Genomic DNA, 72,089 nt, shown 5'->3' on the forward strand with positions numbered 1-72,089 from the left:
ACATTTTCTCAGTGCTGATTCTCACTACTGTAAAAACTTAATGGTTCTTACTTTGTTACAGTAAAATAATCATAAGGGCCATTCAATTTGTAAAAGAAAACAGCATAAATTTAAGACTAAAAGATTATACCAAAATAAAGATTTTCACATAAAATTACATTAATGAGAATTTGGGGAAGAGTTAAATGTGTTTAAATGAGAGGAAAACTGAAAAAAAAAGGTTTATTTTTTCTTATTAGACTTTGAGGTTATTGTTAAATTTAGTTTATCATATTTTGTCTGTGAGTTGTTGGCCCATGAGAATCATGTAACTGATGCCCTCATTCTAGTGTTGTGATCTTAAATTTGTCATCTTTTGTCTTTTTATATCCAGGAACTACTGAAATATTTATAGAAAGTAGCTGTTTGCAGGTTAGATTTCATTTCAAAGCAGGAATATACTGTATCACAGCATTAAAACTGAATCCAACTGAACAAGGGACCAAAGCAAAAGCGCTTGTTTTCAGCTGTTTGTCTTGTGGCATTAGTTTCTGCAAAATGCAGATCCAGGCTGCTAGATTGCTTGTGTCTCCGTTTCGCAGCTGCTGTTTCTGACAAGATGCTTTTGTTATGCTTGAGAAAACCGTCTCTGCTTAGCCGTGCAGTTCTCGTCTGCTATCAGACAGAAAAAAACACATTGTAGGCATCCAGTCTGCCGGATTGTCCAGTGCTGAAACATCAATTTACACTTGTGATACTTTGATCTGCATTTTTTTTTTTTAAGATTTGTATTTCCTTGCCTCTCAGACACCAGATTTCTTTGAAATCACGATCAAAGAAACAGTGAAGCCAAAAATGAAAAATTCATTCATTTACTTACCCTCATGTTGCTCCAAACCTGGATTTTCTTGCTTCTGTGGAACATGAAAGATTAATTTTTGAAGAATGTTCACACTGTTCATAAAAAAGAAATAATAAATCCAAAGTGGACTGGCTCTGTCAAGCAAAACCAACATAAAAGCAACAGTAACAGAAACTTAAGTGTTCTGAATTATAAGCTTCCTGTGAGGAAGAGACCGAAACTTAATGTGTTATTTCATGAAACTGCATCTCTGCTGTAACTCTCAGATCAAAGATATATTAGACACATCAAACCTGATGTGATGCACTTAATGACACATTAATGGTTTTCTGGGGAAGTCGTGGCCTAATGGTTAGAGAGTTAAAACTCCTAACCCTAAAGTTGTGGGTTCGAGTCTCGGGCCAGCAATACCACGACTGAGGTGCTCTTGAGCAAGACACCGAACCCCCAACTGCTCCCTGGGCGCCGCAGCATAAATGGCTGTTCAAGGTGTGTGTATGTATGTTCACTGCTGTGTGTGTGCACTTTGGATGGGTTAAATGCAGAGCACAAATTCTGAGTATGGGTACTATATAAAATTGCAGCTTAGGTAGCCAGAATCTTATAGTATAAAATATGGTAGCAAATTTACAGTAAAAATGTATATCTCATTAGCTGTGATAATGTTAATATACCCAATTACCAATATCTGCTTTTACCTTTACAATAGACTGAAAACTACCTTAAAAACATAAAAAAACAAACAAACAACAACAACAACAAAAACATGTGGATATTGAGAAAACTGAGGTCAACATGTTACTAATACATTTAAGGTACAGACATTTCATACACACAAATACATATGCCAATATGGTAACACAGGACACTAGAATAATGCAATAAATATTATATTAATAGCAAGAGATGTAACTTAAAACGGTAAGGTGCATAAGTGATATGAAAAAACTCAGAAACAGTTATTTTGTAATATTGTAATGTTTTCAAATGCGAAATGTCACACAGGGAATTCTAGGAAAGCAAATTTACACTTTATTTCCCCCACTGTAAATTATAAGATGACGCGATAATTTTACTTCCAAAAACATTACAATTACATAAAATGTCCCATACAGTTTTCATATATAACGAAATGTACTGTTGACTAATTAAGACATTTTTACAGTCTTTTACCTTTAAAATTATGATCACTTTTTTTACAGTAGTTTTTAAAAACCTAAAGGGTTTCTAATCTCAAGTCAGAACCAATCTTACAGGATCCTAATGGAAATGTTCCTGTAATAATCAAGCATTTCACAGAGCAAAAACGGGATCTTACAACACATAGTTCCCAATTGGACTATAATGAATATCATCTGATAAAATACATCTGTATGTGCACCAATCCATTATTTCAGTACAGTAGGATTACAATCTCCAATACCATTCTTCAGACTCAAATAAGAATAAAACGGTAAGGTCTTATTTTATTCTTATAAGGTTTTTTACAATTCACATTAGGAGTGGTTCCATGAATGAAATAAATGATATTATAATATATGTTATAGCCTAAATGTCCTATAAAAGAAAAAAAGGTACAAAGCTGTCACTTGAGCAGTAATGTATAAGAGCCAAAAGACATCTTTGTACCATATTTACCTCTTTGTTTGTTTTGTTTTGCCATTCATTGTGTGCTTTTTTGTATCAAAGCCCTGTGCCCTGTTTTTTATTAATCCCACTTCAGCTGAATATCTGAGCATTACTACCTGCTCCTGTAAACATTCTAATATTGAAAATAATTTTCTCGCATCAGGGAACTGCTATCAATACACGGAGTGTTTAAATCACTTTGGATGCAGGCAGCTAGTCTATAGTGTCGGATGCATGGTTGCCAAATCCACATTTTTTGCACGGAATTGAGTTGCTTTTCTCCCATGATGGGTTAAAGGTTTGGAATATTGTATAAATTACATTTGACTGAAATGCTTGAAACATTTTGCATTCTATGATAAAACGGTGGTACTAGATGTTAAGTTTTTGAAGGACGACCACTGATAGGAAGCCATAACTGTGTTTATGATCAGTCTGCATAGCGGTGAATGCAAATGTATTTTAGGTATGGAAATTACATGTTTTGATATTTGGGTCATTGCGCTGCTTTGGTGGCTACTTTAACCCCCCTCAAATAAAATAAATAAATAAATAAAAAATACACAAAACTACATACAGTAGCTTTAATAGCCTACAAGTATTACATTGGTCTCGGTTATACTGACCTTAAAATTGAAGTTGAAATCACAGAGTAAATAAATATTGTTATCACCCATCACTAATAAACAGAACTCACAGAACTTGCTGTACTTTGTGGCAATGAATGTCTTTAAAATTCACTCTAAAATATCTTCTCATAGGCGTCCCTCATTACAGAGTCCCTCTGAAAAGTGTTTTCTGGTCTCAGTGGGTTCTGGCAGTCCTGTTTAGATAAGCTCTTGATAATGTCCCCAGTGCCAGGCCAGTGCCAGCTCTATACACCAACCTGTGCCAGATTTCATATAAGCTCCACTCAGCAGGCCAGAATCCAGCATGAGGTACATCTCACACCAACAGAAACGGAGAGCAGCTGCACGGTCATATCATACTGTACATAAAGTCAACGTGACATCAAAAATGTTCCAATTTACTTTCCTATTACATGTCCCCCATCTTATTTTAGATGATTCATCAGTGCACACACTGAAAAAAAAATCTAATAAAAATGGTTAATTGAATTTAATACATTTTTTAAGGTAAGTGGTTGCAAATAATTTATTTTAGCATTTTTTTTTTAATGTTGAAAGCTATTCACCTAAATGTATTTAAATGTAGCTAAAATAAATTGATTGCAACCACTTTTGATTGCAAAAAAAATTTAGTAAATTCAATGAATCATTGTTTTTTTTCAGTGCATTTTATAAACTAAAATGTGTGATGTTCATTAAATGTATTAACTTACATGGCTTCTGAAATAACCTTGTTTTTTATTATTGTAGTTAATGCTGTCGATAATAAAGCTTTTCTAAAATCGTACTAGTATTTAAAAAGTAATTTAATGCAAGTCAATCAGTAATTTCTGGCTTTGGAATGAATCTGGGACTGTTTTCTTTTTTTATCCCATGATTTTGAAAAAATAAATAAATAAATAAAAAACTGCTGACGAAGACTGCTTTTGTTTGCTAAAAATACAGTAAAAGCAGTGATATTGTGAAAAATCATTACAGTTTCAAATGACCATTTTCTATGTGAATATATTGTAAAATGTAATTTATTACTATGATCAAAGCTGAATTTTCAGCATCATTATTCCAGTCTTCTGTGTCACATGATCCTTCAGAAATCATTCTGATATGCTGGTTTGCTGCACAAGAAACATTTCTTATTATTATCAATGTTGAAAACAGTTGTGCTAATATTTTTGTTTCAGGGTTCATTTGATATGAAAAGTAGAAAAGAAAAAAAAAAAAAAAAAAACATTTATTTGAAATATAATCTTTTCTAACAATGTAAAAGTGTTTACTGTTACTTTTCTTTCTGAATAAAAGGATGAATTTCTTTCAAGAGAAAAAAAATCAAATTATAGTATATTTAAAAATGACCATTTTTTTCAGCAGCTTTTATGAAACAATGCATTATGGTATTACCTTCTCCACAACAGATGCCTCCAGTGAACAGTCTTCATGTCAGAAACACATTTATGATGCCTTGAAATGCTACAGCTCACCAGATTTCAGAACAGAGCCTACAAATGTAAGTTTAATCACAATAATAGTAATATGATGAGTGTTTGATGGAACACCTGGAATATTTCAAGATATTTATAGATATCACTGTCGCCTCAACATTCCCCGGAAAACACCATCATTAGACTTTCCATATTTAGACACCTGTCATAGTCTGAGAAACACATCCAGGGGAATAGGATAGAAGAATATGAAAATCGAATCATGATACTGAGAAACACATGCAAAGAAATAGGCCATTGCACATTTAACATTCTGAACAGTAAGAGATTTATTAGAATATGACTCCAGCTACACTTGATTCACACAATGTGCTTTGAACCTTAAGTTATTTACAGGGTTCTACAGCGTGCTACTACACACAGTTCCTGTGTCGAAGGCGGGGTCACCAGATAATCGGCCAATCAAAGAAAAGGTCACATTCAAATGCTGTAATTAATTAATGATCAGGTCAATTAACGGAATAGTTCACCAAAAAGCATAAGTTCAAGTCATTATTCACGCAAACCTCATGCCATTACCAACCCATATGCTGTTATTCTCACAATAATATCACATCATTTCATAATTTTCCTGCTGTATTGAGAAAATATCAGCATATGTTTTGGATTGACATAAGGTGAGCAAATAAATACCAGAAGCTTTATTATTTGGTGAATTACTCCTGTAAGTTTCTGAATATAACATTGTAAAACTACAGCGGTAATAGGGATATAAAAATGTATATTCTTCAAAATCTATTCATTGTCGGAAAATAATGGTGTTGCAGATCTCTCAGGAACAAATGTAAGATCAAAAGTAGTAGCTGTGAACGTCACATGTGGAAAGGATTAATTCTATTAATGTCATTATTGTGTGCAAATTAAATTTCTCTTAAAGGTGGTACCAAACAGGTTTCCTAAACACTCCTACTGCCCCTTGTGTGCTTTTAGGGGCAATCAATTTTCAAATTGTTTACTTCTAGTTCTAGTTCAAGGAAAAGTTTATATAAAAAAGAAAATTTCCTAAAAATGCATTCATCCTCAGGCCAAAAACACAGCTGGACTGGAGTGGTGTGGATTATTGTGATGTTTTTTTGGACTTTCATATTGACGGCACCTATTCACTGCAGAGGATTCATTGCTGAGCAAATATGCTCTGATGAAGAAATAAACTCATCTACATCTTTGATGGCCTGAGAGTGAGTAAATGTTCAGCAAATTTTCATTTTTGGGTGAACTTTGTCATTAATGTAAGATAAAGTATACTAACATAAAAAATTACTCACTTTACCTTTAAGTTTCATGGAACCAGACTAGCCAGCCCGTTGGTTTTGGTTAGGGGAAAAGAAATGCACTGTTATGTTATAAGCTGTGGTCATTAAGTGCTGCAGGGATGATTTTTGTAGGCCAGCAGAAGTTTGCATCACCCTGGTTCCCTCAACAAAAACCCACTGGGATTTTTCCACTTGCTTTTGGTTTATTGCACAAAACAAGCTCTGTGACCAACAAAAGTTCATTTTGTGAACAAAGCTTTTATTCATTTTAAAGTCTAAATACAATCACCAAAAGTAAAAAGCTAATTGTAAGCTATAAGCAAACAACATGTTTGTATGAAGTCATCATCCCCGCCACTTAGCTTCTGACTACTCTTTCAATCTTAAATATGTAAGTGTTGGAAAATTCGAGTGAATAGTTTGCAAGAAGATGATTATAAATGCAAAGAGGCTATGAAGCAGGCTAGCGAGTGTATCAGTTTACCTGTTTGCAGTGATGACGTTCAAATCCCATTTAGACACTTGTTAGCAATCGCCTTTTACTAAGACAAGTAAAAGCTTGTCAATAGAAAGTTTCACTGATGCATTTTAAATCATAGAATAAAATACGTAAATATTTTGAGCTCATATTCATCACAGACCTTATTTCAGGTATTTAACCAAAAATCCATTAATAAATAAATAAATAAATAATAATAATAATAAAAAACTTCAGGATCCTGAAATGCTAAAATGCTCTTGCTTGAAATCATTCCTGCAGCACTCATTCACAGATTGATGATAAAAGAAAAACCTGCAAATATCAGTTTTTTAGCACAATGTTTTTTTGTTTTGTTTTTTCTGTTTTTGCTCAGGCATTGCTCCAAAACCTTGTGAGCTGATTACATAGACAGGATTTAAGGCATCACAGGCTGTTCCAAAGAGCAATGTGCTTGTGTCAAACTCTGAAATCAATTGTGTTAATCGAGTTTCCTATGTGCTTCACATTAGGAATGCTATGATACACACAGTTGCTGATTGTGTTAATCGAGTTTCCTATGTGCTTCACATTAGGAATGCTATGAAACACACAGTTGCCGATTGTGTTAATTGAGTTTCCTATGTGCTTCACATTAGGAATGCTATGATACACACAGTTGCTGTCAATTTAGAGCACACCAAATCAGTCACTAAGAGCTTAGGATGCTGCCTTAGAAGATAGCTGACTATGTAGGCCTTAGACAAGCAGTGCAGCTCATTAGTTTTAGAACAGCGTCTGAGTGCAATATTGTTTCTGACTAACAGGCGATTTTCACTCAACAGCTTGACTTCTCAGAAGAATCATTCCTACAATGGGTGTAAAGAGCGTCAAAAGTGAACATCATTAAGGTAAGTTCACAGTTTTCGTTGTCACGTCCAATTTTTTAGATCGGTCTGGTGAATAACTGCAAGAAAAACATTGGACTTTCAGAGAAAAACTGAGCTAGTTGAAAGTGATTTGGCAATTCAAGTATACAATATTATGATTAGTTATGATATAACAAGGCAAAATATATATAATCACAATCAAAGAGAAAGCAGCTATGTACTATGATATAATTGTTTTGTTTTTTTAAGTGTTGTATTGGCATTAATACAGAACCAATCAGAAGGAAATAAAGTCACATGTCTCAAAATCAGTAAACATCATTAACAGAGTCACTTTACTGTCTTCACATTGTACAATCAAAACCCCTCAACATTAAGGAATAATTTGCCTACAAATGAAAATTCTGTCAAACCATTATGGTTATTTTTTTCTGTGGAACACAAAAGGACCATTTTTGAAGAATTCTAAATGACTTCAAAATTTTTCCCCCACTAAATTGCATAAAAATGTGGGCAGTTCCAGGTTTTTTGTTACCAGTTGCGCATTTGAGCTACTTAGTGTTTATTCACTGAAAATGTTTCACTTAGAGTATTACGCGAAAATCATACCGACTACTTATGTGTTTGTTTGTTTTGTTTTTTTTAAGAAAATGGTCATTAAAACCACAAAAAAATCCATGGAAAAGCACACAAGTAACGATACAGCATGATGGTGAATAATCAATGACAGACTTTCATTTTTGGCTGAACTATTCCTTTAAGTTCTTATCGAATGCACACATGAAATATATTTTGCGCTATCTGAATATATATTCCTTATAAAAAGGCATTGCACAAGCCCAAACATTCCAGTGATTTCCAAAGATAAATCCAACTCGTCTTTAAAACATTCTGTCGGCGTATTCATCGAAAAATAACTCTCGTTAAAATTATCATACTCATAGTAAAGTAAAAAATATAACGCGCTTAAACATAAAGCTTTCCCTTTAGTTTCTATTGCAATATCAGAAAAAGAAACAGACATAAAACATATCGGTACATTATATTCTGGACTATAAAACAAGGGTGCATCTCCATGCCTTTAAGTAAGGCCATCTACTACATAACAAATCATTTAGTCAAGTTTTAAATATTGACTAGGGTAAATAAAAAAAGACACGTCAAATTGCAATCCTTAACTCTTTGTTGTGATATATTTTCGATTGACATTCCAGGAAAGTCTAAGGCCGGTGACTGAAATCTAATTACAATCACTGCAAATGAAGTCCCATGTTTGTCCAAGTGAAACGAACACCATGCATCCGACAGAAAAAAAAGAGAAACCTCAAGACTTCATGGTGCAGATGGGCACTACGATGACCAGTATCACAGTGCAGGCGGCCGCAGCAATCAACGCGCCAATTTTACACGCCTTGGCTCTGCGAAACTCCGCCTCCTTGCGCTTGAGCAGCGAATCATAGCCTGGCGTGTAGATGTCCTCCATCCAGTACTCCAGATTGTTGGGGTTGAGCGACTCCTGGACCTGCAAGGGAACAGAAAAAAGTGAGAGGTCCTGCGAAGAAAGGCGTCTGTGCGGAGCGGACCAGGATTGTGCTGTGAAATGAAGGCCGTGGAAGATGAATGGACCCCTCGTCCAGTCGCCTTGCTAACTGCAGACAGATTACTGAAGCAACACATTCCGTCGAGATGGAATTTTTCATCAAATTGCCATTTTAATTGAATACATGGTGAGCCAGTGAGGGGGAAATGAGAAAGAGGAAAGCGTGATACGGCAATCGGTTCAGGATGAGAGAGAGAGATGTTCAGGTATGACAGTAGGGAAGATGGAAACAGTCAGGCAAAAATAGCCAGAGCAGCTGAAGGGGACAAAAAAACATTTTCTGAAGAAAACACGGATGGGGATTGTCTGTGCAGAAGTCACCATCAGGATGCTTGGGTGTTTTGGGCGGCTCCCAGCATGTTGCTATACGGTTGCTTAGTGGTTCTGATTAGTTTTTGCTGTGTTATGTAGTTGCTCTTGTAAGTTGCTATCACCAAAGAACAACAGACCATTACATAGAACGAATGTCAGAACAGATGACAGACAGAACGAATGATAGAACGGACAAATAAATGATAGAAAGAGTATTGCTCTTTAGATTGACAGAATGATGGAACCAATGACTGATAAAATAAACAGATGATAGATCAGAAGAAACAATAGATAGTACGAATGATCAACTGATAGATAGAATGAATGATGAATGGATAGAATGACAGAATCATAGAAAGAACTACAGAACGAGAGACAGAATGTTTAAATGATAGATAGAATGGCATAATCATAAACAGAACAACAGAACAAGAGGAATGACAGAATCATAAATAGAATGACTGAAGGAACACTCTAAAAAATAAAGGTTCCAAAAGGGTGTTTTTTGCAGTGATGCTGTCATGATTCTGCCCTCTTGTCCTTGATTTTTCTCTAGTCTTGAGGCAGGATCATGACAGACACGTGTTTTGTGTGCAAGCACATGGCCTTGTCTTTGGGTCATGTGCTTGTGTTGTCTCGTTCCCTTGCCCCGCCCCCTTGTTATCCTCGTTTTGTCATTATTGCTTTACCTGTGTCACCTGTTATGTTATCATTAGTCTCCCTATTTCAATCCCCTTGTGTTCGCTGTCTGGTGTGGTTCATTGTTGCACATTGTCTAACCTGTGGATTGTATTGCTGTTGTGTGATAACCAGAGTGAAGAGTCTTTTTGCTTTACTGTGTGTTTTCAGTCTAGTCAGAGTCTTGTTAAGTGTTCGTCTTTTCCCTAGTCGCTGTTTTCCCCCGTGTGGGTTTTGTTTTCCCTTTTTGTCAGTAATAAACCTTGTGTGTAGTGCATCCTGTCTGCGCTTGAGTTCATCCCCGCATCCTCTTTTTTTAATTAATAGACATTGTGTGTAGTGAGCAGACAGGATGTCCTCCCAACTCCAGAGACAATCAGAGTTCCGGGAACAATGCTGGTTGTCGTCCCCCACCGACAAGAGGGTCGACCTTCCATTCTCGTCCCAGAGTGAGTGGATCCTGAGGGAGTATGCCCGACTCTGGGAGAGTTTCTCCCAGGAGGAGCCGCAGGTTTCCTCCTCGAGGTCCCCACCTTCTGCGAAGCTGCCTGTGATCGCAGAGGGTCGTGTCTTAGCTGTGGCAACACTGGGTGATCAGGCTCATCCCTCTTCGAATCCCGAGGCATCTTCCTCACCTATCAGTCTCTGCAGGAAACGTGGGAGACGGATCTCGTGGGAGTCTGCCTCGGAGTCCTCAGCAACGGAGTCAACCCTGCCTGAGACTGTCCTTCCACTACCAGTCACGGCTCCTGCTGAACCTCCCCAACCAATCACAGATCCGGCTATTGCCTCTGCTCCGCGGCCGAGGAGGAAGAGGGGTGCTCTCTGTCCTCCGTCCCCATCTCCCCCTGAGTCCGCGATGGCTCCCCAACCCGCCACTGTAACCGAGAGCGTTGTTCCTGAGCCTGCCGCTGTAAGCACGGTTCCAGAGGTTGCTGAAGGGAAGGCTGTTCCGAAGACTACAGGAGAGACTGTTGTTCCTGAAACTACTGCAGTGAGGGAGGTTTCCGAACCAGTAAAACCGAGAGAGCAGTATCTGAGTCTGCAGTTGTGAGAGCTGAGGAGAGAGCCGCGGCCGATTCTGCTGCTAAAGCAGTCTTACAGTCTGTTTCAGCTCGTCAGGAGATGCCTGTCGTCATTGCTGCCAAGACCCTGTCGGAATATTTGTCACGCCTTGTCAAAATCCTTGAGGTTCCTGTCAGACCTGTCTTGTCCCCAGACCCTGTCCCTAAAGCCGCAGAGAGCGCTGACCCCAAGCCGGCCGCCGAGAGTGCTGCAGAGAGCGCTGACCCCAAGCCGGCCGCAGAGAGTGCTGCAGAGAGCGTTGACCCCAAGCCGGTTGCAGAGAGCGCTGACCCAGAGTCAGCTTCTATCGACGCCGCTACAGAGGCAGAGATGCCGAGTGTCGATTCGGTGTGGGGAAGCATCGACTCTGGGTCTGCTTCTGTGAGCCCAGCACCTTTTTCCGCTCCACAGTTGCCTGCTGTACCCCGTCACAGTACAACCCCGGACTGTTTCTCCCAAGCTCCCTTCCCACTCTACGCCATCCAGACCTGCCCGGACCCCTCGTCATCAGCCATCATCCCGTCAACCTAAGACCTCCGCTCCACCCATCCACCATGGACTTCTCCCCACGAACTTTGTTATCCCGCCTCCTCCCCTTCCTTGTTTGTTATTTCTGATATGTCACCCGAACCCTGTCGTTGTGTATTCTTGTTTACCTTTATTGTTATTTGTCATGTTTTGTTGGTTTGTGTCTGTGTCACAGTCAGTCATGTCCCGCATTTGATGTCCCCTTGAGGAGCGTCTGGAAGCCGCTCCTTAAGGGAGGGGTTCTGTCATGATTCTGCCCTCTTGTCCTTGATTTTTCTCTAGTCTTGAGGCAGGATCATGACAGACACGTGTTTTGTGTTCAAGCAGATGGCCTTGTCTTTGGGTCATGTGCTTGTGTTGTCTCGTTCCCTTGCCCCGCCCCCTTGTTATCCTCGTTTTGTCATTATTGCTTTACCTGTGTCACCTGTTATGTTTTCATTAGTCTCCCTATTTCAATCCCCTTGTGTTCGCTGTCTGGTGTGGTTCATTGTTGCACATTGTCTAACCTGTGGATTGTATTGCTGTCGTGTGATAACCAGAGTGAAGAGTCTTTTTGCTTTACTGTGTGTTTTCAGTCTAGTCAGAGTCTTGTTAAGTGTTCGTCTTTTCCCTAGTCGCTGTTTTCCCCCGTGTGGATTGTTTTACCTTTTTGTCAGTAATAAACCTTGTGTGTAGTGCATCCTGTCTGCGGTTGAGTTCATCCCCGCATCCTCGTGACAGATGCTGTAAAAGAACCATTTTTGGTTCCCCACACCTTCCTTCATAAAATAACTATTTTGAAGAACATTTAAAAATCTAAAGAACCTTTTTCGACTATAAAGAACCTTTTCTTCACTTGAAAGGTTCCATGGATGCTCAAGGTTCTTCATAGAACCACTGATGGCAATAAAGAACCTTTATTTTTAAGAGAGAATGAACAAACTAACAATGAAACAACAGAGAGAACAAATGGATGATAAATAGAACAAACAATAGATAGCTAGATAGATAGATAGATAGATGATAGATTTCAGTACAACAGATATCAGCAACACTTTCAAGTGAACAGCTTGCTTTATCAGGAACTTCAGGAGAAATCTATGTGCTCCACAGGAGAGGGTCAGCTCACTGATTCACAGAAATGTTTACGCTTTGTGTCCCTACACAGAGGCTATGGGACTCTAGCTTATAATTAGAACAATTTTAATGTCAATCTAGCAGAGTCAAAGCTAACGAGCCAGAAGTCACTCAAAATATCCAATGTAAATGACAGAGTACTCTGAAAGATTACTGCAGGCCTACGATTAAAGTACAGGTAAATATACATTCATTTTAGCGATCAACAGACACATTACCAGTGATGTTTTCGTTTTGTTTTTCAGCAACAGCATGTTTTCAGCAGTAGCACTACCTCACCTCTGACTCAAATAATAATTTAGCTGTCCAAAATTGCCCATCCAAAATGTTAAAAATAAACAAATAAATAAATACCTGTAATATTAATGTTGTTTAATGATTTGTTTAATAAACAAACAAACAAATAAATAAATGAAAGACAAATTTAAACTGGGACTAAATGATTTGTCTAAGCATTATGTCATTATAAGATGTCCACCTAATGGTCCATTTATTGTCAAGAGCACATTCTGCCTCTGTGCTATCTGCCATTCAGCCATCTAAACAGATTTGGAGAAATTTGTTTTGAAGTGAAAAGCTGCTTGTTTGTAAGAGACAAATCCATCACAAAGACCACTGCTTCCAGCTAAAATTTGATTCGTCTATCCATAATGCTGCTTTCTCCAGTAAAAAAAAAAAATAACCAAGCAAAACAGTCCAAAACAGTTCATAAATAAATATGAAGGAAGCATTATTATGGATTTTGGACTCATATTTTGGCCAAAAGCAACAGATTGATGTTAAAAACATCTTGATGGATTTGTTTGTTATAAACATGCTGCTTATTGTTCAAAAGACATTAATTAACTGATGGTCTGGAGTGGTGTGGATTACTTGTGGATTATTGGTTTGGATTATATGTGGAATACTTGTGTTTTTATCAGATGTTTGGAGTCTTATTCTGATGGCACCCATTCACTGCAGAGCATCCATTGCTGAGCAAGTGATGTATTGTTACATTTCTCCAAATCTTTTTTGATGAAGAAACCAACTCATCTACATCTTGGATGGCCATCTTAATAAAATTTTCATTTTGGGTGTACTGGTCCTTTAATTTACCACAGCTAGAAAAAAAATTAGCAAGACTTATTCAAACAAAATTACGTTATAAAGATCACCATTAAAGCTTTAATTTAATATTAATCATTTATTACACTATCATTGCCTACTTTCTTACAATACGATCAGTTATATAGACTAATTAAACCATAACAGAGCTGGCTTGTAAAGTTCCAGGGAATATTATTTTGCAAATAATACATATTTAGAGATTAATCTTCAACAGCACCACACTCTCCTGTAAGAAACCTGAGATTAATTATAAATCTCCCGCTCTGTAATTGCTATGGCAACAGAACTTTTACTAAGTCATCTAATGGGCCGTTCACACAGGACGTTTTCTTGTGTTCAGTCTGCACTGTTTTTTAATTGACTTGTACTTGTGAACACACACTTTTACACTTTTTTTCATACTGTGTCAGTCTTTTTTGTAGTGTCAGGCTTCCCACACAGCTCAGAAGTCAATCAAACAGAACACAAAAAAGAGCTATGGGATTGAGTACTTAAAAATAAATAAATAAAGACTTGTAATATTACTTTTTTTTAATTGTATTTTTTTATTTTAATATTGATATTATTAAATAAACAAATAAACAAATAAATACATAAATAATATTAGTATTAAATGCATTAATTAATTTGTTCATTTACATTTGCATATACAATAAATAATAAATAATTAAATAAATAACTAATATTAATGTAATTTATTATTTTACATTTTATTTTAACAGTATTAAATATATTAATCACACAAATAAATAATGTTAATATTAAAGGTATTTAATTATTTAAGCCTTTCCCATTTGCATGTGCAAAAAAAAAAAAAAAAAAAAAATAGTAAAAATAATTAAAGTAATGTTATTTATTAATTTACATTTTATTTTAATACTAATATTAATACATTTATTAAATACCTAAATAAATTATAGTAATACTATATATATTGATTTAATTAAGATATCGATTTATTAAAAATTTTAATGCTAGTGTTTTTAATGCTTGCAACAATATCCAATATGTGGCAGGCATCTGCAAAATAAATAAATAAATAATTATTAATAGAATTTTATGCAAATACAAATATTGTACAATTGCATCCTTGCTGCACAAATCTAAAAAAAACTCTTTGCTTTGTCAGCCTCATCTTGTTGTTCAAGTTTTGGAAGCGCTGTGCTGGGTCACTAAGAATCACTGGTACGCGGCATTGCTCAAGCTGCGTTCTGTCTTTTTGACATTTTCTGTCTTTTTTCTGCTCCTCTCATGCTATGGTTGGGTAAGCAGGCCTTCAGAAAACCTACAGCCCTTGCAAATGGGCAAAATGAAAGATGCTCCCCTGCTTCGAGCCACATTTCCACGCAGTGGGGTGAACATGTAACAGATTTGATGCAAAGATGTAGGGCACATTTTAAAGTTGCACCAGCCACCGAAGAGGTCAGCGATTTCTTTTTCTGTTCCATCTTTTTTACTTTGTTCAGTACAACAACAGCTAGTTTTTTAAAAACCATCACTTGCTTTTGTCAATTCAAAACCATAGGGAGGGAGTCAATAAAATACGGCAGAGATTATGCTACTGAATGAAAGAAGCTTGCTGAGTGCTGTCTCCTACACTAAAGCCTTTTTATTGTGAGCCGTCCTCTATCAATAGCACGCGATTATGTCTGGAGATAGCGAAGACAGATAAACATTGTCTGATAAAGAAAACTGTAAGCCTTCATCTAAAACAAGCGCGCAACAGATGGTTTTATAGCCAGCGTGAATACAAAAAGACCCTTTTTATACATGCTCCCGGTCTTTGTAATCTTTTATCAAAACATAAAGTATCAAATTCTCTCATGCATTTTCAATTTTCAACAACTTGTTCTTGATACCAAGTAAAACACCAACTTTTCATCTTTATATTCATCATATATAACATCATTTCTGTGAATCCTTTGTTCATGTCAACAGATTGGTTCAGAAAACAATTTGATTCTTTTACATTTCATCACGGTGTACATGCCTCTCTCATGCTCACTAAAACACTCCTATAATGTTATATTGTTTGTTTTATTAATGAGAATGCTTATTGTAACTGCTTATGCCACAGTTCATTTTGTTGCAGCAGTAGGCTACTAATGAATCATAACTTATTTGCATTTACATTAAACAATACTAAAATCATATGCCTAAAAAGGTTAATAAAATAAAATAAATTTGTAAAAAGCTGTAAATGATACTCAGTTAAATGAGTCAGTGAGTTGACTATAAACAAATTGATCAGTCTTGTGTCTGAATGAATCTTTCAGAAAACAATTATTTTTTTTTTTTTTTTTTTTGTGATTCATATTACAAAAACCCACAAAAATTTTCCAGTAAAGCCATATGTACACTGAAATTGAAAACATGACTCAAGGTGCAGAAAGGATGGGTCTTTTTAATAATAAAATAAAACAAAATGAACAAAAACTGCCCCAAGGGGGAAAAACAGGCAGGCAGGCCAGGAACAAGGGAGAGCAGCAGGTACATACCAAACATACAAGTACTTCTTACATATAACAACAGATCAGCACAGGACTGCAGGCACAAGGAGAATAAATAGGGAGACAAACGAGGAGGGTAATGAGGGAGACACAGGTGGAGCAACTGAAACAATGATGAAATAACAAGAAGGGTGGGGTCAGACAATGAGACAGGAGAGCACATGGCACCAAAAAACACACAACTAGCCATGTACTCACACAAAACATAGTGTCCTCTGGTAGTCAACTAGGGCACACCATCAGAATACTGTGACACATTCTTAATTAAATTAACTTTCCGACTGATTAAACCCAATTTTGAACAAATTATTTAATCTTAGGGTTAATGCATAAATCTGTCAGTAAAAAATTCATTGATTCTTTTCAATCTGATCTCACGGCAATTTGTATGTAATTTATGAGGTTGCTAATTTGTACGAATTCATACGATCTCACTTGTATCTTCGTACAAATTCATTAGATTTTTGCTAAATCGTATGTATTTTACGAGTTGTACAGTTTTTTTGGATTTGTACGATTGGTATGAATTTGTACGAATAACTAAACCTACCCGTCACTGGGGTCTAGGCAAATCTTACAAAATCGTGTAAGGATGTGTAAAGTGAGGTCTTAAGAACTTAAGAACACATTTAGGTTTTACTCACACTAGGCGTTTTGAACCGCACCCAAGTGCGTTTGACCCCCAAAGCCCGGTTCATTTGACTAGTGTGAGCACTAGAGCGCAGAACAGATACTATTTTGTAGGCTCAACTGTCATCATTACGACCGCAAACATATTCTATTATTTCTACTACACTACACTTTTCAATAAATTTAATTCAATCAAGTATATCTAGGTTTATAATGGCTCTGGTTCTTACCTATTTACCTTAGCTGTCTCCGTAATAATTTTCTGATACATACAAGTGAAACTCAATGCACGGCATAAATTATAAATGAATTATTATTAATTATTCGGCAGAATATTAGCGAAAGTGGTTTTCTCCATTATCTCATTCATAAGGTAAGCGTGCTCTGGCCTGGATAGTTTAGTGCAAGTGTGAGTGCAGGCTTAATTTGATTTATATGTTATAAATAATTTAATCTCTATTATTCACTTATATGATAAATATAATAAAAACATTTTTGTCACAAACAAATTTCCATATTAAACGAGTTAATGACTCAAGAACCTCTGACTAATTAAATCCAATTAATGAACAACTGAATCATTCTATCGATTAAATGAAATACTTAGTTCAGTTTAGTTTTTTTTTTTTATTTTTTTTTGGAAAATGCAATCAAATCCTGGTCTGAATTTTTTCATTTTTTCCCCCTTGAACATCCAGTTTCACTCAGAAATTTGTCAGATTTCAGAAACAAATTTGGTTGCAAACCCTATTTTATAATGTTTTAAGACTGAACACAATAGATAAAAAGAAGGAGTGTTTTAACCTTCTCTTGCTCCTCATGAGAAATCAAGGTCAGTGAAACATTTTCCTTTCCATGCAACAAAATGGCAAAACTGTACTAATTAAAACTTAAAAATTACATGCTTTTCAAAATATCTCAAAATCATCCACATAAGCAAATGAACTAATTTCCATATTAAATGTTTCTCAGTTAAATGAGTCACTGAGTCATTGACTCAAGAACCTCTTAGATTGATTCAATCCAAAACTATAAACAAATCATTCAAACTGGATCAACTGACACACTGAAATAATTAATTAAAATCAAAACGCAATCATATTGCATACTACATTTATTCTCATCAAACATGCAGTTTCACTCAGAAATACTTCCGATTCCAGAGGCAAATTGGGTGGCGAACAGCATTTCATGTTGGCATTGAAACGAAGCCAAGGACCCGAAGTAATTGCACTGAGTCAATGACTGTCAACAATGAGGGATTTTAATAAGGATCATTAATATTTCACAGCACACAAGGTCACCTACTGCACTGACGACCTTCAGCCACACTGCCGGCATGTTGCAGAGAAGCACTGATTGAAAGAAAATCGAAGCCGTCATTCCCATGAGCCTCAGCTTTTGAAGCTAATCCCACACACAGCAAAGCCTCAAAGAACAGAGAAAATCGACAAGATTGGCAAGGTTGCAATCACAGCCAGGTGAGCTCTCACCTGCAGGTCCAGAGCGCTGAGCTTGTTCTTGTCTCCTGAGTTGCGTTTGTACTCTTCGATGGTCCAGGAGGGCTGGGAGCGCTTGCCGTCGGCGAGGCCGGTCAGCCGCAGGTCTGTGTAGAGAGGGCTGCCCTTCACATGAGACTTGACGGCGGGAGGGAAGTGGTGTGGGCTGAACACCTGTTCCACCAGGTAGGAGTCCTTGGGCGGCTTTGAGGAGCGGTGGGCCTGGTGGGCGTCATACTGACGATCTGTCTGTAGGGGAGAAACGGGAGGAAAGGTTACCGAGGAGGAAGCTTCGTATCTCTTCTGCTGATCTGAGGAGAACTTTAGATGCATTTAAAGACTGATGATACTGAAGACAAAACAAAAAGGAGGGTTTTAACTCTTTGTCACACCACGTGACCAAATTAAGCATTTCCAAACAATCCTCCGTAATGCAAACGTAGCAAAAAAGCAGGAGAATCTACACTAATCAAAACTACTTTTATCCACATTTATGTCCAGCAACACTATTAATTTTTAACAAACCCCAAACCTTAAAGGGATACTTCACCCAAAAATGAAAATTCTGTCATTAATTACTCATCCTCATGTTCCGTAAGACCTCCGTTCATCTTTGGAACACAAATAAAGATAGTTTTTATGCATTCTGAGAGTTCTCTGACCCTCTGAAAGACAGCAATGTAAATAACACGATCAACATGATCAAGCTTCGTAAAATTACGGTTGAACCACTGGTATCACATGGATTATTTTACTAATCTCCTTGCTACGTTTCTGGACCTTTATCGTGGTAATTACATTGCTGTCTATGGGAGGGTCAGAGAGCTTGCAGAAAGCATCAAAAATATCTTAATTTTTGTTCTGATAATGAACAGAGATCTTACGGGTTTAGAATGACATGAGGGTGAGTAATTAATGACAGAATTTTCCTTTAAAGGGATAGTTCACCCCTTAAAGGGATAGTTAAAAGAAGAATTTGTTGTTGTTGTTGTTTGTCAATTTGTTCTAAACCTGTATGAATGTTTTTCTTCTTCTAAGCATAAATAAGTTGATGGTTCCCATTGATTTCCATAGTATTTTTTTCTTCATACTATGGAAGTCAATAGGGACCATCAACTGTTTGGTTAACCATATTTTTTAAAATATCTTTTTTTTTTTCAGCAGGAGAAAGAAACTCATACAGGTTTGGAAAAACTTGTGGCTGAGTAAATGATGACAGAATTTTCATTTTTGGTAAACTATATCTTTAAGTATTAAACTCGGATACAGTGGGTACGGAAAGTATTCAGACCCCCTTAAATTTTTCACTTATTTTAGCCATTTGCTAAAATCATTTAAGTTCTTTTTTTTCTCATTAATGTACACACAGTACCCCATATTGACAGAAAAACACAGAATTGTTGACATTTTTGCACATTAAGTATTCAGACCCTTTGCTCAGTATTTAGTAGAAGCACCCTTTTGATCTAATACAGCCATGAGTCTTTTTGGGAAAGATGCAACAAGTTTTTCACACCTGGATTTGGGGATCCTCTGCCATTCCTCCTTGCAGATCCTTTCCACTTCTGTCAGGTTGGATGGTAAACGTTGGTGGACAGCCATTTTCAGGTCTCTCTTCAGAGACGCTCAATTGGGTTTAAGTCAGGGCTCTGGCTGGGCCAGTCAAGAACAGTCACGCAGTTGTTGTGAAGCCACTCCTTCGTTATTTTAGCTGTGTGCTTAGGGTCATTGTCTTGTTGGAAGGTGAACCTTCGGCCCAGTCTGAGGTCCTGAGCACTCCGACTGCATCTCTGGAGCTCAGCCACAGTGATCTTTGGGTTCTTCTTTACCTCTCTCACCAAGGCTCTTCTCCCCCGATAGCTCAGTTTGGCCAGACGGCCAGCTCTAGGAAGGGTTCTGGTCGTCCCAAACGTTTTCCATTTAAGGATTATGGAGGCCACTGTGCTCTTAGGAACCTTAAGTGCAGCAGAATTTTTTTTGTAACCATGGCCAGATCTGTACCTTGCCACAATTCTGTCTCTGAGCTCTTCAGGCAGTTCCTTTGACCTCATGATTCTCATTTGCTCTGACATGCACTGTGAGCTGTAAGGTCTTATATAGACAGGTGTGTGGCTTTCCTTATCAAGTCCAATCAGTATAATCAAACACAGCTGGACTCAAATGAAGGTGTAGAACCATCTCAAGGATGATCAGAAGAAATGGACAGCACCTGAGTTAAATATATGAGTGTCACAGCAAAGGGTCTGAATACTTAGGACCATGTGATATTTCAGTTTTTCTTTTTAAATAAATCTGCAAAAATGTCAACAATTCTGTGTTTTTCTGTCAATATGGGGTGCTGTGTGTACATTAATGAGGGGAAAAAATGAACTTAAATGATTTTAGCAAATGGCTGCAATATAACAAAGAGTGAAAAATTTTAGGGGGTCTGAATACTTTCCGTAGCCACTGTACATACGATATTGGTTAGGTTATTTTTTTATTTTTTTTATTTTTTTTTAAATACTGTACAATTGTGAAATATTATCACTTAAATTAAAATTTTCTATCTGAATACATTTTAAAATGTAATTTATTTCTGTAAAGCAATGATTTTTTTTGAGAATAATTGTTATTTTTTTCTTTGTTGGTTTGTTTTTTTTAGAATCATTCTAATATGCTGATTTGCTGCTCAAGAAACATTTATTATCAATGTTGAAACCAGTTGTGATACTTCATATTTTTGTGGAAACCCCTTTAATCAGGATACTTTGATGAACAGAAAGTTTAAAAGAACAGCATTTATTTGTAACATGAGGAACCTTTTGTTTAAAGTCTTTACTGTCACATTTGATCAATTCAGTGCATCCTTACTGAATAAAAGTAATCATCTCTTTTTCAAAAAAAAAAAAAAAAAAAAAAAAAATACCCTTACTGGCCCCAAACTTTACAAAAGTAGTTTAATTGCAAAAGTTTGTGTTACCAACATGAATTAAACCTTGAGTCATAAACAATTCCACAACCATAAACCATAAAATAGCATATAGCACTTCTCAACTGGATACTTTTCACCAGAGTTAAAAAAAAAAACACTTCGAAGAAGACTAAAATCATAGAGACTTATGAGTGGCACCGAAAGCAGTGCAACATGTTAACAACTTATTTGAACTCCTGTAGCAACCGCTTATCAGTGCCCTCCCAGCTAACAGGGAACATCTGACAAGGTTACAAATTAATGTTCACAGAATGTTAGTTAAAAATTTTCTGGTCTTTAATGCTCTCAAGACATTGGCACAAAAACAAAGGAACGAAAAGGAGAAAGGAGAACACCTCCTTTCCTTCAGCAATGCAGAGTTATTTGACTCTTAGGACAAAAACGAGCAGCTGAACACCAGGGGAACACCAGGGGCCGATACAAACACACCGCATCAGCTATAAGTCTCAGCAAAAAGCATGCTGGCGCTGCATTAGTCTAACTAGTAACAATATATAGATATACAGCGCAAGCAGAAATGTGTGTTTGTCTTAGTCCTTAGACTATTATAAAGAATAATATCTGAGTCAGGAGCTTATTTCTGTCCGGAGGGACACCGGAGTGCTGCAGCTTATACAACCTGAAAGATTTGATTATCATGAACTGGGTCATTCTACAAAACAAGCGCCGTTAGTGTGTAAAAAATAACTTTAATAATGAGCAGCAGCTTGTACTATGTTTATATATTTTTCTAAACAAAATATAGCAACTTTGTGTTTTTTTTATATTTTAGATTTTTCATAAGGATATTATTATTAGCTTGTTTCCATTTGTCATATTAGAAATAAGCCCAGTATAAAACAGAAATGCCGTTATGATCAGATTTCCCTTTCTAAAATAACTAATTATCCCATAAATTGGTCAGAAAACACTATAATGACACCGCCATCCTTTCAAGAAGTCATTGTCAACCTGCACCATGATCTTATAATTAAAAAGTGAATATTTGTTGAACTATCAGCATTACATTAAGGAGCTAAAATGAATATATTTACAAAATATGTTTTACAAATGCAATGCTAATTTGCATTCATAAAGTTTATATTATTGCAAACACAGATCTTATTCACCAAATTTAGCAATTCACAAACTCCCAATATGCTGTACAATTTGAAAATGCAAATTGTAAAATTTGCTTTTACAAAATAGGACTCAAAATAAGACAAATGCAAAGTACCATTCATAAATACAAAAGTATGGTTGCACATTTCTGAACGTTTCATGTCTAAAAGTTTTTTGAATCTACAGTGGCATTTGTCATGTGGATTTGTGACTATTTTGAGACTCTCTTTTCAAAAACCAGTTTACACTTTTCTTTAACTTTTGTTCTCTTCAATCAAGGTGTAAGTTTAAAGTCTAGCCAGTCAGGACATTTTGTGTTCACCATACTGCATATGCATCAATATAATTTACATCAGGTCCCAGACTCCACAATGGACATGCCCAAAAATGCCCTTAGAACAAGCACTGAAATATACAATTACCTGCAGGTGATTTTGTGCCAAAATCCCACAGGTTTTGCATGGAAAAGATAAGGGAAATGTTTTCTCTTCCATCAGGACAGACTGTGGCCTATTTTCTGGCTGCTACCCACCAGTTATTAACTATATTATCTAAATCATTTCAGTATAATTGCAGTATTCGTGTTCTGCAATGTCATTTTTGTCTCTCTGTCTCCGTACAGTTTGTATCTCTTGTACAAAAACCCACCCACGTTTTTCTTGTTCTCTCTCTCTCTCGGCTAAAATTTAAGGTAAGGTGTTGTTCTGTCTGGCCTGAGCTAAGGTGAAAATTAAAAAAAGCCACAGGAGTGATAGCCGAAGAGTGTAATGTTGATTCACCTCCTGTTTTCCAGCAGGGAAAAACTAATCAAACAGCCACAGATGCAAATGAGGGAAGGCCAACTGAGAGAAGGAAAAATATTGTCTATCTGATATTTATATGTGGTATAGGTTATTCCTCACCAGAAAGCAGCAGTAGTGATATAATATGTGCTGCAGGTCAGACTCAATGTCAAACAGACGACTGTGACTCACTCAAGACTCAAATTTCATCATCTAACCACAAGCATTCTGTATTTATTTCTTCATACTGTAAAATAACCAACACATTACAAGTTATACATCCATGTATTGTGTCATTGCAGTAAATTAACACTCTTTATTGCTTTTCTAAATTCATTAAGTGTAATCTCACTGAGCCACAATATCATTAATGTTGTTGCTAAGCAAAAATCATTATTACAAGTGCTTATAATTAGTAGTGGTTCGAAACAACGTGAACTTTGAAGCACTGGCACATAGCTGTTTATGCAAAGGCAATATGTGCTGCTGATTTTAATTCAAGATGAATCTGAAGTACTACAATTACTAAAACTGATGAAAAAAAAATATAGGTAGTTTATATAAAAATATAAAGATGTGGGGAAAAAGAGCATATAATTTTTATATTATATATTATATTGTTATATATGTGTTACTAAAATTAATTACATTAAAAGTACTATATTTAAAATAAATATAAAGCTAAAATAAATAAATAAATAAATCACCAAAAAGCCATAAACATAAATGTGCATAAAATTACTAAAACTAAAATTAAAATGAAAACTAAAACTATAAAATCAAAAGATAATTCAATTTAATATTAATAAATAAAAAATAAGTTGATGTAAAAGTACTAAAACTGGAAAAAATTAATTAAAACTAAGTTTTTAAAAACAAAGTACTAAACATAAGCTTACAAACATTTTATACAAAATTACTAAAACTAAACTAAGCTAAAAAAAAAAAAAACAATTAAGCAAAAAAATAAAAAACAAAATCTAATTAAAAAAATACTATTAGTATAAAACTAATTTTAAAATATACTGAAAAATTAAAGTTAAATAGAAATTTTAAAAAATTAAATACTAAACATGACAAAATCACATAAAGCTACTAAATGTAAACTATATAATACTACAATAGTATATATACTATTATAATACTATAATAGTATACAGATAATACCAAAATACACTATGCTTAACCAATCAGAACACCTTATCAAAACCAACCAATTATCAAAATATTGGCAATCAACCACAACAACCTGTTGTGCCTGTGAGATTAGCACAGGAAACACCTTCACATTTGCAAATATTTAGTCCTTAATTTTGTCATCTAAATCCATCAGCCTATTCAGGGCACCTCTCTTCAGTAAAGTGAAAAGTGAAAGTCGTGACATTTGTCAAGTATGGTGACCCATACTCGAAATTGGTGCTCTGCATTTAACCCATCCAAGTGCACACACACAGCGGTGAGAAGTGAACACACACCAGGAGCAGTGGGCAGCTATATATCCAGCGCCCGGGGAGCAACTGGGGGTTCAGTGCCTTGCTCAAGGGCACTTCAGCCATGGGTATTGAGGGTAGAAGAGAGCGCTGTTCATTCACTCCCTCCCATCTACAACTCCTGCCAGCTCCGAGACTCGAACCTGCGACCTTCTGGTTACAAGTCCAAATCTCTAACCATTAGGCCACAGCTGCCCCACAGTACATACTTTGTCCAACAGTTTGAAGTTGAATGGGCACACAGTCTTAATTAAAACCTCATTGAAGATAGCCTTCAAATGAAGCGACTAAAAGCACTGCTTGTTTATACTCCGCCAGCCAAATATTTAAAATGTGCTTTTAGCTTGACCATACTGACATGAGCTTATTGCTTGGCTATCTGGCACTTTTGTTTGGGCTTAAAAAAAAAAAAAAAAAGGTTTGCATTGCCCTTTGTCAAGGGCACTTTGTGAGAAGGAACGGATGTCGTGCTAAGTGCCTGTCTGGAAATGACAGTTCTCTCGTATCTTCTGGCTTCACTGGCTGCGCTTTTGCATAAAGAAGTTGTGCTAAAAGGCTCGAGTACTTCAACTTCGTGTGAATTAGAGGCATAATGAAACAAACAGAAAGAAAATCAAAGAGAGGGAAAGAATGCATACAGTAAGACTCACATTAACCCAGAAAAACATTCAGAATCAGAAGAGCTTTATTACCAAGTATGTTTACACACACAAGGAATTTGACTTGACGACAGGAGCTTCCAGTGCAGCAGAAAGTACAGACATAGTGCAGGCATACATAGGAATAACAAAGCAGGGATGGAATATAACATTAATATAAGAAAAAACAGAATCAAATAATGTACTATATACAGAATAGAAGTATAGGAAAAAAAATAGTTGTAAGTGTGCAGATATGTTATTACAAAGTGTACAAATTTTGGATTCTGTGTATAAATATGTCAGTTGTGATGGATGATGTATAATTATGAAAGTTAAATATAGAATTTAGCCTGCGTGAAAAAAAACAACAACAAAAAAAAAAAAAACTGTTCTTGTGTTTTGCTTGTTTTTTTTGTTGGTGATTTGTATGTAGGGCCAGGGGGAGAAGGAGTTAGTTGGGAGAGTGGGTTGGGTGTGTGTGGTGGGTGGTGATTTTCTTAGCCCTTTTCCTCACTCTGGAGATGTGAAGATCTTGGAGGCTGGGCAGAGGGGCACTGATAATCCTCTCAGCAGTCCTGGCTGTCAATTGTAGTCTCTTGATGTCTGATTTTGTAGCTGAACCAAACAGAGAGTTATGGATGAACACCTGAAAGACTTGATGGACGAGTAGAACTGTTTCAGCAGCTCCTGTGGCAGAGCCCACAAAACACAACTGCTTCCAGTTTTCAGGAAAATAAACATAAAAATGGCTTCTTTATGGTCAACTAAACTCAAACTACACACCTCACCTTTAAATTAGGGTGAACTCAAAAGGTACAGATTGGTGAAAAGCACAAGGCTGTTGTGTGCTCTCATTAATGTGAATGAGGTTTGATTAGCCACCAGTTCCCTGTGCGACCATTCACTAAAATTAACTACAGCTTGGATCGTCCCAGAGCGCAGAAACTTTTGGCACTCGCAACTACCCCAAAAAAGATCAGAAGGGACGATACAGGAACTGGCAGGCGTCTAACCAGGGCAATCAGCCAAGAAGACGAGAGCGAGAGGCAGAGGAGGAAAACTGAGAAAACATGAAAATATTCCTAAAGACTAGAGGAGGGGAAACAGGCATCGCACAGTCTGAAGAGAAGAGAAGAGAAGAGAAGAGAAGAGAAGAGAAGAGAAGAGAAGAGAAGAGAAGAGAAGAGAAGAGAAGAGAAGAGAAGAGAAGAGAAGAGAAGAGAATGATGAAAATGAGAAGAATAGAATAGAATAGAATAGAATAGAATAGAATAGAATAGAATAGAATAGAATAGAATAGAAAAGAAAAGAATAGAATACAATGAAAAGAAGAAACAGAAAGGAATGGAACAGAATACATTCCAAAAGGAATAAAAAAGAACATAGCGCAAAATTATATAGTAGAATTTAATAGATCAAAATAGAACATATCAGAAAATAATTTGAAGACTATAAATAAGAAATAAAAAACAACAGAAAACATCAGAAGAGAATAATGAAAATGAGAATAGAATAGAATAGAATAGAATAGAATAGAATAGAATAGAATAGAATTGAATAGAATAGAAACCAAAAGAAGAAACAGAATGGAACAGAACAGAATAAATTCCAAAATGGAATAAATAAAATAACAGAAAAATTACACTGTAGAATAGAAGAGAATAGAATAGATCAAAATAGAAAAAATCAGACAAGAATATAAAGGCATTATAAATAAGAATAAGAAAACACATAATATAACAAGAGAATAAGGAGAATAAATGAGAATAGAACAGAACAGAACAGAACAGAACAGAACAGAACAGAAAAGAACAGAACAGAATAGAATAGAATAGAATAGAATAGAATAGAAGTATAGGAGAGGAGAATGTCATAGAACAGAGCAAAATAGACTTTACAAAATGGAACAAATAAACAACAAACCATAACATAAAATAATAACACGGAACAAACAAATAAAAAAGAACAAAATAGAACCATATTAGAACAGAATAAAAAGCACAAATCAGAACAGGATAGAACCTTACCATGACATAACATAACATTAAATATCAGAGGAAATAAATAAAACAGAACAAAATAGAACCATAATATAACATCACTGATCACTCATCGCTGATAACCCTGTAAAAGCATGGTCTTGTTCCTGTTTTCCTCCTGCATGTAATCAGGAATGGGAACCCAAACTCCATTACCCACAGAGAGTCAACTGTATCCAGCTTTCCTACTAAAGACTTAGGTCATGATCTTCTTTCACTTTACTTTTTGTGGCATCCTATGCAAATGTCATCAGAAATAAATCACCAGAAACTGATTTCCTGCTTTTCTGACACCATGAGTCCTTCTATTTTCTTAAAGCAGTGTACAAAGAAACACATTCATCTGCCTTGCAGTATTCATGGAATCCTTGAGCTTGTTTACATAGCCTTTTCAATGCTGCAGAGCACTGAAGCTTCAGCTCATAGATGTGTCAACATATTAACTCGAGCTCTGGTAAATACTTTACAGGACCAATTTGCCATGAAATCCCTGTTCCTCTGGGGGGATTGAATTTTAAATTATTTGTCTGATTCTCTGTTATGCCCTGCACTCAGTCTGTGCCCCTGTCTGGGCTAAAGTACAGCTAGATATAGGGTAGAATAGAATAATTGTGTGATAATTGCACCAAAAAAAGACCATGGCTCTATTATTGGAGATATGATATTAAAGCTAGATTGCTTCCAAAACAACATGCCTGCTTGTATTTTGGGAAGTGATGGAGGGTAATTGTGCATAACCACCTAGGGGTGTCAACCATTGCAAAACCACGCAAGGGTGTAGGAGAAATCTGACAACCTTCTCAGCCTTGCACATGAACTTCAAGCAGGTGACGTAACATTCTCCTAGTAGTTGCAACTGGTTTGCTTAAAACCAGGTAAGTGGGCACTAGCATAAATATGTTTAACCCTTACCGATAGTGTGTTTGTTTATTCCATTGATTCTCAGTGCTGGATTTTTGTCTTTGCACAGCAACCAAGCTCTTGAAACATAATGACTATTGCCTAAAAATGTTATGCCCCAGTATTCAATGAATGGAACATAATGGTAGATTTGCTAAAATGTGTCCCACAGCAGTTTATATGACAGACTAAATCCAAAAGGATGCAATGTTGGGGACCAAATCTTGATTTTACCATTATAAACTGATCTACATCTCACTAACAAGTTCATTTTAAGGCACTGTACACTATCAATGCTTTTTCAAAGCACCTTCTTCAGAATATCAATTTGCTTTCAAAAGGTACATGTAATGTAGTATCAGTTCTGAGCTCAACACGGCATACGTCATTACAATCAATTCATTGACAAAGTAAGATTACTGTCAAGTTTTGATTTATACCGATGACTCTTGTGATCTTAATTGTCAGTTTTGCCAAACGGTCGTTAATAAGAGATGCACCACTCTAGTGATTCAGTCAGTGTGATAGCAATGCAATGCAGAACCTGGGGTACAACTCTCATAAAAATAAATTCAACATGCAGTAAGGGAAAAAAAAGTGCAGTATACAGGTTTGTTACCTCTCTGGGTTTCCTATGTCGGTCCTTGCCTTCATTATGCCGGTCTCTTTCTTTCCCTTCTTCCCCTGTGTGCCCGGAGTAAGAAACAGTCCTCCAGTCTCGAGGTGAGTTGGTGATGCTGGCCACTTTGGATTCAGTGGCGCTGTTCTCCTCATTTAGCGACCTGGATGACCTGCGTGTAAACATGCTCTTCTTAAACGCTTTCACCCTCAGGCTTTCACTTCCATCAGCCTCCGAGCAGCACCATTCTGGACTTTTTTCCACCTTCATGTTGTGTCCAGTGGTGTGACACTGGAAAACGTGAGGTGAGAGGTTCGCGTCGGTCTTAATCTGTTCCACTTGGCCATTATCACTTGATTTCCCATTAGCATCTGGTTCTTGAATCTTCTCATCCAGTCTAGTAAGCTTTGAGAGGACCTGAGAGATCTCCCCTCGTACCCCTGAAAGAGACTCAAGCTTCTTCTCAATCTCGCCAATCCTGAGTACCAGTTTGCAGACGTTCTCTTTGAGCTCATCATCCGAGTTCTCCAGTGACTGGAAGAGGCGGTCGAGCTTGATCCCGGTTTTACCCAGCTTGACAGTGTTGCGATCAGGTGAGCTGTCCCCATCTGATTTCGTCACCTGAGACAGTGAGCCGTTGCTGTTGTAGCACGATGACTGCACAACTCCAAGAGAGCCGCAAACGCTCATGTCATCCAGAAAGCGAAAGATGTCACTGATATCATCGCTGACAATCTCAGAGTCTTCATCTGAGTGTTTGAAGGGGGGCCTCTCTCCATATTTGTTGGGACCGGAGTAATCTTTCGCTTTCCTACTTTCAGGTTGTTCCGTCTGGGTCCCAACACTCATGCCATTGTCCACGTTGCTCGACTGAAATGATGGACAGTTGACACTCTTTTCCTTGTACCTTTTCCCAACCTCTCTTTTCTCAACACTGGGTCCGCAAGCCACAGAAGACATCTCTTTTGTCTTGGTTCCATTGGACTTCTTGGGGAATCCTGAGGGAGAGCCAGTGGGCTTGTCCTTTGCACACTGAAAGTGCTGATCGTTTTCCATGGTGCTGATATTATGACGGTGATTGTCCTTTACCACTTTGCCATTTAAAAAGGACCTCTCTAAGTCAGGACCTTCTTCGGTATTGAGACTCAAGCTCTTGACAGGCCAGGCTGGCTGTTTTCTATGCTTGCTCGAAGTCCTCCTGTTGCTCACGCACTCAGAGACCGTTGTAGGTCCAAAGTAAGTGGACGCTTGCAAGTCATCCAGGCTCTCATGCTTCACCCGTGATTTGTTTTGAATGGGTGAGCTGACAGGTTCAAAGTAAGGGTTGCTGTATGGCAGCTCGAAACTGTGATTGAAGAAAGTGGGAGGCTTGCTCAGCTCCCTCCTGTGGTGGTACTCGCCACGAGCTTTGGGATTCGCTTTGCACTCCGTAGTGATCACGTGGGGTGAAAAGGCAACAAGGTTGTGGAAATCCTCTTTGAAGATATTCCGCTTTTGCACGCACGAGTGCACGGTGAAAGGCTCTTCGCTGGACACAAAAACATCCTTGATCCCTGGGTTGGCGTGCAGAGATTCCTGGTCCGTTGTTGACTCGCTGTCGATGTCCATGGGGAAGTAAGTGCTCTGCATCTCGCATGGAGGAGGACTAATGCTGGGGTACTGTGGCAGATGCTGTAGTTTATCCAGCGATGCTGCCCTACATTTCAGATCCTTGGTGACTCCCAAGAGGAAGTTGGGTTCTGAGGTTGGTATAAACTGCTGGCAGTTATTGCAGTCAGATTTTGGGCAGGGTGATTTCCGAGTGATGTGATGACCCCTGGTGTCCATGAGGTTGTACCCCCTGTCGTTATTGTTGAATTTATACACATCTGTGTCAGATCGACAGGACTCAAAGGATTGATTCTTGTGAAACTTGGGTCTCCGACCCATTGGCAGCTTGTCTTTGGCCATACCTCCATTCATCTGGATGAGATTAAACATAGTGACAATGTCCGCCGCCACCATGAGCTTCTTGGACTGTTGGTCCTCCACCGAGCACCTCATCTTGTCTTTGAATAAGGTTGCGGGGAAAGCTGGATCCAAGCATGCTGTGTAGAACAGCAGACTCCTCAGCTTAGCCAAATGGACCAAGTCAAACCTGGCACACAGGGACTTGCAAAGGTCTTGGTATGAAACGGTACTATACTTAGTATCCAATTCCTCCAAAATCCTCACAAGAAAGAGGGAATACTCTGGCATGGCATCCATTGCTGTTATGATTCTTGATTTTGTGAGGAAAAGACAGCCTGCAGGGGACAGATGAATGATTAGTGACTGAATAAATGTGAGCCATCTGCCAAACTACCATAAAAATCATATCAAGATGCAGGACCATAACCATCATAGACATACTCAGAATATTGATTGAGCAGTATTGGGGTTTCAATGACTTTTACAATGGTCTCCAAAGTCTGAGACTATAGAATTCAAAACTTTTAGGATTTTTTCTCTTTGCTGCTCAAATCATGCTGGATAACATACAGTAGATCTTGTACAGTCTATGCCAGCTCAAGTTCATAATGTCATTAAAACAATTCTGAGAAATTCTAAAATTATGCACATTTACTTACTGAAATAATACTAATTATAGTGCTTGTGATTAAAAAGCATTATAATTTGGGAGAATTTGATGAGAAATATTTGAGTTCATATTCAGATCTACAGACTTTGGTACCATTAACAAATATGAGCACAGTTTCAGATATTGTAGATCTCTTCTGAGATCTAAACAAGATGACTAAAAAAATATGTCAAGAGAACATTTTCAAATGTTAAAGCAAAAGTCTCCATTGACCTCATTGCTGTCGAGGAGAAACAATATGAAATAAATCACATTTGAAATTTTTCTTACCTATTGATTTGTACCCCACTGTGCATTTAGTCCCTCCGATCTTGAATATAAAAGAAAGGACAGATTATTATTTGCAATGAAAATCGTATATAAAAATGCTATAACTACTGAATTAAAATGCACTGATGCATGTAAAGAAAAAAATGTTTTGCAACCGCGGTTCAGTTGCATAATATGACTGTAAATCAAGTTGAACCGCAAGTATGCATGTATTAAAATCCTGTCTCCAAGCCTCAGAGAAAGAAGAAAAAAAAAACCGTTGGGGAAAAACGGCAGTATAAATGAGCACATTCACAATCACGAGAAAAGGGGATTTATCATCCCATAACAATGTGAAAATACAAAATTTAAGATCCGTACTAAAGAACAGAAAAAGAACCCACACCTATTCAGCGGTCCCATCTGCTGTCCTCTGGATCGACAGAGGGAAAGAAAAAAAACTGGACAGCGATGTTTTAACTCAGAAGTGCATTATAAATCCACAGACATTTTTTTGCAGTTGCACGGCACAGCATCAGCATCAAAAATCCCCGCGTCCACCTGACCACTGGGAATGCTATGGAATGGCATCTCTTCATCTGTATCCCATCCGGATCGCAGGGGGAGCTTGGTGAGGGAGCTGCTCTCTCTCCATCTGATGGAGCTCGGAGAGCTCAACTCGTCTTTGTTTCCACCTAGAATGACGTAATTTCACTTTAAGATCATCGCGAGCGTGTGGAGACAGGTTGAGGAATGGACAAACGGGAATTAAAACGCATTATGCATTTAATACAAACGCGCTGTGTGACGCATGCGGGATACTCAACCATGCGGGAATCGCAGATCGCAAACACTGCATTAGTAGGCTATATCGCTACTCCTCTGGCTCTGACCTCTTCATGTTTAGTTGAAAACACGTTTAAATAGAAAAGAAGACCAATGCAAAATGATGAGGTTGATAACGAATCCCCGGAGCCTCTTGTTGCCAGATAAAATCAGGGAGAACGGAGGAGCGGGCAAGTTGTCAGTTCATTTAAACACACTATGTGGGGTAGGTTGTCACAATGGAAATTTGCCATTGAATAGCTTTTAAAAAATTATATTAAATAATTAATAAATAAATGTGAGAACAGAGATACACTGGCTATTAAACGTCGTTAAAAATATATAAAACAGTAACAAATAGGTCAAGAATAAATTATTGTAGGCACATATCAACATTTAGATTAACCTTTAAACATTAAACATCTATTTAACATTGTTAAAAATGTATAAAATAGGTGAAGAATAAATTATTGTGTGTGTGTGTGTGTGTGTGTGTGTGTGTGTGTGTGTGTGTGTGTGTGTGTGTGTGTGTGTATATATATATATATATATATATATATATATATATATATATATATATATATATATCAACATTTAGTTTAACCTTTAAACATTAAACATCTATTAAACATTGTTAAAAATGTATAAAACAGTAACAAATAGGTCAAGAATAAATTATAGTACACAATAATTACAGTAGCTTTATTTAATTCAACTTAATTAGCTATTACTATTTTGGTTGCTGTTCTTTAGACACTCAATAAATAGAAATTATTGGTAGATACAATATTAAAACCGATATATAATTAAAGAAGAGAATTAAAAATGCATTTACTTCCTCGATTTGCATAACATAGGCCTACAGCATAAATGACAATGCATCATATATCCATATTCTAAATTATGTATATAACCAGAGTGGCCTTGTTTATGGCTTTGCTGTGTTATTTGATTAACTGTTCTTACATAACACATAACACAGTTTGATTCATAGTAACCATTGACACAAGGTCATAAAACAGACAATGTAGCTGCTAAATTATTGTAAGGATAGTGTCTCTAAGACAACATAAATTCATAAACATCAGATGCCATGCATATCATGCATAACAATTTTCTAATAATAGCATTGATATGGTAATCTGGCGCCCTGGGTTGAAATGTTTTCATGAGATTGTTGGTTGACACTTGCATGAACCTTGAGGGAACTCTGGCCATTCGTTTATGTTTGCACTGCTAACATCAGTGTCAGATGCAATTCTTGCTACCTAGTCAAGTCAATATCATTGTTCCTGACAAATCAATATTGTATTACTGTTCACTCAGCATTGCTCTAGACTCCTATTAGCATTCAGCTGGTGCATTTTGCCGACTGTCACAAACATGGGAGACTCCAGAGAGCATTCACACAAAAGCATGCAGGGAAATGACCTCAAACTGCAGTGCCCAGGTTGCGCTATGACATCACTCCAGTGTGTAATGTGATTGTTAATATGAATTACGTGTTTTAGACCTTCACTGCAGTCTGCAGATGAGAGGAAAGAGACTGGGGTCCTTTAAAAAATTAATAATTCAAGAAATGCTATAAGAGCCTGTGACAGTGGTTTTATTTCAGGACACAAATTAGCCATTAAATGCAAACAGACACAATAGAAATCCTTGTTGTCACATAAAATTAAATAATAATAATATATTTTATATAAAAATGAAATTAAAATCAAACATTGAAGTTCAAAGATATGGGGGAGCATTCCTCCCCCTCTTAAAAGTCAATTTATTTTGCTGTCATAACTATGGTGTGCTGCTTTTTATTAATTGCCTTCAATATTTTTTAATACTTTATTCATTGTACCTATCAGAAAATATGGCTTGCTTGTTTGTTTTAATTTTTATGTATTTGTTTATTTATTGAATTTCTACTTATTTTTTTATTTTATGATATTTTATTATTAGTTATTCTATTTAGTTTTTTATTTTATTTCATTTTGAACCTCTGGCTAAAGTTGAAGTGTGTTACTTCACTAGCATCACTAGTTTCAGAAATGCAAATATCACATTTCAAACTGATTTTTTGAGACACTCCCCCTGTCTCCCATTGGTCAGACAGTAGTCCGGCTCTAAACTCACGCCATTGGTTGAATCATTATTGCTGTGTTGTGCTGGTCGCAGTGTTATATTTTGCAGGGTTAAATAATAAAACTGCATACTCCAGCTTGAAATATTACATGACATTAATGAAATCACAGAGATTTAACATGATTTTGAGGACACACAGAAATGGTGCTTTCATGTGGACTGAATGTATGAAAGTTTAAACTGGCCTTCAGAAGCTCAACTCCAACAACCCTCTGGTCTCTGACCGATATTCTTAATTTTCCAGCCGACTAAACAGTGTTAACAGAGGCCAGACTCAATGGATGTTACCTCAGTCCAAGGGGAAGCCTATCAAAGAGCCAGAAGATCCACGCATGAAGCATTGGGCTTTTGAAACTTTGAACCAGTTTAATTGGATCTGCTGAATCTCAGGGACAGTAAGGGGCTGTCTCCTCCTTATCCGACTGGAATCAGCACTGCATAATCAAACTTACACATTTACAGATGAAAGAAACATATTCTGAGAATGTTCTTTCTCTTTTTATGCTATTCAGACATCTCCACTATCTGGACTGGGTTCATTCCTATGCACATGTTCAATCCATCGAATGCATCAAAGTATTGGATAAAATATTAAACAAACCATTTTTAATGATGCAAATCATTCTAATTTTCAAATGTGACAATTTATTACGGGTGTTTCTTTCTAACCAAAATATTTCAAACAAGACAATTTCTTGGGAATATTTTTTTAATGAGAAGCAGTGAATAGGTTTTTCCTGTGTCCTAAATATAACTTTTCAAACTAGTTTAATGAAAAATCCCTTGAACCAGGGTTATTACAGTTAACTAAAACATTAAAAAATGCAATTTTGAAGTGCTAAAATAAACAATATAAAATAAACTAAAAGTAATTTAAAAAATTGAAAATACAAAAACACAACAAAATTACTAAAACTTAACTTTAGCTATGAAAACTACAATTTAACTTAAAATAAAGGGAAAATTAAAAATAGAAAAATAAAATAAAATGTAACATATTTACAAAAAAAAAAAAAAAAAAAAAAAAAACATTGGCAGTACATCAATAATTCTAAAATAACCCTGCCTAGAACAAACAAAAGCCAATAATTCATCATCATCCTCCAGGAAGTGACATCATTTGTGCAAAAACAACAGAAGAAGCATATGCATCAGCACTTTGATAAAACGACAGAAACCAGTTTGATAAATTTAAATGTTTAAAAAAAAGGTTAAAACATTTCACGATTCATAACACCCTCTGAGCATAATTAATACATTAGTGTCTCTGTGGGGGAAGGACAGAAGCTCCTTCAAAATTGTGTTACGTATATATATCTCTACAGTGAGATTATACGCCACAGGCTGAGGAATGTATGCACACGCACACACATACACACACACACACACACACACACACACACACACACACACACACACACACACACACACACACACACACACACACACACACACATACACACGCACACACTAATTAGCCACAACCTTGAATTTCCTTAAATCTTTTTATCCTGCCTCCTGCATGCTGCAACGTCTGTCACAAACTAGTATATACTTACTTTAGTGTTCCTATTTAGTGGCCCATATTAGCTCTTCCAAATCACCGTCTTCTTAGGGTGCATCCAAGCTGAAATTATAAATGACTGATCTGAAGCAACAAACATCCCTTCCAACTCTCACTGATTAAGAATGTTGAAGCATCCATATTCTGTATATGAAACATATTAAATAGAGTATAGCCATTTTGTTTTTCTAGACAGAATAAAAAAAATAAAGAAATAAAATAAAATAAAATATTTATTTATTTATTTATTCATTAATAAAGTAGTATTATGTTTTCAGCTTTCTGTATAAGTGTATTTGGACATAAACTGCAATGTTTGATGCAAAAATGGTGAAAAACAAATGTCAAAAGATGAGATCTCAACATCACCACACAACAAATAGCTAACAATAATGTTAAAAATTAACAGCAATAGCATTAACAAATAGCCAAAAAATAATTCACACTGTAAAAAGTATGATCAATAAGATGTGTCAAAAAATAAAAAGTTTTTTTCCAAATAACTTAATCAATTTTTGAATTGTCTATATATATATATATATATAATATTATATATATAATATATATATACACACACAAAATACACACACACACACACACACACACACATATATATATATATATATATATATATATATATATATATATATATATATATATATGAGATTCAACTACACAAGATTTATTTTGTGTAAAAAAAATCAGTGTATAACAGCCACTGTATTATTTATGTATGCTGCAATATATGCAAACTGCCAAAACTCCTCAATAAATCACAGTAACAAATCCTAAACATAGATCAATATACAGTATAATTGTTCAAACTGCTTTTGGCTTGCTGGAATAACATTAGTGGAAATATTGTTGCTCTAATGTGTGTTTATATGTAGTTTACAATTTTAACATTCAAAGTCAGGTAAAAATGGGATAAAAAGCGATTGCTTTTGTACATTATGGTGAACTAATATGACCTACTAAATATGATAGAAGTAACTTTAAAATTCCAAGATTATATGACCGTTTTGACTCAGAAAAAAAAGAAAAAGAAAAAAAGATTTAAAATAATAACTATAATATTCAACAAATGGTCCAAATGGTACTCACAAGATGAAACTTCAGGATGAAGACTGACTCTGATTTTTGTGTTTTCTCTGATTCATTTCAAAGCAGAAATGTTTGACATTTTTCAAATCTGAATGGCAGGTGAAACCACAGGACTTGTTTTCTCTCATATCTCAAGAATCAGCAGAAGGAAATGGGATTGCCAAATTGTGATCAAATCTGACACTAAACCAATTGCTGTGCTCTGAGTCAATGCTGGAGGACTAATCTTTGGAAAATCTTGTGTTTTGTTTTGCATTAGAGCTCAGGTGCTTCGGTGGCTCATTGAAATGCACCTTTAATTGATTATGATTTGACACTAGTGCAGTAATTGAAATGCCAAGCGCTGATGGCATCAGCATACGGGAACACTCAGGTAATCAGGTGAATTTAGAAGTTTTTTTTTAATTTGAAATGCACGAAGGCTGTATGAATGAGCCACACTCTGTCTGTTAGAAAAAGCTGTGTAGCTTTCAGTTAGAAGAGAAGATGTTTTCTTCAACCTTCTGCTCTCACACCTGAGCTGCCATTGTTTCCTTTAGGAGTCATTTCAATGTCACCGTTACTACAGGCCTGTAATTCAGCAAAGACTTGAATAGCTCATTGAGTCTTCAGCTTTTACAATCAATAGCGCAGGCCTCGATGTGCTGCTTTTTAATGAATTAAACAAAGGATTTACTTTTGATTAAAATTTTATAAATGCAGGTTGAAACTTTTTGCTGTGCAATTACTTTTCAAAGCATTTCAACTTTTCACTTGCATGGCAGGTGATAAAACACTGAAAGAGAGACTCATGACTAATTACTGATGAGATCATTAGTTTAGATATTTGTACATATTTCATAAAAATGCATATGTAGGATTTTGTAACAACAATTATCAATGTTATTTTTGAGTCACTGATACACTATTATAGTTTGAATACAGTTGATGTTTTTTCCATTTTCATTTTAGTTAAGGTTTTAGTCATTTTGTTTTGTGTTTTTATCATTTGATTCATTTTTTAACGTATATATATTTAGTCTTGGTTATTTTAGGCAAACTAAAGGACAATGAGAAATGTTGCTTTTTTAATTAATCAGTTAATTTATTTATTAATTTAATTTCAGATAACTTTTTTTCAAGTAACAATTTTTTATGGTTTAAGTTTTAGTATTAGTTTGGTTAACTATAATAACCTTGGAAATTATTGGCACTATAAAATGTAAATATAGCTATACAAGTTAATTTTTAATACATTTTTAAATTTAATAGATTTTTAAATTCAGCTTTGCATATGTTAATAGATGTTTAGTTGCTGTCCATATTGTATACAGCAAAAATGTATATTTAAACATTACTGTACACACTTATGAATACTAATAAGCTTAGAGCAGATTCTTTTTCTTCATAGCGATTTCAGAAGAACCTTCAAAGAGTTTAAATCCATAAAGCAACCAAGTCTGAAATTTTATTTGAATTTTTATTTGATTTTATTTGAACCAAAAAGGGATAAGACAAAAGAGACAAAAATCTCTTTCTCAATGAAGAAAACAAAAACAAAAACAGTTTTAAATCTTATTCTCTATGGAGAAAATTAAAGGGATTTACCTCCAGAATCTTACTGTACAGCATTTTATTAAACACTTGTCAAATTTAGCGAATTGGAAAACTTTAAGGTCACATATAATCTCACTGTTTTATTCTTAGTGGGAAAGGAAAATGGAGGTGGGATATGAAATAAGTTTTTATTTGTGATATGTATTTATTTATGGTGTTCATGTGGTTTATTAGGTGATGCAACAAAACACACACACACACACACACCACTTCAAAAAGATCCTTGTGTTAAAGTCAACATGAAATTTTTTACAAGTAATCGTATGTATTTTTAAACTAATTCAATGAAATAAAGGATATTTAACCAGACTTGATTTTATCCATCTGGAATTACTGTGTAATATGTTTCATGTTTCCGTCATACCAAAAAATTTGATCTCATGTTGATTTGACCTTTTAATAAGCATTATCATTGTATACTGGTGTTTAAATATCAAAAGAAGATGTGACGACCTTGGCTGTTTTCATAAGTTAAAATACTATTTATAGATAAAAACTCTGCAATAGATTCAGAATTGACTGTTAAAAATTTAATCGGAAATGTTTGCTTAGCAATATTATTTCCATAGAGAACTTACACCAGCACAAGAGACTTGATTGGATATTAATAACTTGTGTGTCCTTGTGTTTTGGATACATTGTACTCTTCAGAAACAAAGCACATATGGAATCACAATTTTCAATTAAAATTAAGGCTTTACTGAAGGAAAAACCAATAAAAGCACATTTCTGATCTGGAATGGGAACTACTGTTAGCCCCGGGGGCAAGAATATCATATCCAAACCACGAGATCATCCAGGAAAAGCAGAGTAAATAAGCATCAGAAAGGAGCTTTACAACATGTTTACTTTCTAGGCCTGTAGTCAATCTGATACTTCTGATTAAAGCAGAACAGTGAAGCGCAGAGAAAAGCCTTGCAGTCAACACCTCTGAGTTTAGCACACTTATCTTCTCATTAGCCCTGATGAGGAATTTCAGAACTTATATGGGATGAATCAATTAGTGCCAGACACACCAGGATTCACTTATGATAATGAAAGGACTTTCATTCGAATATTAAGAACATTTACCTTCTCTTTTAGCCTGTCACAGATAATAAAGCAACACTGTAAAAACTCCAACTTGCAAATAGAGAATGAGGAGTTACGTCACAATCTTTTCACTCCGCACTGCATTTCGGGAAGGCGCCGCCATATTAGCAGGATATCCATTCCCTTCTCATTCTGACTCAGTGACAGATTAAACATGTAAAAAAAAAAAAAATTGCATCGCATATTTCTGCTTTGTTAATCAAAATCTACATAGTGTCTCAAGCAGAAGTTATTTCAAACACTCACTGCTGTCTAAAAGTGAGTTTTGAGATACAATTATTTTACAAGTCTTTAATGTTTGTGTTAGCTGGTAGTCTCCAGGTGCTAAGAAACTGAGAGACTCTCGCTTGTTTACTTCGAACCGGAAGACACTTTTGATGCAATGCCTCATGGGGCGTAGGAAACTTGTGGATAACTGCTTATCTTTTGTTTTGTTTTTGCCTTTAAGTTAAACAATCATTCATTCTTCATTGTATCGTTTGCAGGGAAGAGACGCTATTTTATCGCACTGCATGATAATATTTTTTTTTTTCTCAGCTGGACGCGCGCTGCTGCTTCAGCCATCAGTCACGAACTCACTGTCCTTTTTATATTTATTTCAAAAAATGACAAGCATAATCAAATCCCTATAGGAGCTTAAGTAGCATTTTAAATTGCTGATTTAATGTACTAAGACAGAGATGCTAAAAGACGTGCAGATGAGCCAGAATATTAACACGACATGTTAAAATGTTTAACGTTTTTCTGAGAAACTTAATTTGGGATTTTCCTTAGTTGTCAGTTATAATCATCAAAATTAAAAGAAATAAACATTTGAAATATATCAGTCTGTGTGTAATGAATGAATATAATATACAAGTTTCACTTTTTGAATGTAATTAGTGAAATAAATAAAATTTTTGATGATATTCTAATTATATGACCAGAACCTGTATATGCTATACAATTTTGTCTTTATCACTGTCTTGGTAAATATCATTTTAGAAAGTCCCCTGTTCAAGTTCTGCTAATTCACAAGACTAGTTGAGGACTAGTTGGTCTTTATTACATCTATTTTCTATTTCTATTTTGTATTTTACTTTCTGCTGTATTTTTTCATGTTCAGTTTTAACTGTCATTTATTATTTGTAGTCAGCTAATAACGGTTGTTAAAGCATAGTCATTTTTGCTACAAGTTCACATCAATTACAAAAAATAAAAGTACCTAATTGAAATTACATGCTTTGTTTTGTTTTTGTGTGAGTGTGTAAAACCCTAATAGAGTCTACAAGACATAAGACCAAGCAAATAGAGGGGAAAACAATATTAATAGATAATAAATAGAAATAATACTACTAAATAATACTAATTTTAATTATACAAATATACTAATAATAATGAGAATAAACTATTATCAGATTAACAATTCTCTAAACTCTATTTCATGCAGTCCTACAATTGCGTCTCTTTAGAAGACTTAAACCGCTCAATTAATATTAATTTATTATATATTTATATTACTATTTATGATCTCTTTATGAATGTTTTGAAGCATCAAAGTTTTGGGTTAACAGCCTTTTTAATACAGGGACAGAAATCGCTCAGATTGTATTAAAATATTTTGTGTTCTGAATATTAACAAGGGTTTAGAATGACATGAGTAAGTAAATGATGACAGAATTTTCAGAATGATTTTCTATTCCATTCAGAACTATTCCTTTATGTGTTGTGTATAGTTGAAATATTTTGCTTATTGATCCAGCGCTTTTGCTGCATTATGGATGTGGCAAAGGTAGTAGATGGATCAAGATGAAAGTTTAAAGTGATGGTAGTTTAGCTTCCTTTAAATTATGTACAAGGTTTGTTGTGACTTGATTTAAGACTTTGCTTATTGCTGCAGAATTTTAAGATTTTTGTTACATTTTTCTGACACTTAAAAAATTATTTAAGAGCATTTTTGTGTAAATGTTGTTGCATGTCAATTATAAATAATGTAGTTAACATTTTTTTTTGTTTGTTTGTTTGAGTGAAGTAAAACTGCATACCAAATTGTGTTCCTATTGAAGGTGTCATTTTGGAGAATGCCAGTAAATACTTTCTGTAATGATGACAAAATCTTGTTTGTGCTGTATTTACATTATTGTTTGTACGGCATGCATTTGTATTCTTAAATGATGTGTGGAGCAATGTGGCTGAGAATCTGGATGTAAGATTCAAAGTTATAAATTTAAATGGTAAAAAAGTAGTTGAGTCAGCTTAAAATATTAAGGCAGCCAGATGCAAAGCTTTTTAGAGTTTACTGAACTTCAAGAACCAACTCATTTTTAAAGTGTGACTGGTAGTTTACTTACTTAAATCAGTAGTTTTAGTGAACATTTATATATGAATTGGCACAATTTCATCTACTAAAGCTGAGTCAACTTAAAAATGCTTTGCAGCTGGTTACCTTAATTTTTCAAGTTGACTCAACTTTTTACTTTTTACAGTGAACTTTTGAAAGAATGTAACATTTCAAACCATTATGGCTGCTACTGTCACTGGTCATGGCCTTAACCAATAAATAGCATAAATAGTACAAAAAATTAATTAATTCATATGAATTTTATTGACTTTTACTGTATGCTTTTTGTTTAATATTTGCTTAAGAAATCCTACCAAACAAGAAAAACACCAAATGACAAGTAAATTTGCACATAATACACCTTTACATACAAAATTGTCTATTGTAATATACCTGTACCTACAAATTGTCAATTTGTATATTGTTATTCCCTATTCCCTATTTACTATTAAATTATTTTATTATGTGTGTTTTGTCTTGTCACTGTCATTCTGTTGCACTGTGGAAGCTTCTGCCACGAATAAAAATCCTTGCATGTGTAAACATTCCTGGCAATAAAGCTCATTCTGATTCTGATTCTTCTAAAACTCACCAGCTTTGTTTGAACATTGCTCCTCTTTTTCTTCTTCACTAGGTTTACTGCTCACTTTAACAGAACTAGGAGTAGGCATATATATCGCCACCTGCTGTGTTTGAGTGTGATAAAAATTGCATGTAATTATGCATAAATGATTTTCATTAGATGATTTTATGTTTAGGATTAATGTTACTAATACATTTCTTAACCACTTTAACATTTCAGCTGTATATGGTCTAATATCATTTGATTGTATTTACTGATAAAAACGCATTAAAACAGAAATATTGAGAAATATTATCACAATTTAAAATAACTGGTTTCCATGTGAATATATTTTGAAATGTAATTTATTTCTGTGATGCAAAGCTGAATTTTCAGCATCATTACTCCAGTCGTCAGTGTCACATGTTCCTTCAGAAATGATTATAATATGCTGATTTGCTGCTCAATAAACATTTCTTCTTATTGTCACCGTTGAAAATAGTTGTGCTACTTCATATTTTTGTAGAAAAATATTTTTTTTGGAAATGATTTGGTTATTTGGTCATCACTGGAATACATTACATTTTAAAATATAGTAAAACAGAAAACATTTTTTTATTAATAATATTTCACAAAATACTGTGTATATAGAGAAAGAAAGAGAGAGAATTACAATAAAATTAACAGTTTGGCTAATTCAGCTTGTTTCATGCTGTATTATCCTAACGGTTTATGAAGGTACATTATTTTTATTGTCTGCATTTGCAGGCAAATGTAAGTGAAATTTCATTGCTACTGTTTGTCAGTTTAATCGCACTAGATGTGGTGGGTTTTGCATTTGTTTTCAAAATGTCATGATCCTGCTCATTAGGCCTAAAAACATAAAAAGCAATAAACACACTAAGGCTTTATTTTGCAAGAGGCAAAAGCACTGTGCATTTTCTGAACAGTTTAAGTCCTGTACCTCTACTATTACAGTGGGAGGGGGATTTTGTCAGAATAATACCAATTAGAGCAGCAAGATTATAAAGCGCTGCTCTCTGCTGGGTGCAGATAAAGGTCAACCTATTCAGTGTATGCTACTCATAAACAAAGCATTCATGGCCTGTTGCCGAAATGCTACATTTATACATGCTTGAGCAGTGTTACAGTTAATATAGCAGGCTTTGACGGGCATATATGATTGCTGCTCGAGAGCATCTGTCACTAAGGGGATATGAAGAGCAGATTGAAGATGAGGCGTATGTTCTTTATTAATGACAGGAGGCAGATGATGTCATCGCTGAAGTAGAGCCTTTGCGATTCCTATTAATAATTCAAATGCTCTCATATATGACTTAAAGCCAATTAATCTGCATTGCCTTTGGCTTGATGTAGGACAGAACGGAGCTGAAGGCTCCCCTTAAGGAAAATTAGGTTATTTTCTGGTGAATATTCATGAAGAACAGTATGTTATAAAAAAAAGTGATAAAAGATGTTTTTTTTTTATTATTACAAATCATGTATACATATAAAGGCACTGGAAATGTTGGGGTTATACTGTAGATTTATGGAAAAAAATAGCACTACTTTTAGCAAGAGTAACAGTTAAGGATCTACTGAAAATAACAACTTCAGAAAACAGTGTAACATTTTTGCCCATTGCTATATTTAAAGAAATAGTTAATCCGAAATTTAAGTCACCATCCAAGGAGGCCATCCAAGATGTGGATGAGTTTGTTTCTTCATCAGAAATGTAGAAATGTAAGATTACATCACTTGCTCACTAATAGATGCTTTGCAGTGAATGGGTGCCATCAGAATGAGAGTCCAAACAGCTGATAAAAACATCACAATAATCCACAAGTAATCCACACCACTTTGCTTGTAAAGCAAAAAAGATGCTGTTTTTAACTTCAACCTGTTGCTTTCATGTTAAATTATAAGTCCTCTATGCATAATCTATGCATAAAGAAAAAAAAAAAACAGGTAATGGACTTTTTCACTGGAGGAAGCGTTATTAAAAGGGTCATATGATGTTGCTAAAAAGAACATTATTTTGTGTATTTGGTGTAATGAAATGTGTTTATGCGGTTTAAGGTAAAAAAAAAACAAAAAAAATAAAACACATAATTTTCCAAAAACTGTACATTATTGTTTCTCCTCTATGCCCTATGTCTCTATGCCTCTATGTCTTTTTAAGCATTGCCTTGCATCACATCAACATAAAACCATGTCTGCATTTGTGATCGGAGAACACCACACTGCTCAAAACTCGCGTTTGAATCATCAGTGGCAAATCCTTCACATATGTAAACGTTCTTACAGACTGTGAGTCAGAACAGACGGCTCTCTCAGGATCAGGAAACAGTCCTCCATAAAATGTTCTGCACACATCTGAATATTTGGGTCGAACTGTTCTGGAATAGTGTTGTAAATACAAAATAACCGCTGATTTCTAGTTGTGTCCTCTTTTGGAAGGCAAAAAAATTGTTTCGCTTTCACAATGAAACAGTGTCTCCACAACATGGCATCAGTGGCAACAGCCAGAATAAAAGTTACGCCTTCTTTCTTTGCGTGAACATTTGGGTGGCGTTATGCAAATTTTCCCACATTGTGACGTAGATTTATAAAGAATCTCTCTTTGGGTTTGAGACTTTAGTCTTTGCAGCTTTAGGGGTCTTATCTATTCACAAACAGCTTGTAACACTCCAAAGACAGAGGGAAATTTGAAATCGCAGTATATGACCCCTTCAAGGATTAAATGGACTCATATTTTGGCCAATAGTGATGGTTTAAAGTTAAAATATCTTAATGATGAATTTGTTTATTACAAACACTCAGCTTTTCACTTCACAAGATGTTAATTAATGGACTGGAGTGGTGTGGATTACTTGTGAATTATTGTGATGTTTTTATCTGATGTTTGTACTTTCATTCTGACGGCACCCATTCACTGCAGATGATCCTTTGGTGAGCAAGTGATGTAATGCAACAGATGTCGCATTCACTACTGTATTTGTCTTTAAAATAAAAATATATTGCAATATGTTATGGAATTGTAGCCGCCTTTGTAATTAAATACTATGCCATGTATAATCGCATACTGCGCTGTAAAAGCACTGGCTCCTGTGGCTTCTGCCATTTCAAAGGTTGAGTTTTGTTGCCCTAAAAGAATAAATATTCATTGTCACCTTTGCAGCATTGACATGTAATTCGAAATCAAATAAACCGCTACTGCATGATGGTCCTTCCGGGGACTTGTTGCTTTAATCCCTGAAATATGACATGGTATGAAAGCCAATGATGCAAACATACAAGAAATAACAACCCAAAACATGTCTGTTAGAAACATAGAGTAAACAAGCTGGATATAAGCTGTGAGTAAGTCTCCACTTGTTAATTCTTTTTACTTCTAAAGAGGTCTGTTAGCGACTTTGTGTATGAGATGTGGGTCCGAAGCACAGCTCTGTATCAATTGCTTTTCACACCTCATTAGACGAGCTGTTTAACTGGGATGGACACTGGCAGCTTTCACTCAACATACACGAGCGTGTGTGTGTGTGTGTGTGTGTGTGTGTGTGTGTGTGTGTGTGTGTGTGTGTGTGTGTGTGTGTGTGTGTGTGTGTGTTTGTGTCCTGAGGGAACACAAGGCAGGAGTCAGCAGAACACCTGAAGAAATGAACAAGACTTCAGCAAGAAACCCAATATTGCACTATAACACAGTATGACACACTCACAGTATGCAGCAGCACACACACACACACACACACACACACACAGACTCCATGCACTGCTCATTACAGTGTCAATTCACAGAGCCATTCATCTAACAAAGAGAGCAAAAGCTAAAGTTTTTTTGAGAGTTCTTACAGTCCTCAAGAAGTTGCTGCAGGAGGTTTTCGGTTTTGTATCAAGTTTTGAAACTAAGATAGGCCTAATACTACTAAGATAGTCTGAAATGGCCATCTAAATCCATTGAATAATAGCCAATTACAATAAGTATTCGATTTAAAATGAATAACAAAAATAGTAACAACATGCCATGGCCTTCTAATTTCTTCTTTTCACTTATCTTTTCACTGTGCAGAGACCCAAATAACATCAAACATGTTGATTTTCAAATTAAATGACAAAATTAAGCTAATAAATTGCATAGTCATTTATAAAATGTACTGAGATGAGATTTTGTGCCGTCTATGGTCAAGAGGAAAAAAAAACAGGCTTATAATTAAAGCTGTGCTTGCGCCATTTTAACCAATCATATTTATTTAGGCTGCAGAAATAAAATATTTGCATGTGGAATTGCTTGTAAAAGGTTTTTTTTTACATCTGTCAGATTATGTAATTTCGTGATCAACCAGCAGGGGCTAAACGTGTGTGTCGTCATCATACACGCAAAAACCCGTCAATGCTCAATGCACTATTAGCAAATTAATCCATAATTACTTTTTTGACATATACTAAATTATTATTTGATATAATAAACTATAATTCAATTCATTACAGCTCAGGCTTCATGACTTCTACGTGACTTATCTCCAATTTAATTTACTGAACTTTTCCTTATATAAAGATTTTACAAAAATAAGCATTTTCTTTTCGTATTCCTGAATAATTGGATATTGTTTACTTTTACCACTTCAAATATTAGACACCAACGCGTGAACTAAATATATTTTTTGTTGTAGTCTTATAATACATTTGCTGTTAAAAAGGTGCCTCTTTTCACCATCACTCTGACTGTGTGTTTGTTCTCCTGTTTCAGTCTTTAAAGTCACACAGAACAGCATGAAACCGTTTTTGTTTGTTGCAACTTGCACTTTGTTCGTTCCAGTAGATTAAACAAAGTGGGCAAATAAGCTAGAAAGAATCTAAAGAGAAAACAAAACAAAACTCAAAAAAGTGATTTTGAAATGAATAAAAGTTTCCGTGGATACACAACACCCACTGAGGAGCCCGAACACAAAACCCACAGACGAGGTGGGAGATCAAACAATGAAAAATTATATTTCCATATACTGCAGAGAGGAAATACAGATTCGAGAGAAAGAATGACTTTAAGGTTATGCAGCCACTGCTCTGCCTTGACCACCACAGAGTCAAACAAACCCACACCGACCTACCACAGACAGGAACATCAGACCAGAGCAGCTCTGATCATGAGCATCTCTCACTGGCGGAGGAAGAGTGCGCGGAGACTACAGCAATCAACCAATGAGAGAGTCACCTCTCTCTGGCCAAAACACACCAGCATGTAACATACTAGAATAAATTAAAAATGCAATAATGTATACACTACTTTTCAAAAGTCTGGGGTCTCAAAAAGATTTTTGTCTTTCAAAAGGATTTTTTTTTTTTTAATCGGCAAGCATTTTAAACATTTTGAAACTTTTGAATTTTCTATTCATGAAAGAATCCTTTAAAAAATGTAACAAAAATAGTAAGCAATACAACTGTATATAACACTGATAATAATGAGAAATGTTTCCTGAGCAGCACATCAGCATATTAGAATGATTTCTGAAGGATCATGTGACACTGAAGACTGGAGTAATGATGCTGAAAATTCAACTTTGCATCACAGGAATATATTACATTTTTAAACATATATAAATAAAAAGCAGCTATTTTAAATTGTAATAATATTTCACAATATTACTGTTGTTACTGTATTTTTCATCAAATTAATGAAGCCTTGGTGAGCAGAAGAGACTTCTTTCAACAATAGAAAAATCTTACCAACCACAAAGTTCTGGAGTATAGTTGTGTGTGTGTGTGTGTGTGTGTGTGTGTGTGTGTGTGTGTGTGTGTGTGTGTGTGTGTGTGTGTGTGTGTGTGTGTGTGTGTGTGTGTGTGTGTGTGTGTGTGTGTGTGTGTCACATTCATTTTGGAACAGCACTGAGTTAAAGCATCTTTAAGTCAGTGCTGTGAGATTGTTGGAGTTAAAGGCCACTGCAAATATAACAGCATGATTCAGCCTTGCTGATATGAATAGTCGATGAATGCTATCAGAGTAAGAGCAGCAGAAACAGTGTGTTCTTAAACTTTCACATGCTGGTCTGTTCAGGTCAGCGCAGTGACGCCTGCAGCTGTCAATCTGCAGTAGATTCCCTGTGTGTGTGTGTGTGCACTCCACAATACAAGAGAAAGAGAAAAAGAGGTGTTTGAAAACATAAGGGAGATCTGACTAACTAGTTAATAAGGTATACTTTGCTAATCTGAAGCAATGTAAAGGTGAATTGTGAATCACATGGAATGTGCTCTACCTTCTCTAGTCTGTTTGCTTGCTATCATTGTTAAATTTGTTTGCATACTGTGATTGATATATGCATTTATACATATTACATATTTGGATTTATACATATCATCGCTTTCATCCAAAGCAATTTACTGTATATTGCAGTGAAGCTAAATATTTTTTTCAGATTCCCTGGGAATTGCACAAATTATCTTGCCTTGGTGTTGATAGCATGCTCTGCTTTTTGAATTCTATCTGTTTATTGCAAGCAAACAAAAAAATATCAAGTTTATGTTAAATTCATTATGACAAAAGAGAGCATGGAACAGAAATAAAAGATTTATTCACTGTGACAAATCTGTATAGATTCATTTACTAATGATGTAATTTTGTAACTTATTAATCCATGAGTGCAGAACCTGCACAATACATTCTGACAAAATAAGATCAATCTGGTTGTCAAGTTCAATGCTACACTAAAAAAAAAAAAAAAAAAAAATGATACTCAAAAATTGCTCATAGTAAAAATAAATAAATACAGAATTAAGCATGAAATACTGACATAAAAATACTAAAATTTCTTTACAAAATGTACTCAAAAATCTTTTTACAGTGCAGGTTGTTTTATGGAAGCTTTGACAGAGGGGGATTCCTCTGAGGTTGTGGTGGGGAAGTGGAGAGCACAGTATTGATTGGATGTGGGTCACGTGAGAGTCTGGGAGGCAGAGATGGAGAATGAGAGGTGCTGTCGCTGTGACATTTATCAGTCCATCAGGCAGAAAGTAATCTCCACGAGTGACCTGCAGGTACCTGTCTCAGTCAGCCTGGAGGTCAGCAGCAGCCTAGAATGTCCACAGATACAAAGGCACTCTGTAAAGCACAGTGCCTTTTTTATGGAGACTCTCACCTGCGATCAAACCTGCAAAGGTCTTAGAAATAATCAGGTCCACTGGGAAGCTGCACACAGAATTTTTATGTAAATGCATTTTGACAGACACTTTTATTTAACATTTACATTCATGCATTTGGCGGAGGACTTTATCCAAAGCAACTTACATTGCATTCAACATTTCATCAGTTCATGCATTCCCTAGGAATCAAACCCATGACCTCAGTATTGCTTAGTACCACGTTTTAGCTAGAGCTATTCCCTTTATGCAAACTGAGTTAGACTGATTTCTCTCATTTATTCCCTGGGAATGGAACCCATGACCTTGGAGTTGCTACTGCTGTGCTACAGAATGCACATTTTAAATAAATATTTTGTTACATCTGTTATTATTTTACATTATTTTCCTTCCATTATTTCCTTCCATCCCTGCTGAAAAACAGAACAAAAAACTAAACAAAAAAACAATAGACACCATCACAAAATTTGTAATGGTTTTACTGGTTATAATGGCACTTGTATTGGTTTTAATGGAAACTGTAATGGACCCTGTTGGTCTCTACTGGTAATTGGTCACCTTCTATTGGTGGCTTGTTTAAACCAATAAATCATAATGGAATATGTCCCAAAACACACTACAGAAAAACATTTTTAATGGTTTTAATGATTAAAAGTTGGTCTGTAATAGTATTTGTAGTGGAAACCATTAGAATTTTATGTGATGGTTCTATTGCTTTTTTTTAGATGAGACACATAAATAGTACCTATAAAACATTTACATTGAGAAAGACTTCATTATTTACATGTATTTAAGATTATCAACAATGAGAATGAAAGATCATAATATGAAACAATGCAAAAATCTTTGCATTAATCTTTTTTACTTATTCATTTATTGAGTAAATTGAAATTTACTAATAGGTTGGAAAAGAAACCTGGATTTTAGAACAGTGCAATAGAGAAAGCATTAATGGCATATTTTGGTAAATAAAATAAAATAAAATAAAATAAAATAAAATAAAATAAAATAAAATAAAATAAAATAAAATAAAATAAAAAAAATGTTTTTGTGTACATGTTTGTATGTGTTATTTTACTTTATAACTGCCAGGTTTTGGTCTGAGACAAACAAATATGTTCTAGTAGTAGTAGTAGTAGTAAAGAATTTAAGTCTTTAAACATTGTGAAAGAAAGATAAGAAAACTGTATTTTATGCAAGAAGACACCATAACTTTAGAGAACAGAAAAAGAAAAGAAAAAATCACTTTTTCACAAAATCTTTTTTTTTTCTTGGGGAAATTTTCACTAGATTAAAAAAATAATAATAATTTAAAAGAGAGCAATAAAAAAGCATTAGTGAAATGTTTTAATGATATTGTTTTCACAGGGAAAAAATCCAGTGAACTGAGCAATGTTGTTTTTCACAGTAGCTCTTGCTAAATCTGATGGGATTTTTAATAGGATCCTCAAGCTCGCATAAATGCATAAAAATATCATGATGCAAATGAAAGTTCTCAGACCAAAACATCAGTGCACTTAAATAAAGGCAATAAATGAGTAGAAGAACAGTGCATCAGTCACACTTACGTATACAGTACTTTATCAGCAATTTTCATGCACTTCAAATAACAACAGCACAGCCAGCTTCCATAGACCTTAACATCACCCCAATGAGCTTCTGTTTCAAATCCTCATCTATAGTAGTTTTTAACTGCAATATTGTTAAAACGATTTCATGCAGTGCTACTGTACAAACAGCTACTGTAAAACAAAAAGGCATATATTTAAGGGGGCAATTGTACTGTAGCTCCATTGTGCTGTAATACTGGGACATGGCCAAAGGCTGCAGTACTCGAAGCTTACACCGTTTCCATCAGATATATGGTTATTATATACACATCTTTTCTCTAGCGACCTCATGAACGTCCGTAAATGTGTCTGACTACTGAAAAATACTGCTTGAGGAGGAACAGTTATTTTTATTGTTTCTAAGCACATTTCACTAGAGGTCTAATGTTTAAATTCAAAGAGTATTTATCATACTGTATGGCCATGAAAAAAATTATGTCAGTATTTGAATATTTACTCTGCGACTCAATTCTCATGTAATATGACAATCAGGAAAAACAGATTTATATTGTATTTATACACGTATGTCAAGATTTTGTTCAGTGTTGATGTCAAGATTCAATACTTTATTAAATAATGTATATTTTCTGAATAAAAAGAAAATATAGGGTTTTGCACATGTAAAATGCATCACCTCATGCTAAAACTACAGTACAGGTCAAAAGTTTGGAAACATTACTATTTTTAATGTTTTTGAAAGAAGTTTCTTCTGCTCATCAAGCCTGCATTTATTTGATCAAAAATACAGAAAATTTTTTTAATATTGTGATATATTATTACAATTTAAAATAATTGTTTTTAAATTTATTATACTTTAAATTATCATTTATTTCTGTGATGCAAAGCTGATTTTTTAGGATCATTATCACATGATCCTTTAGAAATGATTCTAATATGATGATTCATTATCAAAGTTGGAAACAGTTCTGCTGCTTAATATTTTTTCAGAACATGTGATACTTTTATAGGATACTTTGATGAAAAAAAAAGTAAAAAAAAAAAAAAAAAAAAAGCTATGTTTTTAAAATATAAATATTTTCTAATAACAATATACACTACTGGTCAGTTATTTGGGGTCAGTAATTTTTTTTTTTTACTTTCTTTTTTAAAATAAAATCAATACTTTTATTCAGCAAGGATGTGTTAAATTGATAAAAAGTGATAGTAAAGAAAATATATTATTAGAATATATATTATTAGATTTTTATTTTTATTTTGAATAAATGCAGTTCTTTTTAACCTTTTATTCATCAAATATATTAGACAGCAGAACTGTTTCCAACACTCATAATAAATCAGAATATTAGAACGATTTCTAAATGATCATGTGATAGACTGGATGTTACATGTGACACTGAAGGCTGGAGTAATGATGCTGAAAATTCAGCTTTGCATCACAGGAATAAATTATTTTTTTTAAAGTATATTCAAATAGAAAACTATTATTTTAAGTTTTAATAATATTTCACAATATTACTGTTTTTTCTGTATTTTTGATCAAATAAATGCAGGCTTGATGAGCAGAAGAGACTTCTTTCAAAAACATTAAAAATAGTAATGTTTCCAAACTTTTGACCTGTACTGTATGTGTGCCCATTCTGATTCAGTCAAATAACAAAATCATTTCAGTTACAAATATATAAACAGTGGTGACAATAATGTATATTTTCTGCTTTTAAATAAATATTGAATATATATAGTGTAAAACAATATTTTTTACAAAGCATCACTGAAAAAAAAAACTTTTTCACATTTATAAAGCAAGTAACATTCAATTTATTGTGAAATTTGTGAAGTATAAAGACTGCAGTTGTATTTTCTTGTAAAACTTACTCTAGTCTAATCTTTCACTTAGAATTTTGAAAATCATATTTTACAGTGTTGTCATTAGCAGTGCTGGGGAAAGTTACTTTTAAAAGTTTTACATTACACTATTGTGTTGTTTTCTAATAAAGTAGCTAATTGCATTACTTTTTATTTAAAATATGTGTTCTGGCCAGGGCTTGCTTGTTTGATTTTAATAAAAAAAAGTGTTTTTTTTTTGGCAAATGTAAAAGTACTTTCACACCAAAAGTGAAGTGAATAATCCTCTGGTTGAAGGAAATGTAAATTCACGTCTGTACATTAGAGGGCGCAGCTCAAATAAACTGGTTTGCATGAAGAATAGGATGCAAGAGAAAAAAGTTCATATTTTTCTGTCATATTTTTAGTTTGCATTTCACTGTTTTTACTCATTTTGAGGAATTCTGTTTTTGTGCAAGTGAGATAGATGATAAGTAAATGTGTGTTCACATTTAGTCTAGAACTACAGTAAGCATCATGTTTACACAGTGCACACAACGCCTCTGCACTTACCGATTTCTCTCAACATGAGGACAGGAGAGCTGTCAGTCAATAAATGGGAAAGCAAAGTAACTGGTGCTACTTATTTGCAAAAGTAACTCAGATACTTTTTTGTAAATAAAAAAGTAATGCTTTACTTTACTAGTTACTTAAAAAAGTAATCTAATTTTAAAAACTCACATTACTTCCAATCAAACATAAAACCTTAAAGATTTCCCTGATTTTTAAATGAATTTCCTCCTTGACATAACTTGAAGCTTCTCACCTCATTCTCATCAAAATCCATCTTCAAAGAAAAGAAGAAAAAAAAACTGGTTTAAATCCACAGTAATGGTATCTCTTCAGTTTGCTGATCAGATTTGCACAGGGCAGATGGGGCACATTTATTCTAACTAAAAAATGTCACTGTTGGGCAGAGTGATGACAGGGCATCAGCAGGAGGTCAGATACCCGCTAATGCCTCTGGAAGATGCCCTGTCCTGATGCTATTGTTACTGAACACATCATGTCACACACATCTATCCGGAGGGTAAGCCGCACTCCAATCTCACATTCAATCACAGATCCAGGCACAGTTGAACTGGTAGCAAAAATATGTATAGACTATAAATGTCAGTTAGTTTTGTTGATTTACACTGGAAATGAAGCCCATTATGTCAGTCAGGGTCCTTCTGTGATGAGTTGATAATTTCTTTACTGCAGTGTTAATTTCGTTAACGAAGACGACGACGAAAAATATTCGTTAACGAACATTTTTTCTGTGACGAAGACGAGACGTTGACGAGCTAAAAATAATATCTGATGATGAAATTATGACGAAATTTATGCAGCGTTTTCGTTAACTAGACGAGACTGGACTATAATGTTATTTGAGGACTACCAGACATTCAAAATGCATCCTATAGGCTATTGTCTTTCAAAATGTGCGTCCCTGTCATTGGATTGCGATCAGATAAGGGGCGTTTGAATATCTAGTCTCAGTATAGCAGCCGCAGTGGATGGATAGACTAATAAAACGCGAAATAGCGATCTGAAACAATGGCCTCAGCACCCGAAGGGGTAGGGATAAGGTAACCAGACGTCCCGTTTTTCCCGGGAGTCACAATTCGTTGTCGATTAACTTAAAGTTAGTGAAGGCGGGATAGGCGAAATCACGCTGATAGAACTGTTCTCTCTGTCGCGCGCGCGCACGCTCCACTTCCTCAGTTCTCATATACAGCGCGCGATCAGTTCTCAGCGCCTCAAATACACACACAGCAGTCTAAATGTTTATCGTGTAGAGTATCTCACGTAAATACAGTAGGTTATAGATTAAGTGAACGTGAACAGGTTGGTGAAAACTGAACGTGTGTCAGTATTTCATGCATGCCTTCCGTCTTAAAAGGACAGCATTCCAAATTAAATACCTATCTGTCATTAATGTTAACCAACAAAAGATGTTAAGTAAAACCTACAGTATCTGAAAAATGAGTTTAATTTGTATCTCTATTGTATATATATATATATATATATATATATATATATATATATATATATATCTATATATTATTGTGTTTCTTTAAACTATTTTTATAAGTTGCTCCTTTTTCACATAAAGAGAAAGTTCCCCCAAAAATGAAAATGGTCATAATTTATTCAAGATTTTCCAAATTCAGTCATTGATTCAAATTTCTCATAAGCTTAATTGATTTGGTCTAAAGAGAGAAGAATTAATGATTATTTTAATTTGAAAAACTACAAATAAAATCGCTACCAAAATAAATTCTGGTAAATACAGTTTGGCTAAAAATATTGACTAAAAGTAGTGACTAAAATTTGACTAAAATGCAATGACTTTCGTCGACTAAAACTAGACTAAAACTATGAAAGACTCAAATGACTAAAACGTGACTAAGACTATTAAGCATTTTCGTCTCAAGACTAAGACTAAGACTAAATCAAAAACGCCTGCCAAAATTAACACTGCTTCACTGAACATAAACATTTAGCATTGGCATTTCATTAAGCGATTACGTGCTAATTTTCACTTTGTGACAGAAAGATGACCCCACGGCTGCTGTCAACATTCAGTTATTTGTTTATTCTGCCAACAGACACGTACATTGCACTCATTAAACAAACAATTTTGTACCCGACAGGTGTGTTGGCAAAGGTTGGGATAATGGATCGCTTTATGAATTAATTGGAGCTGTCTGGACAACATGAGATGTGACTAAATGGTGCCGCAATAAAACAAATGTTATTATTTTTGGGGGGGATAAATGTGAAGCTGTGGTTCATTCTGACACTCAGCTGTAATGGTTATTGCTCTGATTAACACGTGCTGTGCTCAGCAGAACTAATATCAAACTGTATTTAATGTGATACCGTGTCATCTGGTTAACGCGGAGCATTTCTTTTATGCCACTATATATTGCAAAACTGTTGTAAATCTACAGCAGAGATTATCGGCTAACTTGGATCATGTGTGCCTTAATAACCAATCACATTACAGCCTTGATGTCACTGAAATTCTGTCAGAGTTTTGTGACACTCATTCGCCATTTACGGATACCGTAGGAATGAATGAGAATTGCCAAGCTGAATCTCACCTGTCGCAAAAAGTCTGTGACTTCTCTTATTAAACAGCATTTTTTCATGGTAAACTCTTAAAATAGTTAAATCCAAAAGTATTGTATAGCGTAAAACATGATGAAGATTAGCAGATCAGCCTGTCGATTCATTAAATGATAAGCCGTTTCCTCAAAAGCTGTTTATTCAATGCTGTGAAGCCTCTCCATTGACATTCATTCAAAAATGACCGAACAACTAATCTGATTAAAACAGCCTGTCTCTGTTTGAAACAATCTCGCAGAGAAATGAAACAAATGAACGCAACTGCACACAGAAAAAACATAATGCTATAAAAATGTAGCCTAACTTAGTTTTTATATTTATAACATATAGCCTAATTAAGCATATACATTAATATACATTTTAGTACAGTAATGTCAATGTTTACAATTTTTGCTCGATCTTTTGAATTAATGCCTCAATGACTCACTTGCTGCCACCTACTGACGGTTTACTTTCATATTTAAAAGAAGCTTATCTTTGCATTTTTTCAAACATTTTATATTTGTATATTTAAAAAAAATTAAACACCAAGCTCATAACATTATGTTATATTATAATTTTACAGTGTAAATGCATTCATGCTACATTTCAGCTACATTAAACTATCGATGTAAATGCATCCAAATTCCACTTCACATGCTTTTGTTTCTTTTGCACTGCAACGATCGGTTTCACTAATACTGATTTCATTTGATTGCTAACAGCCCTGTTGATTGCTAACAGCCCTCAAGTGAAATTATTAATAAAATGGAAAAATTTGATATGAAAGATCATAAAAAATAATAATAATAAAAAAACCTGAAAATCAATTTAAATAAATTTTAGTATGCAGTAACTTCAGTTATATAAAATGTAATTTGCCAGCAACAGCATTGAGGCCAGTGAAAATGCTGAGTGGCTAGTAAATTTGGAAAACCACTAGCCACAGTGGCTGGTGAGCAAAAAAGTGAATGTCAAGCCCTGCTCTCATATTCACAAACAAATTATTTTTATGTCCAGTTTTTGTCAGTGAATCAAACTAGCACAGCCAGGGTTGAAATATGACCGCACCAATGAACCGGTTCTTTTTAGTGAATCAAATGTGCCTACATACAGCACAGCCAGGGTTGACATATGAATGTACAAATGATTCTTATGAACCGGTTCTTTTTTATATTGCAGTGCATGCCTGATTGCCTGTATTGACCTATTAGAATCAAGCAATGTAAACTTTTAGAATTTTACTTAATTTGCATAATGCCTTTTTGTAAACATTGTTCAGGTCACTTAAATTTGCATAGTGAGCACGCAGCAGCACATTATGTAAGTACACTTGCAATAGAGCCTCTCACAGCTCAAATAAATTAATCTTCACAGTTTTTGGTGACTGAACCCAACACAGAGTTGAAAGGATTGTCTAATTACATACCAATTTCTATTACCAGCAGGACAATGAAAGTGCTGCATAATGGCTGATATCTATTAAATCAGTCGGTATAGGTGTATTAAAGAGTACATTATGTCAGTCCAGTTCTGAAACTAGTCATCTGTGATCAGGCGGTACTGTGAAGCCTTAAAATTACCAAATCGTTTACTGGCATGTTCTAACTATTTTATTGTCCCTCCACTTTCAGTCGCTTTACATATAGTCCTACTTCATGGACATGCAAAATGCAGAGCCACATGATCAGAAAGACAAAGGTCTGCAAACTTATGAATAAGTCAAAAGCAATGTGGAAGGTGGCTTTTTATAAAAGACTTTTTGTTATGCAGCCCAAATGAAAAGATTCTATTAATTTGTACTCATAAAGTGCTGACAGGCTCAGGTCAGAGAAAGCAAAGACAATTCATTTAAGCAGGTAAAAATCTGTCACATTCCCTCTTACCTTGTTCCATTGAACACTGTAGCATACACATGTCTGTCTGTCTGTAAGAAAATATGCAGTCAGACTCAGTTGAAATGCCAATGATGACTCACTCTCTTCTTTTGATTTAATATTCTTGCTAGTGCACAGCTGTCATGCCTCAATGTTTTGCCTTCACTATGTGCAAATGATTCACAATGATACAAAATTGGTTGTGCAAGCTATTTGATTTTTTTCTGAACCACTAACCTTTATAAACTCTCTAACACAACTTTCACTGTTTGTTTGCTATAACATGACTTTCCAGTTCCTTTAAGGAAAGTCAAATATTCAAAACTGTTATACAGTAACACAGCCTATTTCAAAATGCTAAAATAAATGACTCAATTCAGTCAGAGTTACATCACGTAGAAAGGCCAAGTCAAGGCCTACAATGTCCCAAAATTGTCTTTCATGATTCAGTTTCAAAAATGTGTTCAAAATCAAATATAAAATCAAACAACAATGGTATATCTTCTTTACCTCAAATCATAATCCATGTGCATGGTGCAGCTAATGCACATGTGTGTTCCAGTAAACAAACATCACAAAGCTGATTGCCTCTTGTAACAAAAAGGCGGAATTTTCAACGATACCTGTATCTGCAAATTAATGTATTTTGCTTAACAGTTATTTTATTCCTGTATCACTGACAGGAACAATAAATACCCAGTCAAAGTATTACCAATAGAGGGCATCTTCAGAAAGTAATTAAAAGATATTGTAATCACTCCCTGTGGGCTTGTGGTTCTGAGTTATGCGTCATTAAGACTCAATCATGTCTTGTCTCTGCGGTTCTCCACATAATATCTTAATTATACCTGATTAAGAACAGAAAGACTCGCCGGCTGAATGCTGATGATCTGCATGTGTGAGGAAACTCTCCTCAGAATTGATTCATTCGTGTGTGTTGGGAGTGCCATCTGTGACTGGGCTGGGTGTTCACTGGGAGATTAAGACTAATTGCTCTGCTCAAACGGCTGTGTAAGCAGAACTCACTGTCTAATACATACAGTCTAATTCCCGACTGAATGGAAATCAAACAAACTCTATACTTTCGTGAAGAAAGAACATTCCCACCACTAATGCTCCATGTACAGGTATGTTTTAGCATATTTGCAGGCCTTTTCTCATTATGTTGGGATGCTAAAGCAGCCTTTTTACAATCAGCACAACTGTTTTCAACATTGATAATAATAAGAAATCTTTCATGAGCAGCAGATCAGCATATCATAATGATTTCTGAAGGATCATGAACACTGAAGTGTAATGATGCTGAAAATTCAGCTTTGCATCACAGGAATAAATTCCATTTCACAAAATATATCAACATAGAAAATAGTTATTTTAAATTGTAATAATATTTCACTGATTTTACTGTATTTTGATCAAATAAATGTAGACTATCTCTATATATACCGATTTATTGTTGATATTATGTAAATATTAATATAATTCAGGGTTGGGTGTAATGCATTACTATGAAGCATTTACTTTTATGCATATTACTATGCATTTAATTTTGAAAAAGAAAGGGATTACTACTAATTTTTCTGTAATTGAATTACAATTACTTCTGATGTAATTGCATTAAATACTGTATTTGCAAATAAAACAATAGTGGATTTAACTTCAAAATGTAACATCTAATGTTAAGATTTTAATGTAACTCCCTTTAAATACTTTAATCAAGTTTTAAATAAAATAATCATTTCTGCAATTTTAGATGATTTATTTGAAAGAATTAAAAGAGGAGTTTAATGTCTATCCTTGTATTCTTCAAACTGGTCAAGGTTGATAATTAGCAAAACAATAAAAAATTTATAGAGAGAGTTATTAGAACAGGAAATCTAATTATACTGTTAAAGATGTAATTAGTAGCTTGTAATTAATTCCTTGTTTTAGAGTAACTTACCCAACACTGATATCATTATTAGAATATTTGGCATGTGCAGGAATAATAGGCTATTTATAATCTGATTTATTTACAATCATTCACATCCAGACAGTTTCATACTTAAAATAAAGTCAAAATATTGATGTTGTAAATAAGTGATTTCTGGTTACTATTTTGTTGTGAATAATAAGGCAACATAACAATCACATAACAGCTGTTTAAGCAAAACTGAACAAAAACCAACAGAGAACCACAGAATCGCTGTAATTTGTCATTCCGGATGTCTGTTAGCATCGTTCTGTTCTATGGTTATTAACGGGTATTATTGTCCAATGCAGCGCACCTTGAGCTGAAATCAAAACAAAACTCTCTCTCTGGAGAGGTGTTATTATTGCAGGAGTACAGCACAGGAAAGGTTCAAATCAGCAGACGGCAGAGGCCATTTATCATCAGAGCATCACATCAGCACAAGCGCCTAATACAGCAGCGTATTTACCATAGCAACAGTGCCGCTGTTTTTATCAGCCACTCATTGGAAATTAAAGTGGACTGGCTGCAATCCAGCTAAATGCATCCATGCTTTGAGAATAAACACTACGAAGAGCAGCTGGCAAACAGGAAATATTATGGCTGTAAGCCATCAGGTTTTGAGGAATGAGATTAAAAAAACTGAGCACAAGGTTCAAGCAAGACACTTCAGAGGACTATCCTGTTCAAAATCATTTGAAAGCATGTCAGTGACCATTACAGTATCACCCTTAGGCAATTATTTCTGTTCAAGTACACTTACTGTCTACTTTAATGGGGAAGTATGAAATGTCTACAACAGTTTTTAAGATTTATAGATTTTGTGAACATAAATCATTAGTTCTGCAGCTTGAATCAGTTAAATACAGTACATGCACATTTTAGATTATCTGTGCATTTTCATGCCACATAATCTCAATTAAAATGATCCACTTAAGAGAAAATATACATTCTAATGTTTAAAGACCTATTTAGAAAAAAAATCTTTTTCTCCAAACCATGAATGAGTTTTTTTTGATTGATTGATTGATTGATTGATTCATTTATTTAAAGAAATTAATAATTTATTCAGCAAAGAATCAGTAAATTGACCAAAAATGACAGTAAAGACATTTATAATGTTGAAAAATACATATGATTAGTATATTGTTCTTTTGAATGTTCCATTGAAGAATCGTGAAAACAGTTTCCACAAAAAAAGGAAAAAGCACAACTATTTTCAACATTGATAATAATGAGAAATGTTTCTTGAGCAGCTAATCAGCATATTAGAATAATTTCTGAAGGATCATGTAACACTGAAGACTGGAGAAATGATGCTGAAAATTCAACTTTTGCATCACAGGAATAAATGACATATTAATGTATATTTAAATAGAAAGTAGCTCTTTTAAATTGTAACAATATTTTACAATATTACTGATTTCACGAAACCATTTAGGACTCACAACTGTTTTTTGAACATCAGAAGCCAAATAAACAGTGCTATCATTGGGTGCAATTTGCTCTTACTGAACGAGCCTCTAATATAAAGGTGATTCTCTGTCATTCTTGGTTGTGTGTTATAGTGAATTACTCATATATGTCCAGTGGCTCGGACTGAATGGGCACTAAGGCTTGAGTTATAGTAAAGTCTCCTCCAAAATGGTCACACTGTCTGTGACAAACTCCCTGGAGGATGAATAGAGATAAAACTGAATGTGAATGCGACATAAAGTCGGTTATATCAGCCATTTATCACTCAAAAGTTTCTGAGGAACTTGTGATGGGAAGTTCAACCTAACTGCTCAGTAAAACTCCCATAAACAAGCTTTTCTGGAACTCATCGAAGCAAAATACCTGCAATTGCATCTTCACAATCCTCTAGTGTCATGAGTAACAGTTATCGTGAGCCGGTCTTACATTTACGTGAAATGTCACGATTTGAAACACACAGTAACCAGTCAGACCATCAATAACAGAGATTCATTTTTAAGATTCTACAGAACAGACCATTCTTGATGATAGTTCTTGATGTGCTGCCTTCAATAATCTCAAGAACAGAGATAAAAGACCTAAAGTGTAAAATACTTTTTAAAAGTTTTTGACTAAAAGGCTTCCCCAAAAAGTCTAAACCATTTTAAATCAACTTTAATATGAACACTCTTTTAGATTTTATCTATATCATGTATGAATTTATTATTATATATTTTTTATGTGTTATTTATTAGATGTTGGCCTGAATTAATTTAAATCATAATTTTTTTCTCTTTCTCTCTCTCTAGCATTCAAACGTTTTGGGTCTGTAAAAATGTTTAGTTCTTTAAAAAAGTATTTTATGCAATCTTCAAATGCATTAAAATCAGTAATATTGTGAAATATTTTTTATCAGTTTATGTGCATCATTGCTGAAAAATGTCATTAAAAAAAGTACTATTGAACCCAACTGTTTGAATTTTGCAAAATGTATAAATTTGGCAATGAATATTTCCATCACTGTATTTGCTTCACAAACCTAAAATTAGCCAACACAAATTTTTGCATTTAATTAAATTCTACAATTAACATATATGTTTCACAAATGATTTACACTTGTGTTTTTGTTTATGATCTCCTCATATTTAAGTCCCGCTGCTTGTATTTTTGAGTATATCATTAGATCCTGATATAAAAATAAACATTACATTTATTTCTCCTATAAATCGTCTGACAAAATGACACTGTTACTTACAAAACATCTAACGCTTCCCTCATCTGAGCTTTGAGGACTATCAGGGCATCTTCTTCAGGGTCATTCGGTGTGGAGTAAATGTCACATCACTTCTGTGTGAAGGGCATTATCACAGCGATCTCCATTCAGAGGTGCGCAGCACTGCTTGTTTATTCTGTCTGCGTGAGGACTGAGAGAACCCAAGGAATCCAGAGGGACTGCAGACCTACAGATCGCTGCATTGATCTCTGCGCTGCTAGAGGGCAGCTCCCACAATCCCTTGCAGGTGTCAATTGCCCGTAATCCTCCCCATGTGTATCAGAATGAGGAGAAAAAAGAAACGAAAACAAGGAAATAATGTTAATTAAGATATAAGGTGCTATAATGATACAAATGTAATGTGTGTGTATCTCACAAGTTAGTGGTCAGGATCTTTTTGAACATTAGGCTGCATTTATTTGATTAAAAAAACTGTAAAAACTGTAAAAATGTCAAATATTATTATAATTTCTAATAACTGTTTTCTATTTTGAATAGATATTAAAATATAATTTATTCCTGTGATGCAAAGCTGAATTTTCAGCATCATTACTTCAGTCTTCAGTGTCACATGATCCTTCAGAAATCATTCTGATCTGCTGATTTGCTGCTCTAGAAACATTTAAAAAGAAATATGGTGATTCACAAAAACATGACAGTGACTCCATTAAACGTCAAAGTTTTTAAGATCTGCTCGTTTTGAAAAGAAAACACATCACTTTTTTGAATAACGAGGCGCATCTCTTCATCTCACAAATGTGTATTATCCATCATAACATCAGTCTGAAACAGACAATAGCCGGTGAGATGTTCAGTGACGTGAGCCTCGAGACTCAATGGGAGGTCTAGAAACAGGACAAGATTAACAGAGAAACAAAGACAAGCAGCCGGACCGTGACAAACCCCTTCCATGCGGTTATTAATCGAGGACGAGAGCATAATTGAGCCTGTGAATGCATTACAGAGCCCCGCTGAGAATATGACAGGGACAGAGGTACTTACTGGCTTGTGTAATTTCATTGGGATTTTTGAGTAGCTTGTGTGGATTTCCTGTCAATGTAGATGTAGTTAAAGCATGAATCCCCTGATTTGGTGTTTGATCTGAAGGTGTAATGAATTAGAACAACACGCTGAGAATACACTTCAGAGATGTTCTAGCAGCTTCTATCTCTGAGGAACAGCTTATGAACAATGTAGTTATGCAGAAAAACAGCAGATGTGGCTAGCAAGGAAGTCTTAAAGGAATAGTTCACCCAAAAAAAAAAAGAAAAAAAAAAAGAAAATGATGCAATTATTTGCTCTCTTTTTAACTACAACAGCGACTTCAAAACTGGGGTTCATGAAGGAACTGCACATGGTTTGAGAGTTGATTATTGAAATATTAACTTAATAGCAGGGGCTATTTCAAGTGAATATTTTAGGTTGAAGGGGTTTGTGTTTGGGAATCCCTCACATACAAGGGAAGTGAATAGTGACTTATGCAGGCAAAAAGGACATAAATCCACCATAAAAATATAAAAAAAAAGTTGTCCATACAAATACAATTTCACTGTATTTTGCAATAAAATGTAAATGATAGAAAAAAAAATTGTCAATTCACCTGCCATGCATGACAAGTTTTGTTGAATATTACAATAACACTGTGTGTTGAATAGACCAAATTTAAGATGGATTTTGTCGTTTTTGAAGCTTTGCTTTCTTTGTGTTTACAATTAATTTTGTGTGTTTAACATCTCATTTTGTTTTTCTCAGATATTAAAAAATAATACCGGGTTGGAATGACATGAAGTTCAGTAAATGATGTCCTTTACTTAATTAAATGGTAACACTTTACAATAAGGTCCATAACATTAGTTTATGCATTAACTAACATTAGCTAATAATGAGCAATGCATTTGTTACAGAATCTTTGTTAACATTATTATTAATAAAAATACAACAGTTCATTGTTAGTTCATGTCAGCTCAGGCCCATTAAATAATATCAACAGATACAACTTTTGACAATGATTTAGAATAATTTTTAACTGTGGTTAAATGATCTTAACAAATGAAAGTATTGTAATATGTTACCAATAAACCCCCAAGATGTCTTTTATCAAACAATGCTGGTCTTTTCATGATTTAGCACAATAATACAAAAAAATATGAATAATTAAATCCATGTTAAACCTGTAGCCAGAAGGATGACAATAAACACATTTAAAAGAACATGGCGTCTTCTGTAATAAGTGATGTCTTCTCTAGAGATTTCCATGCACTGAACATCTGCGGCTGAACTGAAACCAAAACAAAGCAAAGATGATGGAGATGTTTCCCTCCAGCCTCTCCGGAGCATCTACATCATTCATCTGAAGAGTTTGAGCAGTGTAAGGAGCGATGGGCAGATTTGTGCGGGAGCTCCCGCCACGGCCTTCAAACAGAGGAGCTGTCGAGTTAATTGAGGAAAAAGTTGCTCATGAAACTACTGCATAATACAATGAAAAATGTCTGTGCTGAAATGTCAGATTGAGCTCTTTATGAACTCATGGCTATGTGCTGAAAACCTTCAAATAATCTGCTCTCACACACCGACAGACGCCACATATTCTGGAGAGGTTTGTTGGATGCTACGATGGTATCAGTGTTTTCCTGGCTGAAAAAGACCAAGGCTTACCGCATCTGAACTTCAGGATGAGATCTAAGACTTCAAGATTTTTTGACAAGCTACTGATCTTTTCTAGAGATGGTGCTGCCTCCACTTTTTGCACACTGCAAAAATGACATTATTACATAAAGGACTAAAAATACTACTGTAAAAACCTGTTAAAGTAAATGGTAAGTACAGTTGTAAATGGTTTAACATTGCATTATATTTTTCTGTAAAATACGGTCAAATTTATGGGGCTTTTTTTGGTGCATCTTCAAAGTGCATTGAAAAGACAAAACAACAAAAATTGGAGAAATTAAAGAATCTAAATACGAACCTAAAAGAATGCACATGAAGAATATTGTTCCAAAACATTGTTCCATTTTAGATGTTCAAGTCATCATGTTGCTATAGAAACATGCAGATGGAGTAATTTACCATTGGCAGAGAGATCTGTAATTATTGAAAGTTAACATCAAATATTTCTGTGATAGAAGATGAGAAGCATTTTTTGTATGATTGCTCTTTGTATGAGGATTTGATCTTGTTCTTGTTGGTGATGTTTGTATTGATGTGTCAAGTGTTTGTGATTCGGGGTATGCATGGATATTGGCATTATCTATATAGATATCATGGAATGAAGAAAAGACTATCTGCTATTGGACTATGTATTACTGTATATAAATTTGATAAAACTGAAATTTGAAAGTGACATTACATACCAAAACGGAGTCAGATTGTGACGTCATCTGAAAAAGAAAATCATGAAGATTATGAAGGTTTTTTTATTCCATGCACCAATGAAACATTCACAATAAGGGCAGGAAAGTGTATTAATAACGTAAACAATCTATTCTGATTGGATATGGACTGTATAAGTGTAAAGATCAGAAGACTCACCTAACACAAACCAACTCAAGCATACAGAGGATTACAGATGAGCACTTGAATGCGGTGGTGACCTTCTTCTCACGCCCTTCACAACCACACCAGTGCAATTACACTGACAGCGGCAGATTTACGGGTGAGAACAGCAGGCTGTGCGGCCGTCCGTCATGCATACGCTCACAGATCCTCTGAATGTAATATATTCACAGTGCTACAGCTGACTAACAGAATCAGCAAAATGCAAACAACGGCTGAAGAACGTGCCGGAGAACAAGGTTGTGACGTGACCGTGATGCTTAGACCGAGAGGCAAAACATCATGTAGGAAACTCACATTGTTATCTTCAAGCATCATAAAATATAAAAAAACACCCAAGTAGTTTTTCCATTCACTTTTTCAATAGACATTTAAAACAGTATTAAACATTACACAAACCAGCTAGCCCATTAAATGAAACATCTGAAGCAAAATGAAAATCTGAAATTGACAAAGAAAAACCAAACATTTTAACAAGATCTTAAATGTGTATTTGAATCAGAAATGTTAGTATAATTCAAAATACTGATTATAAGCATAAAAGCTCATTTAACATAGATGCACACACAAAATCCTCATAATACAGGATTATTATATATATATATATATATATATATATATATATATATATATATATAGTATGAACTGTCTGAAATGTTCAAATTAGCACCATCAAAAGTGGCAGTTTAAGTACCGATCACATGTGCAACTGACATACAGTACTGGAATACAGAAGCAATATTCACTGTACCTGGAACATGAAGCTGTTGCATAATTAATAATTCTGACAGAAGCAGGTAGTTACAATATGTATTAAATAATCCTAACAAACATTAAAAAACACGTTTCATTTAAATACATACAAAAGTACAATAACAAAACGTGGAGAAACTGCTGAATTTCACAGTAGTGAAATTTGTCTAGCACCTGTTGTGACCTTGTGCAACCTAGTAGATGAGAGCCAAGGTCTCAAACACACACATATACACGCTCTGTTCCAAAACCTAGTGAGCATTTAAAGGCATCGATGGTGTGTGAAGGTCAAAATGTACGCTATGCATTTCACGCTTTACTGAAGTAGCATAAAACTCAATCAGCTGGCTTTGAAGTGCACGCCAGTTTGGTCACTAGTGAGGTTTCATGTCAGTTAGGATGCTCCCTATGTAGCTCAGTAGGCTTTGAAACAGTCTCTCATGCACACATATGCAGTGTCACCCTCGGCCAGGGGGGCTTTTATGAAATACAAACCTAAAATTTCACATTTTCTCACCACATCCTGACTGTAAGGTACCTTGCAAACTCCTATAAACTGTATTCAGATCTTAAATATGAGATTTGGATTGTAATGTTTTTGCTAAAATTCTGTCAAATAAAATTGCACAATGTGAGAACTACATTTAAATGAAGGCATTATTGTCTCATACCAATGAGAAATGAATCAGATATACAAGCACAAAGACTCGGGAGTAGCTCTTAGTGTGTTTGACTGCATTAGTTATGGCACTGCAGCACCATCAGACTAATAGATGATTCTGACATTAGACACATAAACGGTCTGTAACCTGATTTCACTGTGACTTAAAGGAACAGCGCATCCAAAAATAAAAGGCAATTTTTTATCCCCATGTCCTTCAAAACTTGTATTACTTTCATTATTCTGAGGAATAAAAAAGAGAAAATTTGAAGAATGTTAATGCTACTTTTTTTTTATAATGTGAAAAGCATAGTTAGTTAAGGATATCAGGCTCCTAAAAAGACTAAAAGCACCATAAAAGTGTCTTAAAAATGTGTTTATATCACACTATATTTCTAAGGAGATACCTCTGTGCAAAAGTCAACATTTTTGAAAAAGGTAGTGTTCAAAAGAAAAGATCAGCATACTGGTTCAGAATGACATCAGGGTGAGTAAATAATGGGACAAGTTTCATTTTGAGGTGAACTAATGATGCACCAAAGGCAATAGTCCTTTGACGATGCAGTGGAGATCATGTACCTTTCTCTGTTAAAATATATGAAACAACACAACAAGTTTCTAAAACACAGAGAGTGTGGTAAATAATATAATCACTCTGAGAAAAGGTGAGACATTCGGTGTCCTTTCTGAGAGAGTCAATAATTAGCCTCAGTTTGATATAAAATACATAAACCTTAAAGAGAAAAAAAAACTATTTGAATGAGTCACCTATTATCAACTTGGCTGTTCAACTGCATCAAGATAGCTCTTGATGAATTAAATAACACAAGCTACTTCAGCTCTTTTCCAAAACCTAGTGAGCTGCCTATGTAGGCAGTATTTTAAGACTCTCAGTGTGAGAGCTGTTCAAAAATGTAGGCAGCATGATTATGCCACCTTCTAAGTTGACTTTTTTGCTGAAGATGCAGAGAATGAGAACTACCATAATGCATGGCATAATCTGAAATTGCCTGCATGCATGCAAGAATAGATTGTTATTATTCCATGCATGCAAAAATAGATTAAGCTATTATTGCATGCATGCAATAATAGATTATGCTAGATTATGCTATGCATTATGGGGGTTTTATTCACTGATTATGCATTAATAGATTATGCAATCAAGCCTGCTGCTAGCAACAGCCAGATCATGGGTTCAATTCCCAGGGAAGGCATGAACTGATGTAAAAATGTAAACCATGAATGCAATGTAAGATGCAAATGCATAAGTATAAATGCACTGCAACAAGCTCAGAAAACATCTAAATTGGTGGATGAAACAGAAAAGATGATTATATACTATATAAAATCCATTCAGTATCTAAAAGCATTTACAAAAAATGTTCAGTCTAATTAAAAAAGTACAATGCTATCCAATATTTGTGTGTTCCTATAGTATTGCATTGTTATCTTAGAAACAGGTAAATTCTAAACTCTACTGAAATCAGTTGTGATTGAAAGAGCAAAATAAGTTCACTAGGTTTTGGTTACAGAGCCAATATAAGAAAAGACAGCTTATTATAATAATAAAAAAAAAAAAAAAAAAAAAAGGTTGTTGATACAGATCTGTTGTTACAAAGTCCATCAGTTATTGGCCAACCAGTGGCCTTAAGAAAGCAATTTTTGGTGAAATGAGCTTTACACACAGTGCAACAGGCAGGCCAGCATGCTGAAAAAGTCACTTCCAGGGCCAAAGTGTGGATTACAGCAAAACATGACAAAACAAGAAACCTTCAAGTCCCTAAACAAGAAACAAACATAATGCAAGTACGCAAACACACTGCAAGTACATACTCAGTGCAGGGGGTGATAAAGTTATGCATAGAAATGCTTACGTTTACGTACTTGCATAGTGTGCTTTGCTGGAAATATCTGTCCCACTGCTTTCATTTTTTCATGTAAGAACATTTTTAATAAGAATAAAAAACATTGTTTTTGACAGTACAAATGGAGAAGGCAAAAATAGACCTCTATGTGTGGGAGTGCCGGGGTCATTAACTCTTAAGGGGTATTTTGCTGGTGTAAAAGTCTCTGCAGGTCTGGCAGCAGCGTTGGTACCAGCGCATGTCCTGGCACAGGTTCTTCTCTCGGATCACCCTGCAGTAAACCGCCCACTGATCCCCCATGCACTTGTACGTCAATGCAGCTGCCAGGAATGACAGAAGGATAGGACAAGGCATTTCATAGATTCAATTATATAATACCATCCCTGACAACTTGCATACATCAATCCAGACACGCAGACTCATCTAGAAGATGCCATTTTTGTAACCGCCAGCAATGTTCAATGTTGCTGTTAGACTACAAAATAATGCTTTTTCGAAGGTTATTATTCATAATTGGAGTGCATTTTACAAGAAAATACTACTTTACAAGAAAATGTTACTTGCTAATCATTTGTGACCATGGATCACAAACCCAGTCATAAGGTAAAATTTTTCCAAATTGAGATTTATTCATCATATGAAAGCTAAAAAATGAAATGGAAATAGATTGTGTTATATTTCTGGTTGATACTGAACATTCAGGGACATGCAGTGAAGCACAAGAAATTACTGTGTACATCAGGATTTGAATGGATTATAAAAATTAGAGAAAATAGGACAGAAGACTGCTGAAGTCTTACCCAGTCTCGGGGAGGTGATGGTGTTCACATTGACTTTCACATTACACGTCCCAAGATGACACTGCCTGTACGCGGTGGGCTTCAGGAAGGCTGGGCAGTCGCTGCCATGGCGACCGGTCACTTTGTGCATGCATTGAACCACTCTGGACTGCAGGCCCCGCCCACAGGATGATGAGCACTGCAATGAACCAATGACAAGATCACAACAGATTAAAACACTTTCCTCATCATAACCTGCTCTGACAGACCTCATTTCTCTCAGAAAATAGAGCATCTACTCAACATTTCAATAAAGCTTCTTTCTACTCTTACTCTACTTTGTAACTGTCACGTTTAAATGATAGATTTGAAATCAGGAATACAATCTGATAGCAGTGGTATCATATCTATCACATGCTCTTCCAGAACCACTTTCACATCCAACCATCAGCCCAAACTTGTAATGAGAAGCACTTATCAAAATAAGAAGCTTTTTGAAGTTTTCAAAATAAGAGATGATTTCATCTTTGAACAATTTGTATTGTAATTTTACAGTTGAAATGTAAAATAAAAGTATTGTTGTATTTTTTTTTAGTTTATTTTATAGTGAAATGTCACAAAAGCAATATTTTTTATTTTATTGTTTAGTATTATTATTAGTTTTTTTGATTATATTATTATTAGTAGTAGTATTATTAGTGCAGCCATACAAATAGGCACAGCAAAACTGGATTTTTTTTTAATCGAAATTGCAATTTTTATCAGAAAAATCATAATTTGTTGATTCTTAAGCTCAAATCATGCTTAATACTGATATTTTCAGGATGGTCAAGCTAATGCACATGTACGAATATAATATATAAAATAGCAAACAGAGGTAATTGGCAATTTTAAACTCTAAAAACAGTACTATTAATGAGTGTTATGATTTTTTCCATACATTATTACAAAAGTGAGTCATTTCCTATCCTTACAATGTGACAAAACTCAACAGCTGATGACAAACAATTTTAGAATAAATAAATAAATAAAAAATATTCCAATAATATAAAATAAAAAATTCAACATTACAAAAAATTAACTAAATATGACAACAGCAAAAGCTAAATAAACCAATAAACTAATTAAAAATAAACCAGCAAAAATGCAGTCATACAAATTCAAACAATAACTAAACATTGATCAAATGAAGGAAAATAAATAAGCGTTTTTATACCCAGAGTCAAAGGGCCAGCTGAGTCTCCGTCTTTGAACCGGCGCTAGTCTTTTTATTACAGACAGTAAACTTTTACAGTCCCCTAATGAACAGCGCTGTCTCCGGGCAAAGCCACAGTTTTCTCTTTTCTGTTCAGAAACAATAACAATTCATAAGCCTGGCCCACTTTAC

The 72,089-nt window shown here is 35.0% G+C and overlaps 2 protein-coding genes across 3 annotated transcripts in view; both read right to left on the reverse strand.

The window, feature by feature from the left end:
- Window positions 1-8,399: 8,399 nt before the first annotated feature.
- minar1 (membrane integral NOTCH2 associated receptor 1) lies at window positions 8,400-32,677 on the reverse strand. Its single transcript, XM_042727306.1, has 5 exons — window positions 32,068-32,677; window positions 31,683-31,722; window positions 28,793-31,077; window positions 18,241-18,495; window positions 8,400-8,720 (listed from the first exon to the last, which is right to left on the reverse strand). Exons 3-5 carry the CDS (start codon window positions 31,037-31,039, stop codon window positions 8,523-8,525), a joined length of 2,700 nt encoding a protein of 899 aa, XP_042583240.1. The 5' UTR covers window positions 31,040-31,077; window positions 31,683-31,722; window positions 32,068-32,677; the 3' UTR covers window positions 8,400-8,522.
- A 34,593-nt stretch (window positions 32,678-67,270) lies between these two features.
- The window catches only part of adamts17 (ADAM metallopeptidase with thrombospondin type 1 motif, 17), a 125,768-nt gene continuing 120,949 nt past the window's right edge, over window positions 67,271-72,089 (reverse strand). For both annotated transcript variants that reach the window (XM_042727308.1, XM_042727307.1), the window contains 2 exons: window positions 70,724-70,901; window positions 67,271-70,243 (listed from right to left, as the gene is read on the reverse strand). In XM_042727308.1, coding sequence (XP_042583242.1) covers window positions 70,092-70,243; window positions 70,724-70,901 — 330 coding nt within the window. In that variant the 3' untranslated portion in view covers window positions 67,271-70,091. The remainder of the gene's footprint in view (window positions 70,244-70,723; window positions 70,902-72,089) is intronic.

Source organism: Cyprinus carpio, chromosome B7 (assembly GCF_018340385.1).
Source record: "Cyprinus carpio isolate SPL01 chromosome B7, ASM1834038v1, whole genome shotgun sequence".
NCBI lineage: Eukaryota > Metazoa > Chordata > Actinopteri > Cypriniformes > Cyprinidae > Cyprinus > Cyprinus carpio.

What these genes read in the sequence shown, in the direction of transcription:
- minar1 (XM_042727306.1), bottom strand. Translation starts at nt 31,039, where the DNA reads ATGGATGCCATGCCAGAGTATTCCCTCTTTCTTGTGAGGATTTTGGAG. An exon ending in GACATAGGAAACCCAGAGAG is followed by an intron (nt 18,496 to 28,792) that starts GTAACAAACCTG and finishes TCTCCCCTACAG; the next exon opens with ACAGATCGTCAGTATGACGC. An exon ending in TCAGCGCTCTGGACCTGCAG is followed by an intron (nt 8,721 to 18,240) that starts GTGAGAGCTCAC and finishes GTTCCCTTGCAG; the next exon opens with GTCCAGGAGTCGCTCAACCC.